Here is a 57,163-nt window from a genome sequence, read left to right as displayed (position 1 = left end):
TGGATTCAAAGTTAAAATAACTTTGATTTTGATTTTGATTTTGATTTTGGAAAATGAAAAATGAGATGTGATTATAAATTTGACTTGGGAAACGTGTGTTTTTGTTGTGTAGTGTATTGAGTTAAAGTTAAAGTTAAAATTTTTGACTTGGGAAATGTATATTTTTGTTGTGTAGTGTGTTGAGTTAAAGTTAAAGTTAAAGTTAAAATTTTTTGTTCCTGAATCCAAACAGGGCCATAAGCTTTTAATGCTCCTAAATTTGTGACTCCAAAGTACTTAATTTAGTGGTCACTTCCTCGTAACTTTCGTCACTCATTCCCGCTGTGCCAGATGATCCACAATCCGTAGATAGTGACATATTGGAATCTCAGGGATACCAGTTAATCCCACGTGCACAACGCTTATTACTTGTATTGATCTTCTCCACCCAAAACTTGGAAGCGTACTCATTAGAAAGGTTGGAGCCAATAGACTGGGACGCCTGAGTGAAATTTTCCTGTTAAATAACGAAAAAAAAAGATATCCACATATTAATAACATTCAATAACCAATAAGCAAAGTTCTCGTTAAGTATTAAAAAGCAAGCCCTTTCAATCTTAATTAGAACTTACCACATTCTCTTGTGCATACGGACTAACCCAAGTACCATCCTTCTTTTGATTTTTTTCGTAAACCTCCAAGAGAGTGACCTATCTTCCTTCTTTCTTTGACTACCAATAAAAGATGAATTCATGAACAATGCTCGGTTAAACTATATATTGAATTGTTAAAAATGTTAATAATTACAAGTCAAGTTTCATAAAAAATTCATTTCAATGATGATGACAAGCGTCGTGGCTTACCATTCTATAGGCAAATGTATCGGTCGAGTTTGATCCTCTGGTGTGGACAGACGCTCCAGTGTTTTAATTTCTATACACCTTAGAAATCTTCTAAAAATCTTGCTTCTCCCAATGTGCGTGGAGCTCCGCCAAATGAGCATTCCCAAGGAAATCAAGTAGCTTACCTTGTGTCCGGTGCTTGAAATATATATCTGATAATTGCTCACTAACCTTCGACATGAAGGCCGTGCTCATATAATTCTCTCACCTCGGATTCCAAAAACACAATTCCTGCATAATGAAATAGTTAGTACATTAGTGTATAGATATTTGTCAATGAAATGCAAACGATATATGTACATAAAGTCATCGCTATCACCTTACATCAAACGGCCCGCCATAGGGACTTAACCGAATGAATAGATCGGGTGGCCGGGCTCATAGAATTGGTTGATGTGACTATGTAAAATGGTCGCAACCCGTTCTGCACCCTTGTGTGAATCAATAAATCTGCATGGATAAAATTAGTAATTACTTAATGTCACTTACAATAACCAACGCATATAATTCACATGTTTATTTAGTGAACACATAAAGGAAGAATACCACGTACCCTGTCATTGAAATCCGGTATGAGATACAGTCAGCCATTATACTCCCCTGGCTCTGTTACTATAAACGATTGAGGAATAGGCTTTATTCTTCGATCCTTTTCTTTTGTTTCTTTTTTCAGCATGATTATTGGTCTTAGTTAGAATTTCTAAATTCAACTCTTCCATCCCATGGACAACTTAAAGTACGCTCTCTAACATCCATAATCCTTTCTGTTAGTTGTTCTCTTGTTATTCGTTTAATCTGTGTTTATATGTTAGTCATGGATAAATTTCAAGTGAGCAGTCTGTTCTATTTGGGTTAATTTAAAAGGTATTTGTCATTAAGCTTTTTTCTGAATAATAATTTGACTACATAAAGACTGAATAAAAACTAAATTAGGTTGTGCCATTGAATTTTCTCTAAATCACTAGATGAGGTTCATATCTATTTTGGATTATTGCAAACAATAGTCCATTTGGCTTAGAAAAGGAAGTCTTTAGCATTATCTATTAATTTACTTTCTAACTTTAGAAATAACACGAATAGTTTTATCAATCCAAAACAGATTAATAAAACATAGTACAATTAAAAGTTTATAAAATAAATTAATTCAATAGGAGATGTGCACGTGCAATGCACATATATACCATACTTACTAGTAATCATGAAAAGAATGCACAGAACTTAAAAAATTTTAAAAATAAAATCTACCGATAAAAATAAAATCATATAGGTTCTTTCTTTGTTTTTTTTCCCTCGGCAAAAAAAAAAGAAAAAAAAAGACATGCATTCAATAGATCAAATTTAAATTAATCTCACAAGCAATGCCCATGAGCATGCCTTAGGCCGAGCTTCGAACTCATCCCATTTGGGTTCGGGAGAAGGTCGCAACTTGGCGCATCATTTGCAGTAAATAGAGATGGAATATGGATGGTATTGACCCGGCTAAGTTCCGTTCCAATTCCATCTTGATGAGACGGGAAAAAATCGGTCTCAATGTATTGAGACAAAATTGTTCATCTTAATTACTTGCAATGATAAATTTGCGAACGGTGCAAAATCAGTCTCTATTCCATCTCTATAGGTGGCATAGAGACGGAATAGAGATGGATTATGTCGTTCCTATTTTGCATGTTTTTGTAGTGATTTCACTTAGATGAAATAATAATTTTGATAGAAAGTCCCTCATTGCTCACTTGTTCCGTGGCAATCCAATTAATGCAGTATCGATCTTAACACGTGGTCAATTGGAGCACAGATCGAACATCGAATTCATGAAATCCATTCTCCTGCATGGATGAATAAATCGTACTTAAGGTGTCTTATATCCGATCAGTACTGCTAGCTACTAAGTATTGGTTCAAATGCCGGAACTAACTAGTCTTGAGCTACCTTGACCAGAATATTGAATTGCACTCAAATTAAACTTCTCACGTTCGAATTTCGCTTGAGATGAGCTCAAGAATGCGAAGTAAAACATACATGCAGTTATATCTTAGTCTCTATCGGATGTAAGCCGAGCTTCAAGCTCAAAATTGGCTCGTTTGATTCGGGCTTGAAGCTCAAATATCGCGAGTCTATCCCAGAATGGTCCCTGTCCATTAATAGTCCATTACCGGACTAGTGTACTGTGTGTCAATCGAGTATAATATAGAATAACAAATTTTACTTAAATTCAACAGGAATGAGTAATGCATGCAGCCAAAGCAGTGGTCAAAATGGACATTTAAAAAAAGTAGACCTGTTGACGTGGATTTGTCTTTAGTGGGAGTCAAACGTTCAAAATCTTTAGACCAAAAATTTGGAAAGACATGGAAAAAGATAAGTCCGAGGTCTCTGTCCGTCCAGCAAATATTGGGTTAATATTATTTATTTATTTAAATGTATAACGCCCCCTAAAAACGCTTGAAAATGAGAATTTAGCCTGAACAATAAGTCAACAAATTTTCACTTGTAAGTATTTTAATTAATTTTCACTCATTTATTTTGAATGAGTAATACTTATTGAATGATTTTTCATCTCGAAAAAAACCTTAGAATGGACAAGATAATCCCCACTCAACCAGTTGAGATAAATTAAACATTAAGATCTGCGATTTGTCAAAAAGAGGGGATTGATTAATCTAATAAGTTTGAAATTGGCTTTTGCTAATTCAAACTTTGATCAAGCATGTATGGAATTTTCATAAAATAGTTTCTAAGAGTTATCCAAAAGTGTAGACTGTTCATGAAGTAATCACATGAGAGGTCCCGCGATCTCACTGGGGCTCGAATAAGTATCTAATACCAATAAAAAAATTGATACAATATAAGCCGCTGTAGCGCGGCATGCCAACTGTTCGAAACGTCTGAGGAATTAGCTAGGTGAAAGCGCATCTAATTATGTACTACTTTACAGTATTTGATCTGAGCAATGGAATTATCTTAGATTTCTAGCTAGTTGAGTGATTCCCTTACACTTTTCTCTTTCGGTGTGAACCATGATATATTGAAATCCAATTGAATCCCGACTAATCCAATCGAGCCGCGTCTACACACTAAGAGGTAAAGTTCTCCTAGCATGAATTTTTACCATTTACAATACTCGAACTCAAAACTTCGTTTAAAGAAAACAAGTGTTGAACCGCTTGAACCAATTCATATTTGTTGGTAATTTTGACTTCGCCTACTTTAATTGCCTATATTATGTCCATAAGCAATCTTATATTACGTTACTCTATATGAGGTATAGAAGAAATAATCATGTATCGGAAAGGAAAAGCAAAATCATGTATCTCATGCGTTTGTTTCTCGCAGCGGATAAGCGTTTGTTCATTGTCGGTGTCTACATGAGCTGGGTTGTGAAAAGAAGAGGAAATAATTAAAAAAAAAAGGAAAAAATCAAGAAAATGATACTTAAAGTTACGAAATAATTTTGAAAGAAGAGAAATTAATTTGTTTTAATGAAAAATCTAATAAGAAAACTATCTATTCCCTCAAGATGCCATGTCAATAAAAGAATTATTAGGTGCCTCACGCAGGTTTCAATCTATTAACTATATTTCTGAAATCGGATTTATTCTCTTGTAAAGTATAGATAATTTCCTTGTATTTGTATCTTATTTCAATCTATTAGCCGTATCGGTTTCACGTGATAATGTGTTAGATTATATTAAAAAGTTTTAGATACGTAGGGGACGTTTCATGAATTTCCATGAAACACAAAAAGTAGCTATCTGTTATAAAACGGGAAATATATGCAATGAGCCCAATAACTTATAGGTATAGTGAAATTTTATATGGTAACAGAGCAACTTATATTAGAGCGCGTCCATGTGCGGACTCACCCCATGAGGTCTGAGTGTGGAACTCGTGACTAGTGAATTCCAAGTTCGGAAGTAGTAGCCCGGCTCATAGTTGGTTTGACCCCATCGCCTGAGTGTGGAAGAGGAAGCCGACCTCGAGGTAGTTGAGGTCCGAGTCCAAAAGAAGAGAGCCCAGCTCAAGGTAAATTATTGAAGGTGGATATTTTAAGTATTTACGTGGCACGCGTAGGATAAAAGTAAGAAAAACCACACGACATCACATGAGGGCGGGTATTGAGAGAGATTATCCCACATGAAAATGTTAAAGAGAAATTCACGGATTTATAAGAGATTGGATACTACAATCTACTGACTTGAGCTTTTGGTTGGAAATGGGCTCAACACCTTTTAGACCCAGTGTAACACGAATAAACATAAAAATTTAAGACTGATGATGACCTTCGTCATATGTTATGCCTTTATATAATGTTTACATTATTCAACCTCGGATCTAGCTAGCTCCCATGATGGATTTGCTCCTCCCATACCTTAACACCACCATGATCGCTGTCTTTACCTCCGTAATATTCTTAACCTATTGCTTAACCCGGAAAATCAAAGCCTCCAGGGGCCAACAGCCCCCGGAGGCCTCTGGCGGGTGGCCGATACTTGGCCATCTCCGCCTCCTGACAGGTCCAGGACTTCCCCACGAGACCTTGGGAGCCCTAGCGGACAAGCATGGACCCATATTCAGGATCAGGATCGGTATCCACCCAGCGGTGGTGATTTCCAGCTGGGAGATAGCTAAGGAGTGCTTCACTACATACGACACTGCAATTTCATCCCGTCCGAAACTGGCATCGGGCAAGCACTTGGGTTACAACTATGCAAACTTCGGGTTCGCCCCTTACGGCCCATATTGGCGCGAGATGAGAAAGATCACGATGCTAGAGCTGCTCTCCAACCGCCGACTCGAGATGTTCAATAATATCCGCGAATCAGAAGTGACAACTTCCTTGAAAGGGCTATATAGTCATTGGGTCGAGAGACGTGATGGTTTGGACCAGGTAATATAAGTCCAAAAGCATATGTTTATTTTCCTTACTAGCATATAGAGGATAAACTCTAAAATGATATATTATGTATATACTAGCTCTCCCAAATACGCTCCGCGTGTGCGGAATCGCCTTCGTATCTCTGCAAAGAATTAGCTCTTAAATTGTTTTTCAATCCCTTCATAATAATTGATAATACTGATAATTAGTATTTTATATTTTCATGGTAGACGTATTTTCTCTCACAGTGTAAAGTATTTTTTTTCAGTTGTCCACTTTTCCTTGGAAAATTGACTGGGTGAACGAGTATATGATATATATATATATATTATAAATTGTATATTTAATCAAGTCCAATGTAATTCCAGGTTTTGGCAAGGGAAAAAAAAAGAAAAAAAGAAATTTCAGGTTCTCGAGCTTCGGCCCGTATTTCTCTGAAAAATGGGAACGGCAATTTGCAAGTTCATGAACATAATTCATAAGCATATACAAAAAGTTCATATTTTATCATATCTTTCGTGAGCAAATGATATGCCAATTTCAACATCACAATGCCGGATTTTAACATAAATTAGGTGATTAATGACTCGGAAGTAATTTTCCAACAGGATCATGTACCAGTGGAGATGACGCAGTGGTTCGGGGACCTAACCTTGAATGTTATTCTTCGGATGGTTGCTGGTAAGCGATATAATTTCAGGACTACATCAACAAGCGATGAGAAGGAGAAGGCACGCCGAGTGCAGAAGACCATGAGAGAAATGTTCAACCTGTCGGGGTTCTTTGTGCCAGCCGATGCACTCCCGTTTCTGAGGTGGTTGGATGTGGGCGGGTACGAAAAGGCGATGAAGAAGACTGCGCAGGAGATGGACAGCCTCTGCACGGAGTGGCTAGAGGAACATCGCGAGAAAAGGAACTCCGGCGAGGCAGTGAATGGTGAGCTAGACTTCATGGACGTGCTTCTGTCCGTGCTCGATGACCTTAAGATTGCTGATTTTGACGCAGATACTATCAACAAAGCAACCACCACAGTACGTGAATTCCCAGTCCTTCCATTGCCATTTATTCATTTCAATCGATCGATGTAGAAAATCAAAACTAGCTTTCAAGTGTTTTTGGTAAATGTTTACTTAAAAGATTAAGTTTAATACACTTCATTAAAATATATAGAGATATTAGGTTCTGAGGAAGGAATTTGATGCAGTGGCACAAAGTCGTCATCCGGAACCATGAGGTCTCCGGTTTGATCATCGTCAGTGGAACTTTCGTGACCCTTTATTTAGTTTTACTATTTCTATTCTTATATTAGATCATATGCCTTCCTTATTACCAAAAAAAGAGATATCAGGTTATATTAGTTCAGGTAATTATCTTGGATATTTGTAGAAGTGATAAGATGCATGTGCTATATATTCGTGTTAAATACTTTGGTAACCAAACCAATTATAACTAGATGAAAACTTGGGCATTGCCCAAACAATTATTAAGGAACTTAGTGATAGAAATCTTGAAATATCAAACTTAGTCATATTGTTAATTAAAACTAGAATAAGTATTTTATTAAAATAATCAATATCGAAAAAATTAGTTTGAAAAATAAATTAGTTTAAAAAATTCATTCTACAAATTAAAATTCAACCAAAGAATAAGAATAAATAAATAAAACTGCTGAAAGTTAATGGAGAAAATATTTCTATTAAATTATGAAATAAGAATAAAAAAAGAAATATTCAATGTATATAAGTTAGAAAAGTCTTACCGTTATAAAAACGACGTCCATAATGAACTCGAATAGAGATTCCATCAAAACGATCAATATCGAAATAGTCAATCTCGAATAAAGTTCATTAAACAAATTAAAGTTCAATCAAGAAAAAGAAAATTTTTGAAAAGATTATTAAAACAATAAAAATATCAAAATAATTAGTTTGAAATTTGCATTAAAAAATTCTATTTATGAATCAAAATTCAACCATGAAAAAGAACAATTTGGAGAAGAAAGTAAAAAGGAGATTTGGAAATATATATAGAGTATTGTTCTCCTTTATCCAATACTCGGCTAAGTAGAGGACTTATATATTCACAGAGGTTGAATTATCAGAAAACGATAATTATATATTTAATATATTTAATCTATATATACTAACCATTATAATCTATATATATGTAATTGAAGCGGCATATATATATATATATACATATGCCATCTATATATTTTGTTGCGACAATTATATCTTTTATATTATATATATATATATATATATATAGCAATACAAATTATTGTAATGCCCTTATTACATTCTATTATAATATAAATATTGAGAGATGCATATATAAAATCTATATATTCTATTTCATATTTTGTTCCATTGTATGTATTCCAAATGCCTTATGTCATATTTTAACCTCTTATATGTACTAGTAAATTTGCAAGCGCGTTGCACGTTGAACCTTCTTTGATAAGTTAAAATACATAATACTCGAATGACATAATATATATATATATATAAACTCTTTTAGAAAAATTAATAAGTAAATTAATAATATCTCATTTTGAATGAATTTGTCACAATTTTTAGTTAGAAATCTGTTTTTACTTTAATTTACAAATAAATAAGATAAAAAATATTTAACAATATCTATGAGGTTTGATGACCCAAAAAAGTAAAAATTTGGCCATTTTATTATTTCTAGTATGAATTTTTCTAATTGAAAATTTTACAAATTATGAATTTCTTATCATGTCTAAAGTGCCGTCTCTTTCCAGTCAATTTCAAGGGATTTTTCTAACATGGCACTAATATTGTAGACATGCCATGCCACATGGAAATCTACCAATATTTCATATAAATATTAAATTTAAAATAAAAATTATTAAAGAAAACTAATAATATTCACAAAAAATATTTCATTTATTTTTATAATAAAATAAAAAATAATATTAAATTCAATGAAAACAAATATATGTAAATATATTAATAACAATATTTACATACATGTAACATGAAAATGTATATTCAAAATCAACTTACTAATGACAAATCACTATATCTAAGTATATGTATAAGTTTTTGTACAATTTTACGAAATTATCCCCATTATTTTTTATTCTATTGAAGAAAAGTAAAACCGAAGGCAATAATAAAACTATAAAACTGTTCAAATTTTAAACTCAGATATCTTATCTCGTTCATCCATCAATTCACACGTGGTCATCTTCCACTCTACTTTTTACTTATTTCTCTTCAACCCCCAATATATCTTTATCTCAACCTAAGTTATTTTTCTTTTTCTTTCACTAAAAAAATTATTTTTTTCAATTTTCATCAATTTTTTTTATTTTTTAATAATAGCACAGGTATGTAGAATTACAAATGGTATATAATGATGAAAATGCAGAGGCAATGTTTAAACTATGTTTTTATTCACACTACGAGTAGCGCTGTGTAGAATCTAATGTATGAATAATAAAAATTTGATAACTACAATTAAAATATTGGAAATGATTTTTAAAAAATGAAATTAATGCAATTTAAAAGAATTTAGTTCAAGCAATTTTTCAAGTTGATATATTTTTCTGACTTGATCTTTCGTTTCAATAAAATATCCTAAAGAAAAAAAATAGAGAAATGAATTTAAATTTTTAATGAAGTTCACAAAATAATTAATAGAAATATTATTTTCACAAATAGTCTTGCAATGGCACCCATAACTCAAAATTTCAAAAAAATCCAAACCAAATCAATCGAAAAATTCTGAAAATTAAAGACCTTAATGGTCGGGTTTAAGTTTTAAAGAAAGAAAATTAGAAGGAAGTTGATCGGACCCGATTTTATATATATATAAATTTATTTTAATAATTCATATTATTTGTTATAATTTATATTTAACAAATAAAATAATAAAACAAACAATACACTTTAGATCCCACCTAAGGCCCAACAGTTAATTTAAGTTCAGTTACAAACTGATAAATTGTATTGATAATCGATATTAGATTTACATTGGAAGCAACTTATCTTTCCCTTTTTACACGTATGCTTAAGGACTAATAATGAAAATGTACCTAGAGCTCGTGAAGGAAGACATTAACAACATGAGGATTTTAAACTCGTGCAACATTGTTAGCAGGTGGTGGTGGCAGGCACTACAGTGACAGTGGATAAAACAGTAGCTGATGTCTATGAATAGAAGAAAAGGCAAAGAATAAGAATAGGAAGCGAAAAAGAAATCTGAGACAAGAGAAAATAAAATTAAATAAAAAAAATTAATGATATGGTATATTTTTTCTTTGAGACACTTCGTCTTGTTATTTCTTTTTTATTCTCCCAAATGTATACTTTTGTATCCATATAATCCCATAAAAAATTTGATTGGGACTTTGAAAACTAATTACCGATGGCATAATGTCTTACACAATTTTTTAAATAAATTAATACAAATTTCGAAATATTCATAAAAAAATATAATTTTTTTTATATATGATCCATCTATAAAATAAATTTTAAAAAAAATCTTAATATAAATTTTAAAAATCCATCGATACGTATGTAAATAGGAAATAGGAGAGAGAAATCGCAAGCATTGAATGGAGAAGCTTTTCATATTTGATATATTCGTCAGAGTGAATAATTATGGAAAAGAACATGCTAGATAGTTTTTATAGAAAAAAGTATGAAAAGGTGCCTTAAAATCGAAAGGTCGTGAGAAAAAAATAAGTGTAAGTTGGTTTTTGAAAATTGAAAAAAAATAAAAGATTATGGTCGAAGAAAGAGAATACGAGAAATTTTGTTTTCAACAATTAGTAAAATCAAAGAATAAGAATAATTAAAAGGAGAAGTAATTAGAAATTGAAAGAGAAAATAGAAAAGATACAAATGTAAATAGGAAATGGAAGAGAGGAACCATGAGCGTTGAATAAATAAGTTATTCCATGTTTGATGCTTTCGTCAGAGTGGATAATTATGATAAAAAACATGTTAGGTAGTTTTTATAGCGAAGAAATATGAAAATGTGCATTGAAATCAAAAGGTCATGAGAAATAATACGTAAAAGTTAGATTTTCTATTAAAACGAACTAAATGATGCCATGCTATTGAAAATATGTGATGTTTAATAGAATTCATATTATTTGACTAAATGGTAAAATGATAATATTATTAATTTACCAAGTGCAAAAGGGAAAAAAAGTTGGAGAAATACTTTGTGAAGGGTCAAACTTTAGAAGAGATGTATAAAATTTAATTCGGTTGAGGCAATATATGATAGAACATATGAGGCAACGAATGTTGATAATAAGCGAGGAATAGAGAGTTAAAAGTGTGTAAGAAAAAGTTACACTAACAAAGCACACCAAAAGTATGTGAGTAAAATATATAAAAAGAAAGGTATAGAAAATTTCGAAGGATATTGGTATTTTTTTGGAACAAAAATTGGGAAAACGAGAAATTTTGAAACCAACCACGTGATTCATAGTGATGAGATAAAAAATGTATGAATCTGTTAAGACGACGTTGAAAACAAATAGATGGTGCAACAAAATTTTAAAACTATAAATCGTTATGAAATAATAATAAAAACAGACATACTTATGATGAAGGGCTAACTTAGTTGAGAGAGATGATAGGCAATAAAGAGTCGAAAATGAGCAATGAATAGAAAGAGCCAGTTTATATATATGATGTAAATATGCGAGGAAAAGTCACGAGAATATAAGAGCATTTTTAAAATATTAAAAATTGAAGAAATTTATCATACTTTTATATATAGTATAGATTTCGTTGTGCCTTATATATAAAATTTATATATTTACTACATAATTAATTAGATAAATTTCCTTAATAAGAATATAAAAATTTCCTTAGCATAATACTAAGTGATTTCCTTCCTTTGTAAGAATATAATAATTTTCTTAATGTAAATCGATAACGTGGCAACGTGAGAGAGCTCCATTTTTTTTTTTTGATGATGTGGCAGCGTGAGAATTTGGCTCGTACTTTGTTTATATATATATATATATATATATATTATTGAAGTATCTTCCAGCCAAGAAATGGGTGTAATTTCGGTGGCATATGCAGGTTCTAGGTTCGTTTCTTAAAATGAAATTTTCTATTTCATTTTACTAAATTTATGATTTTTTTATTAAAAAATTAAAGAATGGTCTGGGATTTCCCAACAATCAATATTGATCGTTCATGAAATTGTTGACAATTGCGATCTGAAATATTCAGTTGAACTATCGAACTTCACATTCTATTGTAAACTAAAATGTATGTGTCCGAGTCTCTGAGAGCATCATGCCTCGCGATCACGAACTTGAATACTTGCATGCAGACACTGGTGGCAGGAGGCACCGATACGACTGCTCTAACAATTATATGGGGGCTCTCCCTCTTGCTAAATCTCCCCCGAGCAATGAGAAAAGTACAAGATGAACTCGACGTTCATGTTGGACGGGAGAGGCTCGTGAGGGAGTCGGACATCGACAAACAAGTGTACATCCAGGCCATTGTCAAAGAGACGCTCAGGCTCTATCCAGCCGGTCCACTTTCTGGAGCCAGAGAATTTACACAGGACTGCACCATCGGTACGTCGGTCGATAGGAGTTAGTTAATTAAACTAGCTTGGTTCTCACTATTATATCGGAGAGAGATAAGAGAACTGATTGGTATTATTTGGGACGAAGGTGGCTTCCGCATTCCTGCAGGCACTCAGTTGATAGTGAACCTCCACAAGCTCCAGCGGGACCCACGGGTTTGGGATGACCCCAACGAGTTCAGGCCCGAGAGGTTCCTGACCACCCACAAGAACATCGATGTGAAAGGCCAGCATTTCGAGCTCATCCCATTCGGTGGCGGGAGGAGGGCCTGTCCCGGGTTGGGCCACGGGATCCAGATGGCCCAACTGACTCTGGCGAGCTTGGTTCATGCTTTCGACATCGCAACTCCATCGGGCACCCCAGTCGACATGACGGGGAGCCCTGGGTTGACAAATTCGAAGGCCACACCTCTGCAAGTATCAGTAAAGCCACGCCTGTCGCCGTCAGCTTACAGATGAAATGGGAGATTGTTTGGCTGCAATTCAATCGTGGAATGAAGATAATGGTAGAAAACGGTAAGGTTAATATATTTATATGTGTATGTGTATTATGGTGTGCGCGGCACGTATATGTGCACTGGCTGCTAATGTCTAAATTGGAATAATGAAGGCCTTGACTTATGTTGGGTTTAATTACAACTCATTAAACAAGTGACTAAAAGTTAATTATAAGTTAGTTAGAGATAAATGGTCGGGAAGAGAAAAAAAGATGAAAGATAATGGTCACATTTACATAATTATTAAGTCAAAAATCACTTAATGAGTAAGTAAAAAATTTTAACTTAATGAAATAAATTATTTTTACCTACTGATACTTTTTTTCCCTTTACAAAACATTTTATCATTCTTATCATCCCTCCCCTCTTTCTATACATTTTTTTCCTTAACTAACTAATTAAGTTCTTAATTTTTAAGCACTTAATTTGTCAAACAACACCTTAATATAAATCGGGGTACAAAATCAATTGCAAAAGACCAACATGCTTTGGTTCATGTGTGGTTCGACTCTTGATCTTCCTAAGTAAAATATTATACTCAAGTCTTCTAAATTGAAAAAATCAATGATTAAAAATTTTTTATTTCTTAATGGGTCAACCCAATTTGCACGATTAAAGGAAGAATCAGCTTGATCGTTGGTCATGACTCATGAATCAAATCTAATTGGTATAAAATTAAATCAGAATTCAAATTATATTATACTAACATATAAAACTCATCAATCTGAAGGGTAGCGAGCAATGTTGGGCTTTTTTCCACCCTCACCCACCCACCTTTCCATTTCCTAAAGCAAAAAAATTAATTTTTTTCTAATTTTTTTATTGAATACAAATCTTTTTTTTTTCGGTGTATATCATTTGATATTCCAAAATCTAATTAGATCGATTAATTTAAATTCGAACGAGATCGATCCATTAAGAGATAAAACTCTCTCAATCATTAAAAAAGTATCCAATAAGAGAAATGTGAACAAAGATTCATCATTATGTGGGCCAAATGAATACCCATTGCAGCAAACCACTTGTGACTGTATCTCCAACAAGATGAATTATCACCGTCAGGCCTCAAAAATAAAAGAAAAATATCTAGATTTTTCCAAAATGATGATGTGATCCAAACCTAACAGTTGATATTGCTAATTTATAGTAAACGCATTTACGGGGTTGACTGCAAAGAAAAATTATAAAAGTTGATAATATTTTTTCCGTTGAAGTTCAATGCTGAGAGATTTCGATCTAAAGAACAAGGCTTTGTCCGGTGGGGTGTCTCTATCATTTCTCTGAACTGAGCCTCAAATAACCACATAAGCGACACATCAGACAGAGATAAACTCCAAGAAAAAAAAGACACATACTCCGTCAGTGTCTCTGATCCGAACCCACATACACATTATATTAATTAAATGCATATAACTACTATTATATATAATGAATACATATTCTTAATAGTTTTAATTAATTATAAAATAATTATAAAGTACAAAAGGAATAAAATAAATTATAAGCTTAAAATTAAAAAATGTGTGTTAATTGGCCTTTGGATTCTGACCGTTGCATCCATTTAAAAAAATTAAAAAATAAATAAAAGGGGGCAGGGGCTGCCGTTCGGGGGCCGGGCCGCCACGATGCAGCCAATACACGGCTGCCTCCATGTCTCTGGCAGAGGTAGCCGCGCGCGTCTCTAACGCATCCGTCTCCCTTACCACCTGGCAAGGGGAGACGGAGGCACAAGCCCCGGAGACAGCCTAAGGGCGCAGCTATGAATCCATTTCTAACCTCATGTCCGGCTTGGCTCACCAAAGTCAATTAGCAAAGACTTTTTCTGGTCAAGCTTTCGGCTCAGTGGAGTAAACACCAGGGACACTTTGCGTGGACAAGTAAGTTCCAAATCTTTTGTTCGATTCTATAGCTTAATTACCAAAGTCATATATGCTTACAAAAAAAGCTCCTCAACATGTTAAAAGATACATCACTGTGCTCGAAGCCTGTTATATTGATAGCGCAACCACTCCGCCAACAACTTGATAAATATTTGTTAATTGCATCCCGGCTCGGGTTGCTACAGGTTCCCCGTTTCATTGTCCCTGCTGATATTCCAGTGGTGAGAGACTTTCAAAAGCAACGGAATTATATGGACGGCAGCACCGAAATATATACGGAGTTGGTTCAGGTCCAAAAGCGATGACCGTTCGGACTCAGTTCCATATTGAAGGAAGAAACAACGACCCAACGTAATGCTTCCCCATCAATACTCCATTTCCTGAAGTTTACGGCTAAACTCACTGTTTTTGAAGACTGCTTTCAAAGCCCTTGAAGATTCACGTTCAACATGTATTCCGCAAATAAAATTTCTATACAAATTGGCCTGTCCGGCAAGCCTCATCCGCCCTTTTTGGTGCTCATGTTCTTGTTTCGGTTTCTAACCGTTTAGGCACTTTGTTGTTCGACATTTTTGTAATAGCAGCAAGATCCCACCAATTTGTAATCTTTAATTTCATTGGGAAATAGCCGTCTTTTTAACCCAAAAAAAAAAAAACACATGATCGCGAGTCCAACACTCTCCCGTGAAGCAATCGTTTTACGAATTTATACTAATTAACTAATTAATGTTCATGAATGTCAACTCTGATGTTGTCTCATATAACAAGAAACTCCAAAAGTAGCTGTCAGCCAAAAATAATAGAAAATACAATTAGGTGGGGTAAAAAAAAAATCCAAGATTGTTGACTTTCGTCGTATATATATCATGTCTAGTCTATATATGTCCTTTCATTGCATTAGTAGGGCTTTGCCCGTACTTACCTTAAAAAATGAAAATTTCGCATGATGGATGTGCTCCTCTCACACCTTATCCTTAACAGCACCATGATTGGTGTCCTGACCACATTCATATTCCTAACCTATTGCTTACTCCGGAGAATCAAAGCTTCCAAGGACCTGCAACCACCGGAGGCTGCTGGCGGGTGGCCAATACTCGGCCATCTCCGCTTCTTGACAGGTCCTGAACTTCCCCACGAGACCTTGGGAGCTCTAGCAGACAAGCATGGACCAATATTTAAGATCAGGATCGGGGTTCATCCGGCAGTGGTGATTTCCAGCTGGGAGCTAGCTAAGGAGTGCTTCACTACGCATGATGGTGCGGTTCTTTCCCGACCTAAGCTCGCCACAGGCAAGCACATGGGCTACAACTATGCGAGCCCCGCGTTCACCCCTTACGGCCCATATTGGCGTGAGATACGTAAAATCATGATGCTAGAGCTCCTCTCCAACCGCCGCCTCGAGATGTTCAATCATATTCGCGAATCAGAAACGGCAACTTCCTTGAAAGATCTATATACCCACTGCATCATGGGACATGACGGCTCGGATCATCAGGTAGAACCAAAAACTTACTCTCATAAAATTTTAAATTAATTTAAATATAATATATAATAAAAAGTATGGTGACTTATTAGCATATCCAAATATCTATCTAAATCTAAATTCTAGTTAGTCTAAAGTCACAGTCTTCACCCAAAAAAAAGTCATACTTTTGAACATTCATATAGAGAATATATTATTTTAGTGCGCTCGCAAAAAAAAATTATTTAATTTTCGGTTATAAGGAAGGTCCATGAGTATATTACAATGAAATTAAAATCTAATTAATAAAGAGATACGAGTACTCAGTATTGAATCTAGAACTTTTTCGTTACCAAGCGAGTACGTACACCATCACGCTACAATCACTTTTGATTTTTGATTTAGTTTTATTTTAATATTATATTATGTATTATTATTATTCTATTTAATAAAAAAAGAAACTCTCATTAGTAACTTTTATCTTATTGGCATCATGAAAAAATAATATAATTGTTTGATAATCTATTAATAATAATAATAATAATTATTATTATTATTATTATTATTAATATATCTTATTCAATTTTTTTAATGACATCTAAATACTATAAAGTTACATAATTTTGAGCATTCTGGAGAATCTACACTATGTACGTAATGTTTTGTGCTCTTACAAACTTTTTTGTTTTTGTTTTATTTTAGTATTATTATATTATATGTCTTGTTCAGTTTAATATGAAGAAAAATTTCACATCATTATATTTTATTGTATTATTAGACATAAATTAGAAAATGCATGAATTTTAATTCATAAAAAGGATTTTTAATATGTGAGTAAAAATTTCTTCGTCCTACTTGGTTAATTCATTGAGATGTAGTCACTATTTTTTACATATATTATTTTCCAATTTCAGAAGAAATTTTCTTTTCTACATTTAATATTATTTTTAATTTCTGAATTTAACACAAAAACGAGAATTAATGAATTTGTCTTTTTTTTTATTACAAAAGAGGTGCATGGGTGTAATACATTGAAATATAAATCTTAAATATTTAATAAAGTGGTACAGATAATCCCACTGAGTATCAAATATGGGACCTATTGGCCACCAGGCGAGAAATGCGCTACTGTACTATACCCTCTTTTGATCAATGAAGTTTTCTATCATTACTGCATTCTATCTAATGAACTACACAAAAAAAGGAGAATTCAACGCAAAATGTATTTTTTTGGAAAATAAAAAACTACGGATGCAATTTATAACTACTAACTATCACTGTCGTAATCAACTTATTCATTTGCAACAATTTTTACTCATGACATATTTTTGTCACCAGTTAGCCCCAAACGTTGGCATTTCATCTAACATTTATACCCTTCCGTTAAACTCCTTGATGAAAAATTCATAGACGGCGTTATATGCCATGTCACTTTTTCGTCATGGAATGGTATAAATATTAGACGAAATGTCAACATTTGGGGGTAATTGGTAGTAAAAATATGTCAGAGGCAAAAACGGTTGTAAATGAATAAGTGAAATCCGACAATGATAGTTTACTCATTTATAACTAAACAAGTCTAGTATATGATTATAAATAATTAAATAAATGGCTTGCTTCACATAAAAAATTAGGTCGTCTCTTCCACTTGGCCTATATCATTAATTTTTATTATCGATTAAAAACCAACCTATCGGCCATTTGCATCCCTTTGAAGTGAGCTCTTGACGTTAAGCTGTACACTGTTAATTGTATTAAAAGATATAATCTAAACATAAACTCATCAGGCGAATATATATGCAAGCACCACAACGTGTAAACAATAACGCCAACCATGCATTACGGTCCAGGCTAGTGCTAGTATATATTTTATATATTTTTATATATATATATATATTTCATAGCCTGTATTCAATCAAGTCCCAGAGTATTAGAAGTTCATGAATATTATAATATCATAGGCCTACAAAAAGATTATTTTTTATCACGTTTCATGGGGAAGTACTATGTATGTCCATCCTCGATGTCAAGATGTTGGACTTAGCATACAACATGAGGTGATCTTGGAAGTGGTTTTGAACAGGACCAAGTACTGGTGGAGATGAGGCAATGGTTCGGGGACCTGAACTTGAATGTGTTTCTCCGGATGATCGCCGGCAAGCGATATAACTTTGGGAGTACAGAAATAAGTAGTGAGAAGGAGAAGGCACGACGTGTCCAATGGATTATTAGGGAATTTTTCCACCTAGCAGGCCTCTTTGTTCCGTCTGATGCGCTCCCATTTTTGGGATGGTTGGACTTGGGAGGGTATGAGAAGGCGATGAAAGTGATCGCGAAGGAGATGGAGAGCCTCTTTGCGGAGTGGTTAGAGGAACATCGCGAGAAAAGGAAATCTGGAGAGGCAGCAAATGGCACGCAGGACTTCATGGACGTGCTTCTGTCCGTGCTGGATGACCTCAAGATAGCTGATTTCGATGCCGACACTGTCAATAAAGCCACCACCACGGTACATGAATTCCCCAGTCCTTTCGTTCATGTTTCTATTAATCAAGTCTCTTAAAGCATCCACAACAATGAGGCCCCACACGGTGCCACTTCATCCAAATTGTCCCCGAAGGAAAATTGTCATTTTCTCTCACAGTAGAAATGCCCATTTTGAGACCCATTTGTGACCCCCTGCATAATTATTTATAATTATGTAACTTGATTTTGGATTAAAAATATAAATTTATTTTTCTTTTGAAAAATTATAATATTTAGGTTCTTTAAAAAAATAAATAATTTAAAAATAAAAATGCCGGCTTTTTGCAATTTTTAAAAAAAAAAATTATGCAAAGAGCCGTATATAAATAAAATAAAATTAAAAGGGAATTCGAGTGGCAGGAGTGGTGGGCGCACTCTGGTTGGAGTGCGTGAAATGTTCCCATCCCTCCACAATGGGGGAACAAAAGTGAGCCGGCCTAGTTTGCCTAGTAATTGGGCCGGATATCCCCCTTGTTGCGGATGTTCCTAGAATTTGTTTTGGTTGTGGATTATGGATGTTATGACGAAATGAATTATGGAAATGTTATTATACAATGCTTGCAGACGCTGATGGCCGGAGGAAGTGATACGACTTCTCTAACACTTACATGGGCGCTCTCCCTCTTGTTAAATAGCCCCCGCACACAGAGAAAAATCCAAGATGAAGTCGATGCTCACGTTGGAAGAGAGAGGCTCGTGAGGGAGTCGGACATCGACAAACTAGTCTACCTCCAGGCCGTTATCAAGGAGACCTTCCGGCTCTATCCAGCCGCTCCCCTTTCCGCAGCCAGAGAATTTACCAAAGATTGCACCGTCGGTACGTTTTCTGACTGCGCCAACTTAATTTTGGTACTTAATTGTGCTCTAATATATCAAAGACATGAAAATTCATTTGTACGTATATTTTTGCAAATAAGGTGGCTACGACATCCCTGCTGGTAGTCAACTCATAGTGAACCTCCACAAGCTCCACCGGGACCCACGGGTCTGGGAAGACCCCGACGAGTTTAGGCCCGAGAGGTTTCTGACCTCCCACAAGAACATCGATGTCAAAGGCCAGCATTTTGAGCTCATTCCTTTTGGCGGCGGGAGGAGGGCATGTCCCGGGCTGGGCCACGCGATCCAGATGGCCCAATTGACTCTAGCGAGCTTGCTCCATGCTTTCGACATCACAACCCCGTCGGATGCCCCAGTCGACATGACCGGGAGCCCCGGGTTAACAAATTCAAAGGCCACTCCTCTACAGGTACTGGTCAGGCCACGCCTATCGCCCTCAACTTACACATGAACGGATAGATTGTTTGGCCGTAGTATAATCATGGGGTTGTGGCAATATAAAATGGCATAATAAGAAAACGATATATACATATATCCATATATATATATGGCATGTCGTGTGTAATATACAAGTATGGACTGGATCTTGAAGTCCATCGGAATGAAGGCCCTTAATATTCTTCCATGTATATTTCCGGTGAGATCATCCTATGAAGATTAATGAAGAAAAAAGGATACATGCCACCCTTACTCTCATTTTTATCATCCAATTTGATATAATTTTAGGTATAAAATCAATCATGAAGCATCCCTCGATCTTCATGAATTGAATCCAATCGAACTGGAACGAAGCCTCACCGAGATGCTCCATAGTTGTTCATGGAAGATCGGATTGTGTTTTATATATATGCATCCAAGAGATTCGAACTTGTGACCAGAGAGTGGACTAACCATGCCCTAATTCGAAGCAACTTTCGCTACAAACCACATGCATCATTGTCAAGAACATACGTAATTCACAACTAACTAATCGTATCGATCTCATCAGGATCTTACGCCAACATGGCACAAAATAAGTCATCCGTACCGTGGTAGAATTGTTATTGGTTGACTCTACCAAATTTTGAAATTAGCTTAGACCAGTTTGGTCATTCATAATTCCTTTTTGGTTTAGACCATGCATGCAACATATAATAAGACAGCCGATTTTCATTTGAGCCATGTCGACGAGATGTTTCCAGTGCGTTTTCAATTGTTACACGGCAAGTAAAGTCCGCCAGCAGGAATTGATCAATTTGCAGCTAAGACACAACCTCATGATTAAGTAATTAGCCTTCCACTGATTAAAAAAAAAATGAAATTTGTTTTACAGCTTTATTTCTATGGCAATGGGAAAAAAATCTATAGAAGAGACCAAAATCAGCAGCGGGCCCCACCAATTGACATAAAACATAAACATCAAAACGTGCAATTCTTTTTTCTAAAATAATAAAATTAATCTAAATCTGAGATCAGCTTTTGACAATCTGAAGTCAAAACTTTGATCAAGTATGCGTCAGATCACGTTTTCTTTTTCCCCTGAATGGATGATAATAATTCATGAAAAAGAAGGGAAAGGATTACAAAACAAAAGTTCAAGAGAATGGGCCTAATCCATCTCCACCTCCCCCTTAAAAACAAATATTGTGGGCTAGGAATTTAGGAAATTGCTTGCCCGAGTACATACGATAGATCCGATCTTGATTTTGATTGTGGAAAAGGACAAATGAGATGGGATTATAAATTTGACTTGGGAAACGTGTGTTTTCGTTGTATAGTGTGTTGAGATAAAGTTAAAGTTAAAATTTTTGACTTGGTAAATGTGTGTTTTTGTTGTGGAGTGTGTTGAGTTAAAGTTAAAGTTTTTTTTATTGTGAATCCAAACAAGGCCTTAGAGTCTTTGATGCTAGCAGTCGGAGGAGCTTTGAGTAGACAAAAGTTCCTCAATGACATCCTCGGGATCGCCCGTGAGACGAAGATCTTTGCGGCGCAATGGGAGAGCACATCGCTTGGCTTTGAGAGCTGCAGATGCTTTACCTACAGGTGGGCTCACTGACTTCAGGTGAAGATCTTTCGGAAGGACACTCCGGACGATTTTCTACAGTAATAACTTATGTCTCTCATGGATTTTGAGTCCACCAGAATTTCCATTCTTGAGTGCCGAGGTCTCTGATCCAACCCCAAAAAAAAAAGAAAAAAAAAACAGAGAGTAGATTTTGTTGTAAAGATTCCATTGGCATTGTCAGCCCACATAAGCTGATCAAGAGGCTGGTTGTGATCGAGCTTTATGCCACTAATATTCTTCGTTAATTGTTTGTGGCTCAAATAGATATTCAGGCAGCCTAATTTTCCATGGGCGACCTTGGAAGAGATTTGAAGCCTGGGTTGTTAACTGCTATATATTCCTCTAAAAAGTTTTGATTAATGTTAGAATATATGTACATGTGCTTCAATAGAGAAAAATATTTAAGATGACTGCCATCAGATGCTAAAAAAAAGTTGAATTAGACCCATTTTCATTAGTTATTTTTTTAGTGTGAATCATAGTATTCGGAAGTCTAATTGGGTCCGACTAATCCAGTCGACTCAAGTTGGTCCAGTAATGGATAAAACTCTCATAGCGTGAATTTTCTGCATTCACAAAACTTGAATCTGAGACTTTATTTAATAAAAATAAGAGTCAAATCGTTTAAATTAAGTCACGTTGATCCATTTTTATTAGTCGTGTACTACTTGCTGTCAATGATATAATAGCAGTCACAATAGGGGTAAGTATTTGTAACTAATTGCTAGCATATTTCCATCAAGAAAAATGAAAATTAAAAGAATCATCAAAATAATCAGTAAGAAATTAAACGCAATGGCAAACTGCGCTTTTAATAAATAATACAAAAAGCTGATAGATTTTAGAAATTTTCAAATCTATCACGTGTTTTAAAGTTCCTTAGAAACATATGGTATCACCTTTATTTTAAAATTTTCAAACCTCTTAATAGCAGCTAATTTTTCCATTGATTATTATGAAAAAAGTCTTAAAAATTCTCACTTTTTCCTACCCTCCCAAGGTTTACAAGATTGTGATCCTACTTGGGATCCAACAGGGTCCAAGGATCGAGGACCATGGGATCAGATCTAAGATGATAAGATATTACCTGTAATTAAATTTAGCAATTTAAGATTCAGAAATCAATGGGTTTTGCGTTATCAAATATGATAGAAATGACCCCACCGAAAAAAGAAAAAGATGATAAGATTAACAAGGAAAAAGAAAAGGTCCAGCCTTCTTAAAATTCAATTCAGCCAGACAATTGGCCGCACTAATAGGCTACGAATGTATTAGCTAGGTTTGGGCCAAATTTTCTTAAAATTGTTAAATCGTACGTGGGTTCAAGATCAGTTGAATCGTACTAATCTTACGATCTTATGATTTAAAAATAAAGAAAAAAAATTTGGACTTTTTTTGAAATAATTAACGGCCATGGCTATTAACTGTTGTGATATTTATCCTATTACAAAAACGAAACCTCATGTTCTTTGAGAATTTTTTAAAATCACGTGATAAAATTTTGAATTTTCATAAATTAGATTCCTTTTAATGTTTTTATTGAAAAAATAATAAAAATAATAACCAGTAAAGAATTCATTCAACGATAGGAGATTTACTTATGATCTCAAGTGCGAATCTTTTACCGAGACGATATGAGAAATAGTTTGTTAAAATTACGTATTGTTCCCTTTTTTCATCATAGGAGAGGCGTGTATACTCGAATTTTGTTCGGAAGAGTGGTAGGAGTTTGAATAAGTACTTATTTCAATGACTTTTAAGTAGGTGCAGCGTTTGATAAATTAATTCAAAATTATTATTTGATTAATTTATATAAATTGGAAGTGCGATTTTTTAATAAGTTAATAGGTTCTTATAAAAATTATTTATGTTTATTCTCTATTTTAAGTATTAATTTTAACTTCAGTAATTTCAAATTGTTAATTCCGTAATATTTTAATTTATTCTGCATCTTTTTTTTTCAATAAATTTGAAATTCCTACCATCAAAATAATGTCTTCCTACGTAAAACACAGTTTACTAGTTGCACTACACTGCGTATAATTATATTTTTGTGTCAATTACCAAATAGTTTCCATGATGATGAAGAAAGAGGAAAAGAGGTTGCCTAATCAAGGTGAAGAAAGGCAAGATAGATGACTTTCGTGCAGATCTAGTAATTCATCATGTCCCATTCATGAAGGTTTGGGGTGCTGCCGCTGTAGGATTCGTGGAGCGTGCCCTAAACATGGTTGTACCCGGCTAGTACCTGATCGAGACGGAAGCCCCGATCCATCCCGACCAGGAGAAAATAAAATTTTCTCATCATATATATGCACGTATATATATATATATATATATATGCTGTGCCCATCTATAAAGTTAAAACAGAACAATATGATGGATTTGCTCCTCTCATGCCCCAACACCACCATGATTTGGGTCTTTATTACTACATTTATATTCTTAACCTATTGCTTATTCGGGAGGATCAAAGCTTCCAAAGAGCAAACAACTGCCGGAAGCCATTGGTGGGTGACCGATACTTGGCCATCTCCGCCTCTTGATAGGTCCGGAACTCACCCATGAGACCTTGGCAGCCCTTGCAGACGAGCACGGACCCATATTCAGGATCAGGATTGGGATACACACGGTGGTGGTGATTTCGAGCCGGGATATAGCCAAGGAGTGCTTCACCGCGCATGATGTGGCAGTTTCATCCCGCCCAAAGCTGGCCTCGGGCAAGCACTTGTGCTACAACTCTGCGAATTTCACGTTCGCCCTTTATGGCGTATACCGGCGTGAGATGAGAAAGATCACGATGCTACAATTGCTGTCCGACCGCCGCCTCTAGATGTTCAATCGTAGAAATAAGGGGAAAAATAAATGAATAAATAAATAAGGGGGAAAAATAAATGAGCCACTGTCATTTCATTACTATCCACATGCAATTTTGCATGACCTACTGTCAATGAACGCGACTGTTCATCCGCAAACGGCTGCGGCTGACCCTTTCCTTTGCCGGCACGCTGCCCTTTGTAGATCCGTCGTCATCAGCACCTCCTCCACCGTCCGATCAACTCATCTCTTCCTTTAAGCTGCTATGTTAAATAATCAACTGGGACGTAACACAATAATACATCCTTTCGCCTAATAATGAATTTAGGCTATATGTGTCTTATTATTAACTATTAAAATACTTATATCATTGCATTAGATCTAGGAATTATCCTTATAATCGGAAGAAAGAACTGCAGTTAATTATCAATGTATAATAATCACAACAGATTTGACCAAGTGATAAAAGTCTTCTACTGTTCCACCCAGAGGTACTAGCTTTTTTTTTTCTTTTTTTTAGTCACAATGTAATTTTCTTTTTATTACAATAAAAGATACAAGTTTTACTAAGACTGCTGCCTGTTAATTCAGCGAAAAAAAAAGTTTTACCAAATGGGAAATCTTTGTTTGATAAATCTTTTGTTATTGTGAATTAATGGGATAAGCCCGGGTTAAGCGTCCGTATGGGGACTTACACAACGCCAGGTCCAAGTGTATCCCAGCACCCCAACACCAAACACCCCCCCCCCCCCAAAAAAAAACCCTGAGTATGGAAGAGGAGCCCATCTCGAGGTAATTGAGCCCAAGTCCTGAAAAGAGAAAAGTTCAACTCGAGGTTAGTTGTTGAGAGCGGGTATTCAAAGGAGTGGGGCACGTGTAGGCAAAAGTGAGAAAGACAATATGGTACCATGTTAGGACGGGAGTTGAAAGGTAAAAAAGTGAAAGTCCCACGTTGGTTAGAAAATGAAAAATATGAAGATTTACATAAGATTTAGGTACTACAACTTGACAGCTCGAATTTTGAGTTAGGCCAAGCACGTATAAGTCCGATTGAAATTTAACACATATGACTACAAATAGTAATTTTTCCTCAAATATTAAAAAAAATTACATCAATATTCAAAGCTCTTACACTTTTCCCTTGTGGTAGATGAATAACCATATCAGACCATAGCCCACAATTATCTGGTAGACTTATTTTAATAAACCAAGGAACCAATAACATGTGTTTCTTGGTGCATTATTGAGATTATAATATTCCAATATTAAATCACACTCAATTATTATGTAAATAGTATAACGATCTTCACACGAGAAATAATGATATTTTCGGCGTATTAATTATTGGGCCCTACATAACCCCAGTCAACTTAACCAACCCAATTCATTTACCACCAAATCCCCTTTTCGTTTTCCATTTTCTTTTTCTCTTATTTTAATTTTAATTTTCCGTTAAATTTTCGCACCAATTTATAACGATCAAAAATCCCAACTCTTCCTCTCTCTCTCTTTCTCTCTCTCCCCCTCTCTTCCTCAGTCCGTCCTTGTTCCGCAGAGCCTCCCCGATGCTGCACGCAGCCGACGTCGAAGCTCGCCTGAGCCGGCGCCCCGCAGCCAAGGCGGACAAGGTGGTCGTCGCCGTGCGGGCGGAGAAGGTTGTGTCCAAGACAGCTCTGGCGTGGGCGCTCACTCACGTCGTTCATCCCGGCGACGGCATTACTCTCCTCGCCGTCTTCTCCAGCAAACGCACAGGTAACATAATAACTCCCGCTAGCTCAACCTTCAGTGGAGTCGTCCCGCAATTTCAGCTCGGAGCGGCGGATTCCGCTCTCGTCATGCTCGTGAACCGCCCTGTGGAGCCTAATTGCGCAATGTGTTGACTCGTTTTGGTTGTGTACTGTTCAAGGTCGCAGGCTGTGGAGGTTCTCGAGGCTGTCGGGAGACTCCGGCGACGGTGACCGGCAGGAGATGGTGGATCGGATCTCCGACTCCTACTCTCAGATGGTGCTCCAATTTCACGATCAAGCCCAGGTCCGGTTTGAATTACTTTCGAACTCGTTTCTAATTTTGTCGCGATTTTATGTCCTTTTTCAATTTTCGTTCCATCAATAGAAGCCCAAAAATTTAACTTTTTAGGGGAATTGACAGAAAAAAGTAGAGTGTTGACTCGTCAAAACCACTTAGTTCAACCACCTCGGACAAACGCAACATTCACTTTGGATTTTGCCTTATGCTAACAGTCCAATGGCAAATTAATGCTGTCAGTACTCCTCGGAATAAAACCACCTGATGACCCCAAATTCACCTGCTGAGCATCATTGATGAAATTGCATGAATGCTTGTTTAGATTATAGTGTTGGAAGATGGGTACAAAATGCTAATGCAGGGCATCCCTCTGCCTATCCTTGAGGGGATCGATTGAATTGTCAGAGCATGAAATGATCCCATCAATGATTTGCATGTGATTGGCACCTTTTTTATTAGTTTGAGACCTCGACTTGTGGCCCCACTGGAATCGTGTGGTCTATATGAACTACCACTTGCGCATATTACTATGTCACATTCACAGCTCATCACATTGATTCTTGTCATTATCTCCTTTTTATTCAGGGATAGCCCTTTTGTTCAAATTCAAGTTCATGCTTCATAAGCTAAGTGAGAGAAAACGGAAACCTTTTGTTTTGGGAAATATCAACTCCTCATATTCTGTGCCTTGTGGATTTGAAAACAGAACCCTTTAAAAAAGTAAAAGCATATCATTTTTTCTCTTTTTTCCCTGATAACCCTGCTGATATCAGATTTTGTTTTCTGGGGTGAAGCTTTGGTTCGTGTTTTTTCTTTCCCCCTAAGAAAATAGATGGCTGATGGGTCCTACACTTTAATGTATTGCTGAACTTTAACAAGACAGCCCTAAAACTGTCCACATAGCTTTCTTCTGTTTGCAGAAAGATGTCAACATAGCTGTTGGAGACTTGTTCTTGCTGAATATTGACTCGTAATTAATCAACTATCTGGTTTTTATAGATAATTAATCAATTATTTGTTAATCTTATAGGTTCGAGTGAGAATAAAGGTGGTGTCTGATAAACCTGGAGGTGCTGTGGCAGCTGAAGCAAGCACCATTGGGGCCAACTGGGTCGTACTGGACAAGTAATTCAATAAAATGTATTATTTACTGTTAGTTTGAGCTGATAGTTCCTTTGAATGAACTTCATCTCGGTCTCATTTTAATGCCTTTCCAACTAAATTTTTTTTGTTAACAACATAACATTTGGCTATTTAAATTCAATTTAAATTTGGATTTAAAAAAATATCCAAAGCAAATAATAATAATAATAATAATTTTTTGTGTGGCTTAAGGCGCTCTAGATCTGTAGCAATTCGCAAGAGATTTCATTGCCCAACTGAAGTACTAGAAACTAAAGACGTTTTCTCTGAGAGACAATCAAATCCCGTAATGGTTCTCTACTTCTGATAGGATTGCAGCAGCGGTTTATATATGTTTTTAACTAGACTTGTTCAAGATTTTGCATAGTGGTTTTTCTATTTCATTCTTTCAGTTTCCAACATATCTGGGGGCACTTAAATTTGATATCCTCCAGCTTGGGGCACATAAAACTTAGAAATTTAGAAGAGACAGAGAAGAATACAAAGGCATTTCTTAAATCTTAGCCACTATTTACATTCTGCTGTACCAGAAACTTGAAGCAAGAAGTGCAGCACTGCATGGATGAACTTCGCTGCAACATTGTGATGATGAAAGGTTCTCAGGCTAAAGTACTTAGACTAAATCTCACATGTGCAAGTGAGATCCAAACCCCATTTTACTCCGCTGATTCTTCTCCGGGTAGGGACAATGAGATGCTGCCAAATTACAGGATGAAGCATTGCACTCCAGTCAGTAGTCCAGAAGCAACAAGTCCCTCCCATATGAGAACCACCCAAGAAGGCTCATCATCAAGTTTCGATACAGCTACCTATTTTGTAGTATATGAAAGGAACCCACTTTTTGAACGACGGAATAAGGGAGGTTATTTGCCAGTTTACCTGCAGAATGATTCAAGTTATGCTTCAACACCTGATTCTAACAGGGAAAAGGTTATAACTTTACCCAAACCCCTGAGATCATCTCTTGTGCCGAACCAAAAGAATGTCTACTGGATCCCGCAGAATCACATCATCGGTGAAGTGCCCATCACCCCTAGGAACAAGCAGAAAACTCATCAACCCAAAATTCCTATATCTAGAAAGTTGCTTGATAAGTTTCCCCAGTACGATCACGACATGAGGACACCAAGAGCAGCCCATGATCAAACCCATCGGCCGATAGTAAACTCAAGCATTAGGGATGTATTCTCCTTAGGCAGAAATTCTTTGTTGCCTCCTCCTCTGTGTTCTCTCTGCCAGCACAAGGCACCAGCTTTTGGAAAACCTCCAACACAATTCTCTTTTGAAGAATTACATGAAGCCACAGATGGGTTCTCTGATGAGAATTTTCTGGCTGAAGGAGGTTTCGGCGTGGTTCATAGGGGTGTTCTGAGGGATGGGCAGGTGGTGGCAGTGAAGCAGTTAAAGTTGAGCAGGGCTGAGGGTGATGCAGACTTCTGCAGGGAGGTTCGGTTGTTGAGCTGCGCACAGCATAGGAACATCGTTCTGTTGATTGGGTTTTGTATTGAGGGCAGCCACCAAGTTCTAGTTTACGAGTACATATGCAATTGCTCCTTGGACTTCCATTTACATGGTATGGATGATTGTTATATAATCAATCTTGAAATTAACTAAATATGGTTCTATTCCTCTTGGTGGTATCTCTTCTAGGTTATGGCCAGTGCTAGCTTCTAAAGCTTGTTAACGTTCGCTTGACAGGAAGCGAGAGGCACCCTCTAGATTGGGAGTTTAGACTAAAAATTGCTATTGGTACTGCAAGGGGCTTAAGATATCTTCACGAGGACTGCAGGGTGGGCTGTATAGTACACAGAGATTTGCGACCTCATAATATTCTCCTGACACATGATTTTGAGCCTATGGTATGTTTAATTTTATCACATGACTTGATTTTGGTTGCAAGCTTTGCTGGGATTTGGGAATGTTATGTTCTACTAGGGATGGCTTGTATTATCATATTTTTCCTCTGAAGTATGGATTAAAAAAATCAAGTCCAGCCAGTCGAAGTACTGACTTTGAAAAACAAAAGCTACCATTCCGGTGTCTCGGGGGTTGATTTTCATTATGTAATTCTTTTAGGTTGCTGATTTTGGACTGGCTCGGTGGTGCTCTGAAGTTGAGATTGGCCCAGAGGAACAAGTGATCGGAACTTCAGGGTAATCGTCTAGCATTCTACCTGATTTGGCTTTATAAGCTGATTGTCCATCCAAGACATTTGTTTTCAAAGATTTGAAGACTAAAACATTTATCTTTTATTTTCTCGTCCTAGTGGAGCTTACTGCTTCAGTATATATACTTAAAAGTGACTACTTTGATTTCAGGTATCTCGCACCAGAGTACGTGGAAGGGGGTAAAATCTCGCAGAAAGTCGACGTATATGCATTTGGGGTTGTGCTACTGGAGCTATTGACTGGCAGAAGAAGCACCCAATTGAAACTGTACGAGAGGCAAATTTTTTCCCCGGGATGGTTTCATCACTCTGCTGCATTTGAATCGAAAGGAGGTAAAGCGGATTACTACTCTATTCTAGACCCTCACTTGACTGTTAACCAGTCCTATAATTTCGAGCATCAAGTCGAGGCGATGGTCCATGCTGCTTCGTTGTGTCTGTTATGGGATCCGGAATCAAGGCCTCCTATGTCAAAGGTATTGCACATTTTTCAGTTCCATTGCCGTCTCTAATATATATCCCAGGTTTCAAAATTGATGTTAATTCCGATGATCAGGTTCTCCGAGTACTAGAAGGAGGAGAGTCTATTATCCCATTGGCATTGGATCTAAACACTGCCGGCAGCAGGAGCGGTCACTTGAATGGTCTTAGCACACGTGCACATCCCGAAGCAAGGAAAAGCCATTCTCGAAAGCTTTCGCACTGAATACCGAAACCATTACCTGATATAGAACCGTTTTGAAAGCAGACTGCTCCCTGCTTTTTTATTCTGGTACGTTAAGTTGCAATCTTCAACTCCTTCTTTCGGTTGTAAATGGAAATTTGCTGCTGGCCTATACATATCTACCAACTCTGATAATTCTCCGACACGACTTTGCAATTCAGGCAATATACTCTTCGGCACAAGGGCGTAAAGATTCGAGGTGGAACCTCACCTTTCCCCCCAGCTACATGTACTATGCTTTTGTACATGCTTCAGTTGTATTCTTTACATTCTCAGACACAAAAGAAAGGAAAAATGGTTCTTAATCAATATATATGTATACAAAGTTCATTTGTCTGTCTGTTGATTCTTGACTTTTAATTAAGCAATCGATGGCTTTGTTGCTGATTCATAATGTCTCACAATATCCTTCAGTTGTATCGTGCGTGACGTCTCACTACAGAAGAGTACGTATAAACAGATAACAACAATCATCGAGGATAACTCGACTGAATGAAGCAGACCGGAATGAGTTACATATAATAGTTTCTTTTTCCCCGACTTATACATATAGATAGAAAGACGTCCGAAAAAACAATACAAGTAGAGTAGGTCCATTGTCATGTCCATTCCCATAAGCTTTAACATTACAATACCATTTAAGAATTTCCATATAGAAAATTCTCAAGTCTTCTTCCACTGTCACTTTCCAGCAGCATATGAGGTAGGCAAACGCTTCCCCTAGACATAACACCATCGTTCCGTGCCCTAACAACAATCCCCACAACAAGATCATGCTACCCAGCAAACATAGATTCATCCCCCCTCACATGTGTCAATGAAATCGCGAAATTCATTTTTTATTTAGTTTATTGTCGTTGACATGTGTCGTAACATCTATGACCGCGTCTTCTGTGGGGGTAGAGAGGGTTTGATTGGTCAGAGCCTCGTGGCCTTCCCCCCCGATGAAGAGAAGCTGTCGTCCGACGGCGGCAGCGAGTCCCCGTCTGCAAGAGGGGGTGGCGTGTGCTGCTGCATCAACGGCATGCTGTTGAGGTCGGGCGCCAGCTCCGACACGCTCCACACCTTCACTGACTTGTCGAGGCTGCCACTATAGACGATCCACCGCTGGTCCCCGCTCCTGGTGGACTCCGGATCCGCCTCCGCTGCAAGGCATTTGACTGGCCCGTTGTGCCCCGTCAGCACGGACAGGCACATGTGGATCGACCCCTCCCGCCTCCACACGCAAATCGTCTTGTCTGCCGACCCGCTCAGCACGAGGGAACCTGCGGCCGCCAGGCACAGGATGGCGAGCTTGTGGCCCCGCAGGACCCCGCCGTGCGAGAACTGCTGCTTCTCCTTCGCCCTCTCCCAGTAGTTGACCAGCCCGTCTGAGGACCCGCAGTACACTACGGAGCACGTCTTGTTGACCGCCAGCGACGTGACGGCGCACTCCTGCTTGAGCAGTGTCTCCGTGAGCGCATGCTTCGTGGATTTTGCCAGGGTCTCGCGCTTCCACACCTTGACTGTCCCGTCGGCGGACCCACTGAAGACCAGCCCATCAGCACTGGCCACCACGGAGTTGACGGCATCGTCGTGGGCAGTGATCGACTCCAGACATTTCGAGTCGGACATTCTCCAGACCTTGATCGTCCTGTCCCAGGATGCCGAGTAGAGCAGTCCATCCTCCTCGTTCAGGCTCAGACAGGAGACTGCATCGGAGTGCTTGATCCAGAGGGCGCTTCGGCGCCTCCTCACCTCGATGTAGTTGCTAGGGTTAATGGAGCTCTTGAATATGTCCTTGAGGGTGGGGAGTGTCCCCGCACGCTTGTGGACGTTCGGGGCCCTAGGGTTCACCTTCCAAACCCGGATCTTCCCATCCTGGTGGCCGGTGAAGATCTTGCCATTGGCCACTATGATTGCCTTGACAAGGCCGCTGCTCGACTTGAAGGCCGAGAACTCCTTAAGGTTCTTCCACACGCGGATGTTCTTGCTGTCGGAGCCAGTGTAGAGGAGCTCGCCTGAGGCGGCGAGGGAGTAGATGTGGCCCTCCTCACGGACGAGGGACCCGATGAGGCTGTTCTGGGGGATGCCGCTGTTGGTGTCGTCCTCGTACCCGGTAGACCAGCACGCGGACTTGGTGAAGGGGGAAGAGGATGTCTGGTTCCAGGGTGACATCATCATCGGGGAGCCCTCCCCGCTGAGGCGGGCGTGGTCATAGAAGGCCGGGCTGGCCATCGACACGCTGCTGTGGCGGTTGGGGAAGTCATCGTCGGGCATGCCTCCTGGGACAACCGACGCGGTAATGTTGGGGTCGGAGTTGGTCGGGTTATTATTGTACTTTGGCCGTGGGATGCTGTTGTGCTCGATGAACACGGAGCCTCCTCCTCGCTCGTCTCTCATGATCTATGTCTTTCACGTCAAACGGCTCGGTCCGACGAAAATGGGAAGACTGAGAAGACTTTTCGAACCCGAGAGGCCGGGATATACTTCGAAACAAAGGTCCTTCCTAGCTGGAGATAAGGAAGAAATGAAGGGGAAGGGTTTGAGAGTGCGAAATATAGTAAAGGGCGGGAGAAGAGGAGGGAAGAAGATATAAATAGAAGGGAGAAGGGAAGGGACGGTGGAGAAGAAAGGGCCGGTGAGATTTTGACACGTGTAAGTACGAATGGCGGAGATTTCCTCGAGGGAATGGGATGCGGGGCCCGGATACTCCGCGGGCCCGACACCAACAATGACGTTGTCGGGTTAGTTTTTATCGGTTGGGTTAGCTGTTAACAATGGATGGTCGATGGCATTCTTCCCCAATTTAGATTTTTTTTTTCTCTTAAAAAGAATTTTCCGATGGGACCCCGTGACGAGCCTATTAATTGAAACCAATCGGATGGCGGTTTGCCCTGCCAACAAATTTTTTTTGCAAAATTCGGCATTGCACTACAAGTAAAATTTATTTACTAACAATACAGTTTGCCATTTGTAATAACTCGTGATTTGCTTTTTTTTTTTCAATAGGTGTGCTTCACTTGTTTGGATTCTACTGTAAGGTTTCTGGTTAGATCTTTTGCACGAGTAAGGTGCATGGAGCATGGACTCTGTCGGATATAGGAAAATGGGTCGCATACATGCAGGGGCGAAATCATGATTTTTCATCCGAGAGGACAAAAATATTACTTGATATAAATAGTATATAAATATTTTTTTTTCGGGAGGAGGGAAATACTAATTTTATATAGAAAAACTCATAAATAAACATACTTTTAGGATAAAATTTTAAAAAATTCAAAGTTCTCCTGCCAATACGTTGGCTTTGCCCCTGCATACATGTGGATTCGTCCTAACTTCTTGAAATGGGCATTTTATATCTACTAATTCTATCACATCAACAGTGAACTGAACCAATCATTAACTAAATAAACGTAAGAAGTTCAATCATCGAACGGTAAAAGTTATATATAGCTTTTTTTCGCTGAATAAAAGGTTAGGTAGGGTTATTAGTCCGCTGTTGCTGTCCCAACTAAGGGTACCTAACTGCCACGAAATATTCCTTTCGCCATAGCTCGTTGAGACTTTAGCCCAACTTGATCACCACAGCTCCACCAACACACCAGTGGATTAAGTCTAAGACCCACTTGATCAAGCATTATGGGCAGGCCACTACCATTCCATAATACATCCACATAGTAGTGAGCTCTCCGTCCTTAGTGAGGTTCAAACTCGTGATATTCAAGTGGAACGCTTGAAACTTAACCACCAGACCATCGTGCTGATAATAAAAGCTATATATAGTTAGTTTGGTTTGATCAAGTCAGAATGATAGGACCTATTTATACTTAAGTTAATTAATAATCAATGATTATTTGATGCAATGAACTGAATTCATATAATATTTTCCTTTTATCATGCGATGTAGGATCATGGCACTATGATAGCTATAGACAAACAAGCATCATAGATAATGATACGCTTTGAAATCCATTGAATCCATGTCAGCCTTTTCGATCGTCATAACCAATTAGCCTAATATTTGTGCATATATTATTAGACTATGTAAGACCACATGAAATATGTGTTTTGACTTGAAACCTGACAAGTGACAAATGGAGGGTATAGAAATAATTGGACATACGACCCAATAGAGAGAAGCCACGTTGTTATTTTGGTGTTCACTTTTCTGTTGGTGGTGGGGAAAATGTACGAACCATTCCATACCCAATATTGGAAACAACAAACTTTTGCTTTCAATGCATTTGCCTGTTGAGAATAGAAAAAAGAATGTCGTTTAGAAGAAACTAATCGTGAGCCCTTCAATCATTATAATTGGAGGAGGAAAAGTTTTTTAGATGAATCATATATAAAAAATGATGTTTATGATATATACATACACGCGTGTATCCGAACTCGTATGCAGATTGTTCTAAAATGATATATATGACTCCAATTTATATGTCTTGTTAATTATTGATTAAAATCACAATTACAGCCAATGCAGAAATTGCGAAGTATTTTCAGCCATGCTCCGGATCCTGCCGACAGGGTCCCTTCACAAACATGTTCAGTATCAAAGCGCGCATATGCCATTAGAAATGTATATAAGTCAGGCCCACGACGTTTCCCAAGCAAAGGTAATTAACGGTTCAACGGTGCTATTGCTTCCAAAACGAACCATCATGGTTATCATAGCTGTCTCAACACTTACTATCCGCAATGAACGGCAATCGAGTTGACAAAGAAGATAGAGACTAGAGATTGATGTATCATCATCAACAAGAATCAAGCACAACCCAATGTGCCTAGCTAGCTATTCCCTGAAACTCATGGCTTCGTACTAAAATACAAACTGGCCATTGGATTTTGGATGTTTTGAAGGTGCAAACATGCCAAAACAAACCGACCTTGGCAGCTGCATTGAGTTTGGAAGAATATTATATTCGTTTAGCACCTTATACGTCGCAATTTGTTTGCCCAATTCCTTGGGGCGCGAACCCCAGCCCCACAAACCAACACCACCTTTTACCACAAAAAGCAAAAAAAGAAAAACATAAAAATAATTATAAAAAGAAAAATGTAGGATACCATTGATCACGACCTATGAAAGCGCATAATAAAAAAAGACGTAGCGTAGTGACGTACGTTATCGTTTAATAACCAAAATGCTTTATGTTTGATACCTTTGTGGGACTTCTCGTATCCATTTACTAGTTATTAGAATTTATATTTCTTTATACTAGTTCATGAGCCTCTCTTATAATTGAAAAAGAACTTATGAATAATGCAGATTTATTATAGGGACACTGAAACCATCAACCTTGAAGATTCGTGAATTGGTTTTCATATGTGGGTACTTATTACGTTCATTTATATTTCAATTTTATTTTCTACCGGTCCATAAATCTCTCTCATAACCCAAAAAATAAATATATCAACCGAACTTCAATTTAGCAAAAATTTAATTTTTTCGATGTTCATTATGATATTCAAAAACCTAATAAGTCTCTGATTAATCCAATCGAGCCGAGTCGGCCTACTAAGGGTAAAGTTCTCCCAGCATTGATTTTTTTTTTCATTCACAGGACTCGAATTTGAAACATTATTTAAGAAGAACGAGCGTCGAACCACTTGTACCAATCCACATTGGTAAATCATATATTATTTTTCTTTTAAAAACGAACTGAATGTGAACATGGCATCCTCGGTGAAAACTTTTTATGATAGAAAAACATTAAATTTATGTCAGTGTCAAAATTCTACTTGAGTTTAAAATTAGCGGATACATCTAAATGCTTGATTTTCTTGTATATTTTGATTATTCTTTGTAAGTTGTATCGGATCCAGAACTTGCTTAGCCTCAACAATTAGAACATAGTACCTATTGCATTGTATCATTTACCTCTTAACCCCATGCAAGTTGTGCAATCTAATTACTCAAACTAGGTTTGGCATAAAAAGTTAATTGGTTCTCAGATTCCAACGAATATATATATAAATATAATAACCCTTCTTCATATCATCTTCTGCATATAATTAAGCAGTGAATTATGTAATTAACTTTTCATTGCACGATATAATTGAAATGATTATAGACTTTTTAAGCGGTGACGGGGTACCATGACCCCACTTTTCGGGGCCACTGGATTTCCAACAGGTGGATTTCATATACGAGATCCAAAAGCTGCAGAAAGATGGCTCATGGCGACCTCACATCACGGTACAAAATTCTCAATAATTTCATACGATATGATTTCATTGATCAGTTCAGTTTGTTTCGTGCCTTTGATAGCTAGTCATGCATCTCTCTCTACATGTGCTTGAAAGGTAAGTTGACGTTTCGTAGTGCATTTGCTTCTTCCCATTTACATCAATTGCCCGATCAAGAAAACCCCAACATGCCTCCATGGAAATGCGGTTCCCCTTATTCAGCATACACAAATTAGTCAAGTCAGTGCTGCCATGTGCACTCCCCTCAGATGAATGTGAGTGGGAGGGTGGGTTCTCAGTCAGTCAATTTCAATTCACATAATAATTCAACTTTTTAACAATGAAAGATAATAAGAAACAAAACTATTTTCTCAAGATATTTTTCTTTTGCTAGTACTTTGCACAAGTGATATAAGTAGCTACCTAGCTTAGCATAATTCAAATAATATACCATCTCGATACAGCCCGAATACGGGGAATTAATGTAGCTTTTACGATGACTTACAGCCTTCCTTTATTTCGTTAGATCAACATAAGTAATGAATTCTGAGATGATCATCCTAATTTACCCGATGACTGAGAATAATTATAGGATATGAATCTCCCTTATCATGAAAGATCATAGAACATCCAATTTCATAACATTTACATGGTAAAAGATAGTTACACAATTTTTTATTTTTTAGTTTTGCGAAGTAGGCTAATAGGAAATGACCAGAATGAGAAATAAAGAGGCATGAGAAGTATTATGTTATGAGAATTATAATCCAAAACCTTTCAAATTCATCTTGAAGACTAATGCTGTCACTGTTCTGAATTATCTCTATTTTTTCTCGAAATCTTCACACTTATGTATTATGATTATAAAATAAAATAAAAGTACTACCCGTGGGAAAAATGTCATGTCAAGTCATGGGAGGTTACTGGGGTCGATAATGTGTGGGGCCAAAGGCACGATTATGAGATTTTATTCACTTTCTAGAGTAGTGGGTATGACCAATGTCACATAGTTTCACGCTGTGCATGAAATGTTTGGTGCAATAATATGACATGAAGGGGAATATGCTTGCCCTAAATTCGAACAAAATCCAAAAGTGGTTCTATATTAACGAAAGAAAGCAAGCATTATTTAGTTCACCCAAAGAGAAAAAAAAAAAAAAGAGTTCGCATTATTTAGACCAAACCGACTGCACATGCAATACTGATTTCATAACTTTCCATTTCTGTTTTGGAAGATGTTGCGATAAATATAATCGATTCATACAAATGTAAGTATCGAACAAGTAATAAAGAGTGAGTAGAGTATCGTATCCACAAAAACTGATTTAAACTTTCACTAAATACTAAGAGCAAAACATTCGGCTTTTATTCAGACTATTGATTTTTCAGGAAAGTTGTTTGAAACTAAACTTAAGCAGAAAAAAGACAATTTATGTTTCAATGATGATGAAACACCTAAAGCATTCAAATTCCTCCGGGGCTATTCCTAATTCGATCACCTACTTCCCTTGCTATTGACCAATTGATTTTATTGTTAACCTAGGATTTTATATCTTCTCGTACTTCTTTCGATAACTACGAGAACCTATCCCCATGTATCAAATCGACGACACTCCTAAATAATCGACTAGTGATGACCCATTAAGATCGAATCCTAATTGACTACCTAAGGCGATTAATTATTCTTAATCCTCTTACAAATTAATCTCGTTTTCCAACTTGAATTAATCTTAGGTTATCATATCCCGTGCCTAAACTTAGAATCTATTTCCCAAGTTCATCTAAGTTGCTAGAACAATCTAATTGTTGATCAGGCAATCATAAGTATTAAGAACAGAATATGATAAACATGATCACACTACAACAAAAAGGGCTTAGGGCGATTTTTGGGGGTGACCCATAGATAAACATCGCTAAAAGTTTGACATGGTGAGGTCTGGTACGACCTATAAGTAAATGTCGCCTAAAACATGCTTTAGAAGACCCATGATAAACGTTGGCCACAATAGTCGTGAAAAGATAGGCCTGGAGCAACCCATAGTTAAACGCTAGTTAAAACACACTTTAAACGACCTATAGCATAACGTTAGCCCCAATAATCGTGAAAAGATCAGCCTACGCTGACATTTTTGGAAACGTCGCAATAGGTTGATACCCATGACGACCTATTCGAAACATCGCCCTTTCGAACCACATGACGACGTTTCTGTAGGTCATCAAAAGGCAATTATTTCAAATTTTTTGTCGACCCTACTGTTAACAACATGTCAGCTTGTTGATAGACGATAATTTATTATATGTCGAGCTGGAACTGGATGTGAAGGAATCTAGTTTATTTAAGCATATGATTGATAGATTAATGAGATTGTCCATAAGTACCGTCTTTCATTTTCTGCCACTTTGAAAACTCATTGGATGAACGTTGGGTCAGTCATCCAAGGTTGACCAAGCCATTTATGACTGCCTCAATAGATTTTATTGCTTTCACGGTTGAGAACTCTGCACTTAATGGGAAGATTTATTGTTCGTATCGTCAATGCAACTACGTGTCTATACATCCACCAGATATTGCATATAATCATATTCTTGACCACTACCTTTTACAAGATTACAAGCATTGGATTTTCCATGGAGAATCAATTGAAAGACCATTAATTCAAACAAGGCATCATTCAAGAAGTTCACCAATGGCTCAAGCAATTGTAGATGATCAATTGCATGTACGAGAACTCATTACGAACGCCCTTGGAATGAATAATAATACAGAGCTTCAACTCGAACTATGAGCACCACACATAGTACGTGACTGGTTCTTCTCATTCCCTACAACTTGGTATCATGGGTTTGCATCAAAACGTCGTTTATCACATTATCAAAATATAATTACCCCTAGTGAGATATTAGGGTCGGGTAACAATTAACATGTACTTACACCTATTGATTGAGGGGTGAAATAGTTAAGGGTTGGCGTTGAAGTTTTTGATGTAATATCTACTTTTGGTGCTTTGATTATAATGATTTCCGCTTCCATACCATGAGCTGGATAGGTCTCATAAAGCTCAAAATCGTGTAATGGTTCTTGCCGATGGAAAACTATATTATGGATGTCATGTAAATATGATTGATTTGGCTATTACGGTTATTTTTGGGTAACCATATTTATATGATTGGGTTGATATTAATTTCTCGAGAGGTTTGTATACAAATCTAGCGAGATTTGCGCAAATAAGTTCGATTTGGACTATTACGATGATTTTTGGGTAATCATATTTAGATGTGATTTAGGGCACATTAACTCCTCGGGAGTTTGGATACAAATCTTACAAGATTTGATATATGTATATCAATATATTAGAAGCTTGTTTAGAAAAGATATGCAATGGTAACTTATGTTTTTTTTTTTATTGGAGCGCCAATACTTGACTATGCTTTCATGTATAACTTTATCTATGTATGTTATAGATTAAACTCAAATTCATTGGTTGTACTGTTAGTAGTAGACATTGGTACGATGAAATCATATATATAGTAAACATGTAAAGCCTAACAATGGTTGGGGAAGTAGTTGCCATTGGATGAAAGGGATTCATCTCACCAACTTGCATGTTTATAAGCTTGTTACCATCTAGTTGATAATGTGCAAATTGATCAAAATTTTCAACAGTCACCAATCTGGCAACTTGTTGGCAGCTTGTTAAAAAGTCTAGGGTGACCCACATAAGCGTCGCCCATAATCTTGATTTTTTTAAAAATTAAAACGCCACACGGAAAAGTTTCTGCCCACCGCCTAGCCAAAGTTTCAAAAATCAAATTAATTTTTCTTTCCTTTATTATTTCTTTGAAGGACTTTGTCTCTCACCTTCTACAAGGGAAAAAACCTATCATCTTTCTATCGAAAATAAACTTCCCATCTTCTTCCTTTTTTTCCCCAAGTTTGTGACCTATCATCTTCTTCCTTCGAAAAATCCGCCACCTCTAATAAAAGAACCCTAGAGCTTCTCTCCTTCATTCCTCAAGTCACTGCCATCTTCGATCCCTTCATCTCAACAATTAACAGTGCCACTGCCAACGGTCTCTACCTCAAGCACAATAGGTCAGCCTCGTGCACAATCATCCGACATCGTCTCCGACAAGCTCAACCTAAGCCTTCTTCAGCGCAAGTGACCACATCTACAGTGCACCGAAGCCCCTGCCCTTCGTCGAGCACGCTGACCAAGACTATGCCGTTAGCCCCAACATCGTTGCCCTTCTCTCATTCCTTAGTTTGTTTCTGAGCTCCACTCCTCCTTCAGAGTTGCCTAGAGCTTCGACGATCCTCCGATGAGTCCACCCTTGAGCCCTATGCCTCAATTTCGAGCTAAGTCCCTTCCCATTCTCAGTTCCTCTCTTTCTCACTTTGTCGATCTCTGCCATCATCTCTGTCTCGCAGCTTCGGAGCCCTGACCATTGTAGCTGCAGCTCATGACCCTAACTACTCCATCCTATCCTATAGCTCTGCCAGCTAAACTCGTCTATGATGTATGTTATCATCTCCCCCAATAGACCTAGGCTCAGCCCCTTTCTAAACTCCTTTCAAATAGTGGCTCAGTTAGGGATAAGACGAGGCTAGGTGAGATTATTGGCCTCAAGCTTGAGTTTCCATGGGTGGATTGAATTACTTTTTTTTTTAATCAATTGTTGATATGATGAAACAAGAGAATCTCTATGTCTCCCAAGGAGGAGAACGAGGATGGAGCCGAATAGTGAGCTTTATAACAACAACTCCGTGAGGAGGCAAAGGCTCAAGTAAAAAGGAAAGAAGAGTATAGAGTCGAACAACGAGCTCTACAAGAAAAACTCTGAAGGAGATGGAGGCTGCGACTCGATAGAAGGCTCAAGAAGCGATGTTGCTCAAGATTATCGACTAAGTAAAAGGTCGTATTGTATGAGTATGACAAATTTTCAGTTGTTGGGATTGTTATTGGTAATATTTTCGTTGTTGTTAAACTTGTGACGTTGGTCTAATTTGATTGGGAATTGTAACATTAGGTTTGATAATTATGGTGCAATAATAATTTTCGACATAATTATGTTATGTAATTCTTGAGTTTACATGCATATTTGTTGTAATTGTTTGGATTTGATTAAAATAAATTTCATAACAGTATGCCAATGACAAACTCGTATGCCAATGACAAACTCACAGCTTATTGACAGACAAAAAAACAACCGTTACCAGTCTCTGTCAACAAGCTGACAACTTGTGATATCTTGGAGAAGCCTCTATCTTGATCCTCAAACTCTTCAAAATTCCATGTTTGTCCCCAAAGCACCGACCATAAAATCAATAGCAAGTAATTCGAAGAAAAACATTGTAAACTAACTAAAATGAACAAAAAGAACACAAATCTAATAAAATCAAACTAACTCTAAAATTAATAAAATTAACCTAAGGCACGACCTACTCGAAGTTCTAGCATACAATTATCGCTCAAAATAAGATCATTTAAGTCATTTTTTACCGAGTTATCAGAAGACTTCGTAAAAAATAAGGAAAACTAACTGACCTAAATTAAAATATATAAGATCTAGGATCCACCACCATGCCTCAAGTTCCTAGTTGGGGATATATATAGTGCTTCTAGTTCAAATTCTGATACATCCATATTACATACTTCATCAAATAAATGTTGGCATTAATTGCGAAAAGCTAGACCGTTGTTTCAAAGAGTTCGACCATCGAGACAAGATGATCCCTCAGGCAAATCTCGAGAGCATTTACCCCTTGATCCGTCATCTGTTGTGTGCATCCCTAACCCGAAGATTATTATAAATATCTCGATCATCAGTTGGATGTTCGAAAAGCAGTTCACTAGTAAAGATTGTGCCAATGGACCCATGCCCCTGAAGGCCACCACGTTGCTAGTGCAAAATCATGGGACTAAAGTAGCTCTAGGGCTTGTAATTCTTTGACACCTGGGGTTGTGTTACAAGCATGGGACAACCTCAAAGGCCAGTGGGTGAAGGCCACGTGTCCAATTGTAGCCCTTGGTGACTCCCCTCAACTGCTTCTGTAGCGTAACGAACGCCGAAATTGCCAATCATGGGGAAAAGATCGAGTCTCGTAGGGCTTCATTCCTTTACACTAGGAGGGCCCTCGAAATGGAAAAAGGCCCTCACGCATTAAAACCTTTCTCCATCAACGATCTTTCCCTAAGCAATGTAAACCTCACCACGGGTCGTAAATTTGTAAAAAATTGCGACATGTATCACAATAGGGAATTATCCTTTCTTTAATACCTGCGAGTCGAATCAACACTCCACAACCAAAAGTATAAGGTTGGATTTGGTTTTAAAATTGGGTAGAGCTGAATTTTGGTTTTAATTGGTTTTTAATGATTGTGTTGTTGAATTATAAGAAAAGGTATGAAAAAACAATAAATAATTGAGAAAATTTAATATTAAAAATTGAATTGAATGATTAAAAAAATTAAAAAAAGAAAAAAATAATAATAATTGTGTTGTTAAATTGAATATAAGTGGAGTAAAGTTAAAATTTTTTTAAAAAACCAAACAGGCCCTCATCTGATCTAAAATAACGAGTCGCATCTATCATATCTATTATATAAATGTCAATTGAAAGCATTTGAGAAGGCATGGCATAGATTACTATTCTTTGTGATAATTTGTGACTTTCTTTTTTTATTTTATTTTACAATTTACCTGATCTTAATTAATAAAAAAAGAAAACATAAATTTCATATTTAAGTATTTTTTCTTATTAAATTTTCAGATAATTTGCGATATAAAATAGCAAAAAATATATACATTACTTCACTATGAAGTAAATATTTTCTTAGTTAGGAAGTAAGTTTTACTATAGCATTAGTGTTCAATCATGTACGTTGCACATGTTTGTGTTCATCTACTTATATTTTTTACGAATAATAAATATCATAGTTTAAGATATTAATCTACATATTAGTATTATTATTATTATTATTGAAAATAAAAATTCTTAATGTACATAATTTTTTTTCCTTTTTTTATTTTCCAATGTATTCAAATCGAAAGCTGACAATTTATTTTTTGTTTCTTTGTTATTAGTCCAAAAAATTCCCATTCCCATTTTTCATTTCTTAATTGATAGCACTTTGTTATTTAATGATTAATTACTTACTATTTACTTTTTGTATTTAATCAGAAATTATTTTCCATTTATTTTCAAATTTATTCAATTTCGAAGGACTTTTATTTCTTTTTATAAAGACTTGTTTTAACTACTTACTATTTCCTTTTATTCGATTAGATTTTATACTTTTTTCGTTTCTTTATTACTTACTATTTCCTTTTTTAGTTGAGTTTTCAATTGTAAGGTGGGCATTTATTGTTTATTTTTTCTAATCGATCATAAAACTTTTTTCCTTTTCCATTTTCCAATTTATTCAAATCAGAAGGTGACAATTTATTCTTTGTTTCTTTTACTCTTTTTTTTATAAAGTTTTGTCCATAGTTTGTCTTTCTTATATAATAACACTTTCTTATTTAATGATTATTACTTACTATTTATTTTTTCTATTTGACCGGAAATTATTTTCCTTTTATTTTCAAATTTGTTCAATTTGGAAGGGGAGCATTTATTTTCTTCGTTTCTTTTCTTTTTTTATAAGGCAACCAATTATTGTTTCCCCTGAAAAAGTAAAACATACTTATAAAATTCTTTTATTACATTTAATGAAATGGACAGTTTGAAATTGGTTGATTTTCTTTCTTAATTAATAACACTTTAACATTTTATGATTAAATACTTTGTTTTTACTATTTGTAATAGATCGGAAATTATTTTTCTTTTATTTTCAAATTTGTTCAATTTGGAAGGCGAACATTTATTATTTTTCATTTCATTATTTTCTATAAGATAGTCATTTATTTATTTCCATTGAAAAAAGGTATATTGAAATTGGTTTGTCAATTAAAGCTTAATTACTTACTATGTACCTTTATTTTCAAATTTATTCAATTTGAAAGGACTTTTATTTCGTTTAAGGACTTTTATTTTAATTACTTACTATTTCCTTTTATAAGGTCTTTTATTTTAATTACTTGTAATTTCCTTTTAATCGACCAAACTTACTATTTTATAAGGCAGTCAATTATTTTCCTCTTATTTCGAAAGCTATTCAAATTGTAGTTAGTAAGAAAGGTACATTTTATATGCACCCATTTTACTGCATTTATTATACACTAATTTTATACACCCGAGTTAAAGTAAGAGAGCTACGTTTCTTAAAACTCATGTTAATTACAATTAATTTCTTTTATAGCATTTATTGTGCGCTCATTTTTATTCTATTTGTTAAGCACCCATTTTATAAGCCCAATTGAATTTTAGTATTATATAGATGCAGCAAGTAGAGAGGTCCAATTTGAATTCTAAAACTAATGAGACATAGGTGAAAATTTGTTTCAATGAAATTCAATAACGTATGTAGGTGGAAAAGCACTAAAATAGGAAACACGGATAGCAAAATGAGTCAATAACGGCTAGAATGGCATTAAGAAAATAGAAAACAAGGATTGAGACCAAGTCTCGTCAAATTTCCGAAGCATATCCATCATGCAAATCTAATTTGCAAGTACCCACGCCCTTTAACTTTCACTTTGGAGTTATTTCCGACATAGATCTACGCTTGATCTTGGATTTATTTGACGATACCCTACCAATGCCTCATAGTCTTTGACTACATGCTAGATTGCTCTGACTCTATAGTCCACTCTAGACGAGATCCAAATTGCATAAAGCAACTAGAAACATACACATGATATAGCTCACGTATTTGCAAGAGCATCTTTTACTCGGTTTTCTAAGAATTTGATTCTAAATTAATATAGAATAATTATACTCTATTATATTATGTAATATTACATTTATTTCTATACAATATTATTTAATATATGATTGTTGATGCGCACTCATAAGTAAATTGGCTTAACTTGCCGTATGCAAAGCATTTAATTTTGGCCTTTCCAATCTAACCATTGTGCGCAACTCTCTTGTCCGGATTAGGCGCTCCATCCTTGTAAGCAATAACAATAGTATCATGGTACTCGAAAGAACACATGATGTTGTCAAACATAGGGCTGAACAAAATTTTGCGCAGATTGTTGTTTGTCCTCCAAGTCGAGTATGTCTCACTGTCCTGCCTACGTTGGTCGGTGGTACCATACTAATAAGGTTTAGTCATAGTTTGGTAGAGGATTTTTAGAATCAGGAATTCCACCAGGACATACTGATTTTACGGTGCCAAATTACCGGGCATCATAGTTTGTTTCTCTTCATTGTGGAAGATGCCGAATTCAAGGAATTTAGAGCGTATCCGAATTTGAGTTATTTATCGAGCCTCAGTATGGCCATAAGGACGATCCTTGGAAGCTTCATGGCCCAATTTCAAGTAACTCAATTATGGGCTATGCCTTGTAATTCAGCCCAATATATATTCCAACCAAATTATTAAACTGACAATTATGATTAGAGTAAGTGCCATGAGAGATCAAAAGGCCTAAAAAAGAAAGCTTATCCTGTAGATCGGACTAAAGATAATGTTAAATACGGGAATCGCCATAAGAATCTGATTCTGATTGTCTCGAGATTGTTCTCTTTTCAAAAAACATGATAAACGAGTTTAGAGCCTCTCATCGGCCGATAACCCCTCGAGTGGTATCAAATTATTAAATCGTGGTCGGGATTGAACTGTAGCTTATAGCTAGACTTCCTGGCGGATACATTAAGATTAGATGAGGATAGTATAAACTTCATATGATCATCATGCTTAAGAAAAACAGAACTTTATGTAATTACGACGCATGCTACGAGAAGTAAAATGCGCTATTAGTTGACAGACCTTAACAGCATTATCGGGTTTTTTTCTGAAAACTTGTTAAAAACACTTTATCATCAGCGCAAATGAATTTTTAAACGTGATGATATAGTATCAATCGATGGACCGAGAATTCAGAATAAAAAACAATCTAAGTGCAGAGTGATTGGCTCAAATCGAATATTAGTTAAAACACTCTTGATCTCACTGCACGGTTTCCCAAGGCAGGCAGCCCTTCAGATCCCCCGCCGACCCCCACCGACCAGCCCCCTGTTTCTGTCGTCCATAAGAATATGTCCAAACCAGCAAATTAAAGCCCATGTCCTTCTTCCTATGTGTATAAATAAATCAACACTGCAACCCTCATCCACTTCACTCTCAATCATATCTTTCTCATCATCCGTAAATGTCTTCGACGGTCTCCAGAGACCAAACTGGTCCCTGTAAGGGACAGAGCATTACCATCCACGACGCCGATGCTAATTCTGATCGCGTCGACGACTTAGGTCGAGAAGAAGAGGAGGATGTCCCCGAGAACTTACTCGTCTCGACCCACGTGTATATCAAGCCCGTCCACTCGTCTGAGCAGCTCGACCGGGAAGTGGTCCTGCGGCGGTTCCGGCAGAGGAAGCGCGCCAACCGTGTCCGGTCCGCTCTCGCGAGATTGTTCGTGTCACCTTTCAGGGAGAAGGCTGATGGCAAGGCCGTCAAGCCTGACCAGCCGAAGAGATGGGTCGATGATGCTTTTGCTGCGCCCTGAGTCGTAGTTAACTACCTAGTAAGTTGGTTGGTGCACCGGACTACAAAAGGGAATAAATTAGCTAGTTGTACCTGTGATTTACATTCCCCTGTCAAACTCTGATGTACGTACCGAAACATTACACAGGTGATTCTGTATATATGTGTATGCGGGCTTTTCGATTATCAAAGAACTCGATCACAATAGCTATATTCATGATCGGATTGCATTGTATGTCTATGGCCCATTAACGGATGTATGGCTCGGGATGGAAATGAAATATTTTCTTCAACCGTCCTCCGAAGTTGTGCAACGAAATGATAAGGTAAATAAAAAGTCATGGTTTCGTGTCTCAGCGGCTGGTAAGGGAGCAACCCTTACCAGCCGATAACTGGCTGCCTGGCACGGACGTTGTGTCGGGTCCCGGCCCCAAGCTGGAAGATTGGTTAGCCCATTGTTGTTTGGTGGTTCCCCACTGTAAATTTACGAGCTTGAGAGGGGTGGGACTTAGCATTGATACAATGCGAATGCGAAACACTGAGCATCAATTTTGTGGTTATTGAAAAAGTAGCCTCCTAGGCCCTCTCGTAAACGGCACTGTGGGTTGGGCTGAAGTTGGGCCTATTGGTTGTCAACTTGGCCCAGAAAGTAGTTCCCAAAAATTAACAAATATGGATAGCCAGTAACGTAAAAATGGGGTGGGGGGAGAACTTGTGCGTAGTTTCATATGCACAAAAAATTCTATGATACATACACTTGAAAATTTTCCAGTAATTTACTTAATAACACATGTAAATTATGTAAAAAGCAAGTAAATTATTTGAGGTGAAGTTATTTACTTGAAAAAAGTACAAGTATTCTATTTGACTAATTCAGTTGATCCAAGTCTACAAATTAAGGAGCAAAACTATCTCAACGTGAATTTTTTCATCATAAATATATTTTCAGTCCTATGATTGTAGGCCAACCACGTATGCACTTGTTTTTGTTTTATATAATTATGTTTTAAGGAAATTACCTATAATTAATTTTCATTTTTCACGTTCAACTATAATTTGAAAAATATATAAAATTCAATATTTTTTATTTTTTAAATGAATTTTTTTTGCCACATTTCGTTATTGATAAGGTACGAGTATTTGAATACAACTTTTTCGACTAAATTCTTCTTTTTCTTTAACTCCGAGTTAATATATATAAGTCGAGCATCACATTTCTTTCCTCAATAAATATTCAAAATCCATAGATGTAACTTATATTTTTTAAGATCCATAATTGAATCGCTTCTTGAAATTTCACAGTGCGAGTACTATAGAAAGTTTTGACAGGAAGGGACTAGGGGAGCAATTTCAATTTCAGGCATCGCATTCGCATGCATAAAATGGAAGAAATACATTACAAAAAAAAAATTAAAGAAATGCTTTTGAAGGAGTCCTTAATAATAATTTGATAAAACTAAATTTCTAAACTTTTTTATTAGGAAATTACAAACCAAAGAACCAGATTTTACGTGGAAAATTGGTATATAAAATCCCGAAAAATTTGGGATTCCAAATCTAATTGAAATATATTTCGTAACGAAAAAAAAAATTGAAACATATTACGCGTTATTTATTCTTATATAAATCGGGAATTTTAATGTATCAATATACATTGCCGTTTCTAATAAGATTTTCAGACCGGAGACCATATTATATATTCGAAGAATGGGTGTATCGCAGCCGCAAATAATTGATCATTGTGACTTTCGTGGTGAGTGGTGACCATCGAAGAATGGCGGCAGCCACCGAAGTGAATGAGTCGGTCCGGAACCAAACCGACTTCGCGCTACGCCTGACAAGCAAGTGCTGTTGAATGAGATGGCAAGCTTTAATGCCATTTTTTTTTTATAGATAATAAAGGGTTGCAGAAGACTAATCCTTGAAGTTGATTCAACTGTTGTTCGAGGACTCATAATGGGTTCGGATCCTAGTGCCCCTACATTCCATTTATTACTAGCAGACATCAGAAATTAGCTGGGATATCTTGGTAGAGCATATCGAGAAAGCAATTTGTTCCCAATGGCTTGTCCGAAGAGCTATCCGTATGTTTTGGAATTGCATACTCTTACGACAGTTCCCAATGGTCTAGACCCTCTACTGTTAGGCGATATTTCTGGGGTTGCCATACCCTGTTATTGTATTAGCTAATTCATTTTATTGGGCTTTAACCCCTTTTTCTTACCAAACAAAAAACGAAGAAAGAATTCATTTATGAGTGAAGAACAAAGTACAAAGCATCTGATCAAAATTGTGCTAAAAGAGAAAAAGAACAAAGAACCAAAAAGAAAGGGACCGAAGTGCTGCTGAGCATGGTGGCTGCCGGGACGGGGAGCCCCGAGAGGGAGCGGGGCTGCTCCTTCCTCAAGGCAAGGTCGGCTGCTGACCTCCTCTCATTCGCCTTTGAGGTCGTCGCACCCTTCTTTGTCAACCACCCCACTTCGGTCGAGGCCCTGAAGCTTACTTCCGCAAACGGGGTTTGGATCAACCAGTCCCTCTCTTTCAAGCCTGCTTTCAAGGCCGTGCAGTGTTGGATGGGGCATACACAAGGCCGCTGCCAACAGTCTTTTCAGAACCAAGGTCAGTTTTTCTCCATAGCCAGTTCTTTCGTGACGCCCACGAACTTACTGCTAGTTAGTGTATGTTTCATCGAGACGGTATAACGACATTGCATATGTTTACAACTGTGACAATCGGATTCGTCGCTACAACATCTTAGTAAGCATGGTGAAATATCCGTAACAGAGCATGTGCTCCGAGTATATCCGCATGGCACACCAGCTTCACCATGTACCAAACAATGTGTTTACATTTATCAGCCTTTAGTCTTTGGCAAACATACATCTTCCCATTCACTTTGGCTGCCCCCCCTTTTGAGCTTGCTCAGATCCTCTCCACAAAAACTATCTAACATTTCTGATGGACTAGCTTTATCACACCCTTTTAGGAAGAATGAAGCTTGAGCACCAAGAAGTGACCATACTAAAAATAACAGACATATTGAGTTGAACTCTTCCAGCATACGATAGGTCTTAGTAGTCCAACTCTTTTATCTTTTTCACAATCCTCTCAGCAAGCGCATTACAATCCCTAGATGTGAGTTTACTTGTGATTAATGGAAGCCCAAGGTACCTCACCGGCAAGGTTCCCGTCTTAAAACCAGTGACCCTCAATAAAGCATCCTGATCACTAGCTCGTATTCCACCACAGAAAAGTTCTGATTTCTCTGGGTTCAACCTCAGACCAAAAAGCTTATAAGACTCATGTAAAACATGCAGCACAGCCAAAAGAGAACTCTCTGTCCCTTTCAAGAATATAAACAAGTCATCCGCAAAGGATAGGTGTGTGAGACCTACTGACTTACATCTTGGGTTATAACCAAACAAGCCTCTAGAAGCTACTCCATTGAGAAGCTGAGTCAACACCTCCATGGCAATCACACACAAATAAGGTGAAAGTGGATCACCTTGCCTAACTCCTCGCTTGCCAAGGAAAAAACCTGTTGAGTAAGAGCACCATTAGCAATCGAGAAATACGGGGAAGTGATACATGCGCTAATCCAGTTGACAAATCTCCCAGGAAATCCGATAGTTTCAAGAGTACAAAGAATAAACCGCCAGCCCAGTGAAATAAAAGCCTTCACCGAATCAACTTTCAAAGCACGTCTTGAGTAAGTGAGGACTATGGTAGTTCCTCACCAAATCATAAGCTAGTAAGATTATTTTGATATTTAGATAGAGTTATGGAGCAATTTTGGGGGAAAAAGAAAAAGAACATTGGTGGAAAAGTTAGAACTTGTATGAAGAAGGAAAATAATGTGGGAAAACTTTTGAAAATATCAAAAAGTTGAACATACCAATAAATTCAAGATACTTGTCAAGCAAAAAATACTGCGAAGATTCTTTTGACATTTTCATAGAGTTATAGGGAAATTTCGGAAAAAAAGAAAAGAATGGAAAAGTTAGTACTTATATGAGGAAGAAAAGTAAGTATTAATTATCTAAAAATCTCAAATTTTTCACATTTTATCAATCATGGTACAAAATTTTTTCATTGGCCTAAAATATATAAATTATTAATTTGGTATCAATGCTAGCACATTGTCAATTTTCAATTTTTTTCATTAATTGTTAACGTCACTGGCAATGTTAACCCCTATATGGTCATTGGCGACCATGGGCCTCAATGGTGACCCCGATTGGGGTGTGTTGGCCACCCGCGAAGCCCCTACGGCGAGCCACCTCCCCTCCTTTAGTTCTATTCCACCAAAGTAGGATTTTCCTTTATTTATTTATTTTTTATTTTTTAGCATAACTTTTGTTAGAATATCCTTTGGGCCCAACTTGACTAATCATTGTGAGCCACATGGCACCGGTAAGTATACGTCAACAATTTTAGTAATTGACGATGTACTAATATTGATATCAAATTGATAGTTTGTATATTGTTAGGTAAAAAATAAAAAATTCATACTGAAATTAATAAATTGTGAAAATTTTGAATTCTTTAGATAATTAATGCAGAAAATAATGTGAAAAAACTTTGGAAAATATCAAAGAGTTGAACAAACCAATGGCTTAGTGACACTTGTCAAGCAAACAATATTGCTAGATTCTTTTGATATTTTGATAGAGTTATGAGAAATTTTTGGGAAAAAATAACATCTACAATAAAGGTAGGATTTATACGAAGAAGAAAAGTAATTTAGGTTAACTTTTGAAAATAAAAAATTGAACAAACCAATTAGTCGATGGCAATTGTCAAGCAAAAGGAAAAAAGATCTCCGTGAGCTCTCCTTTAGCTTTAAGTATATTGCCATATCGATTGATGATTGATATATTGATATAGAATTCACAAAAAAACAAAGTATATAAATATAGATATAGATTATCCGGATGAAATTCAGAAACGTGCTTCTAAATTTGGCGATGGACAGTGGTAGTTGGTACATTCAAAACATGTACAATTTTTTAAAATGTTTTTTTTTTCAGTGCTTATATATTCGAACGAACAAAGTCTTAAAAAAACTTCCATACAAAATTCCCTTTATCTTCCTTTTCCTCTTTTCTCGCCATCAAAATTAACAGAGGGTTAAGCAAGTTCTCGAGTCGATCTTGTGAATTAAAAAAAAACATTCACGATTGAAAAAACTCAGCCGCTTAGTGAACAACTTGACTTCCTGAATTAATTGAGGGTGATTAAATTGCGTAAAAAAAAATAAAACACATGATTTTATATGTTTACCAAACTTAGCACATGTTTTAAGATTTTCCTGTAAAAGTATGTGATTTAATTTTTGTTTCAAATCTAGCATGATATCGAATTCAGTTGAGGGTTTTTATGGAAAAATGATACTGGCACGTCAAACGGAGCATGGGGAAGCCCCACTCACTATTTCAAAATTACCCAAGTTTTTTTCACATATTCAAATTGGCCTCATGACGACCCCTTTCTCTCCAGCTCCTTCCTCTCCCTCTTTGCCAAGCTCAGTCACCCGGTTATTTCCTGCCAGTGATCTCGACCGGTCGACCCTATTCCCTGCGATCATCAATCTTTCACATATGTAACTTACGAACTATAGAAAATGCAGCAGCAATCCAGAAAAATGTTGTAAAAGAACATCACTCAAACTTCAATCTTTTAACACAAATTGACTAAATTAAGCAGTGCGTGGAGAATGCAGCAGCAATCCATTCCCAGCAAAAAAGAAACCAAAATTGAACCAAGCCCAATCAGGCTCCGCCCTCTCTATTTATTTTATAATTTATTTTATAAAAATTCTAATAGCATAATCTAGTTATTTATTTTATAATTTAACAATGCCTATACATAACCAGTAAAAAAAGAAAGAAATCAATGGCTACATTAGGAATAAAATTAAATAAAACAAGATATGTTGTATATTAATTATTTCCAAATTGATAGATTACCAAACACGTTGCCTCATCTATTTGTATTTGCCTTCCTTTTTTGTATAGGTCTTTTCATAACATCACAACTACGTTTGCTACCAGTAAAATTCAAATGTTAATTAAAATTTCAATTTTCAAATTGTTATTTTGCAATTTATCCTAATCATTAAGGACATATGCCGAGAAAATCCTTTTAGTAAATAAATGCTAAGAGAAAGGGAATAGTACGATGGTACAAGCTCTTATTCATCAAGAGGCTTTGGATTCGGTTGTTACCAATATATTATATATTTTGCTAGGAAGGGGCTGGCCAGGGAAAGTAGTTTTTAAGTATTTGCTATTATAGTGTGCAGTGACTGTTCGGAAAAATTCAAAATCGAATTTTACCTCGACTGACACTGTGTATCTAAATCACGATGAATTAGTGCTTGCATGCTAACATAATCAAGGTACCTATCCATGACAAGAGAATCCGGTATTTGATACATCTACATAAGTTTCCAATCGAAATTTCAAACCAGGTTTTTTATATATACATATATATAAATATATACACACATATATAAAAACTAGGAAGGATATTTATTAGAAGAATCTCACCTCACCCCTTATATCACTTGGTGAGATATCTAGGGTTGTATTGCAGCCGTCGTGGTTGTGACTTTAATTTTACAGAGACGCATCGAACAATGGTGGCAACTGACAACGTGAAAGAGTCGGTCCATAACCAAACCGATGTCGCGCTATGCCTGACTAGGCAGGTGCTGTTGGATGAGGCGGCAGGATCGAACGCTATATTCTCCCCACTCTCAATGCACGTGCTACTAAGCATGGCGGCTGCTGGGGCGGCGGGGACCGAGAGGGAGCGCAAAGCCCACCGCCGACCTCCATTCCTTCGCCTCTGAGGTCATAGGAAACCTCTTCGTCAGCCACCCCACTTGTGACGAGGATCCAACGCTGACTTCCGCGAACGCGGTTTGGCTCGACAAGTCCCTCTCTTTTAAGCCTACTTTCAAGGCCGTGCTGAATGCGGCATACAAGGCCGTTGCTAACACCGTCGATTTCAAAAACAAGGTCTGGTTTTCTTCCCCCCTCCATAGCACGTTCTTTTGCAACGATCAAGAATTTACTAGTGTAATTTCATCGACATGATAATTTTTGTGACACGACATGTTTACGAATGTGACTATCGGATGTCGCTACAACATCTGAAGTTTCTCGTATGCAGACTGTTGAAGTGGTGAAGGAGGTGAATGCATGGGCTGAGAAGGAGACCAATGGCCTTATCAAGGACGCCCTCCCTCCCTCATTTAATTAGCAGCGAAACCTCGATCATCCTAGCGAATGTGCTTTACTTCAAAGCAGCATGGTCGAATCAATTCGAGAAGTGCTTAACGAGGGAGAACGACTTTCATCTTCTAGACGGGAGCTCCGTTCGGGTCCCCTTCATGATTAGCGGTGGAGGACAGGCTATTTCTGTTCACGGCGGGTTTAAAGTCCTCTCTCTTTCCTACAAGCGGAGCGTGGAAAAAGGACACAGTTTCGACATGGAATCGTGCTGTTTACAGGTCAAGTGCTCGATCCCTCACTGCAGGATGGCTATTCGAATTTATGAACAACTATGGTGGTTGCAAATAGTTCGTTGTGATAGCTATATGAGTAAGAGACCTACATATTACTAGAGTTCACAATGAAAAAAAGAGACCTATATACTGTGGCCACACATATCATCACCATATTCTATTCTTGTTCACAGTATTTCTCTGTTTTTAATAATTTTAATTACACTCTATTATTTTTATTAAAATTGTTACTGATATTGCTATTGCATTTTCTCTTATTATTATCACCAGCGTATCATAATCCTCGATTTTGTTCCCAAATAATTTGTAGATATCGATTCTAATTTATATGGGGTGGTTGTATTGGTACAAACCGAAAAGCGATATCATGTATGATTTTTGCATGTTCTGCTTCCCTAATTAAGTACTCGAATGGAGACCCCATGACATATGATGATAGCATGATTTAGAACAGACTCTCTCATAACATATGACGATGACATGGTATGAACGACAGTCTTTACATGCGATAAATGCAAACATACTTTCTTTTTCTTCATATTTAAATATCTAACCTCTTTTGACAGGATTAAACTTATACGAGATGGTAAGGCCATATATATGGCCTTGCCATCCCAAGACCGACTAGGGAGGCAACGTTGGCCGGCGAGAGAGGCTACGGTGGCTGAGGGCCTTAAAAGGTCAAAGAAGAGATTATTTTAATCGTTTGTTCTAAAAGTTTAACCTTATTAAGTTATTAAATACGATGTAGTTTTTCTATTACTCATGCTCTTCTTACCCGTCGATTGGACTAGATTCAACTGAAAATTGGACGGAAGTAATTAATTGGAGCAAACGCGTCTATGTCAAATTTTGGCACACTCTAATAATACCAAACATTGAAATTACCATAAACATATGCTCTAAAAATGATTGTCCTTGCCCGAAACAGCGTAGCTTATATTACCTGAAAAAACAACGTAGCTTTTAATATTCCAAAAAATATCTCCTAAATGTAGATATAGTAATTTAATTGAAATGATAACATTCTTGAATTAAGGTTAAGAGATCTCATCTTTTCCCTCCAAATCACGAGAATCCTTCCTTTATTAAACCAAAATACTTATTTGGAGTTTCTTGAATTTTAAACTTCCTAATATTCCTCCGCATCATTTTCATTTACGCTATGTTTGGCTCACTAAAATGAAATTGATGCAGAATAGAATGGATAGGGATTAGAATGGATACATAATATAATTGAAATTCTAATGAAATTTTATTTGTTTGGTTGAAGAGAATAACAAAACTGAGAATTGAAATTTTATATTTGATTGATTGGGCTATACGAGCAATATGGCCTGTTTCAAAGCCAAAAAACACATGCACCCCTAATTTTAAATATTACAATAATGTAAAATAAAAAATAATAAAAAGGGCATTGTTCTTCGAAGATGAACAGTAGCACTAGCAGGACAGCCATGGACATTGACTGCCATGCCTCTCGAGCCAGCCGTGAGTCATAAGCCCCGTGGATGAGATGGCCCTGTGCTCGAGAACCCAGCCCCGGGGTCGTGAGCCATCGATCTGGGCGAACCCAAGCTCGGGATCCATGGGCTCGTCTCTTTCTCTCTAGTTTGAGCTCTCCTGATCAGTGTTATCAGAACCGGACCGGATGATGAACCGGAAGGGGTACGGGGTCATGGGTTTATGGGTCCAACCGGGGGTTCGATGGGTCGGACCGCTCGTTTATTTAAAATAAAATAAATATTCATATTATTAAAAAAATTATGATAATTAAGATAAAAGTATGATGATTTTAAAGAAATATAACAATAGTATAAGAAAGTATCTATATTTAATATTTCTTACTTCAAAATAAATATTTTATTTTAATAAGTACTTAAAAGTAGAGTTAAAAGAACAAAAAAGTGGTGGTGGCTTGGTTGGTAGTATGCTAATATGAAAAGCAAGAGGTCATGAGTTCAAATCCTTACACAACCAACCAATTTTTACATTAAATAGGAAACCCATAAAAACCCATAGAACCGGCCGGTTTAATGAAATTTTGCTTAAAACCGGCCGGTTCAATGGGTCCGGCGGTTCAAAGCTGCCATTTCGGTTTTTAGGCGAACCGGACCGGACTTGGTGCCGGTTCCCGGTCCGACCGGTCGAACCGGCCGGTCCGGTCCGGTTCTGATAACAATGCTCCTGATCCTCGACTCAATCAACTCAGGACACGAGAACCATGGGTTGGGGTCAGGCCTGAGATCCCAACCCTCATGTGTCTCTCACGAGCCCTGGGTAAAGGTGGGGCCTGAGATCGCGAGCCCTGAGTTCATGGCCGAACGATATCCCACCCCGATCTCGGTCTCCTAGGTCGAATATGGCTTCTCCAAGGTTGAGTATGA

At 37.0% G+C, this 57,163-nt stretch overlaps 4 protein-coding genes across 4 annotated transcripts; 3 read left to right on the top strand and 1 right to left on the bottom strand.

Annotated features, from left to right (window-relative positions):
* The first annotated feature begins 5,215 nt into the window (after positions 1 to 5,215).
* Positions 5,216 to 12,990, top strand: LOC116214821 (cytochrome P450 CYP82D47-like). Its single transcript, XM_031550298.1, has 4 exons — positions 5,216 to 5,766; positions 6,363 to 6,785; positions 12,091 to 12,343; positions 12,443 to 12,990. Exons 1-4 carry the CDS (start codon positions 5,224 to 5,226, stop codon positions 12,811 to 12,813), a joined length of 1,590 nt encoding a protein of 529 aa, XP_031406158.1. The 5' UTR covers positions 5,216 to 5,223; the 3' UTR covers positions 12,814 to 12,990.
* Positions 12,991 to 15,633: 2,643 nt separating this feature from the next.
* LOC116214820 (cytochrome P450 CYP82D47-like) lies at positions 15,634 to 20,249 on the top strand. The gene is made up of 4 exons (XM_031550297.1): positions 15,634 to 16,226; positions 18,277 to 18,699; positions 19,281 to 19,533; positions 19,634 to 20,249. The coding sequence occupies exons 1-4, from the start codon at positions 15,675 to 15,677 to the stop codon at positions 20,002 to 20,004; spliced, it is 1,599 nt and encodes a 532-aa protein (XP_031406157.1). The 5' UTR covers positions 15,634 to 15,674; the 3' UTR covers positions 20,005 to 20,249.
* Positions 20,250 to 25,875: 5,626 nt separating this feature from the next.
* LOC116213652 (inactive protein kinase SELMODRAFT_444075-like) lies at positions 25,876 to 30,860 on the top strand. The gene is made up of 9 exons (XM_031548673.1): positions 25,876 to 26,166; positions 26,321 to 26,445; positions 27,470 to 27,564; positions 28,113 to 29,155; positions 29,281 to 29,441; positions 29,659 to 29,735; positions 29,901 to 30,225; positions 30,306 to 30,521; positions 30,635 to 30,860. Exons 1-8 carry the CDS (start codon positions 25,980 to 25,982, stop codon positions 30,453 to 30,455), a joined length of 2,163 nt encoding a protein of 720 aa, XP_031404533.1. The 5' UTR covers positions 25,876 to 25,979; the 3' UTR covers positions 30,456 to 30,521; positions 30,635 to 30,860.
* Positions 30,861 to 30,973: 113 nt separating this feature from the next.
* On the bottom strand, positions 30,974 to 33,032 carry LOC116213653 (protein JINGUBANG-like). Its single transcript, XM_031548674.1, has one exon. The coding sequence runs from the start codon at positions 32,853 to 32,855 to the stop codon at positions 31,392 to 31,394; it is 1,464 nt and encodes a 487-aa protein (XP_031404534.1). The 5' UTR covers positions 32,856 to 33,032; the 3' UTR covers positions 30,974 to 31,391.
* Positions 33,033 to 57,163: the final 24,131 nt, after the last annotated feature.

Source organism: Punica granatum, chromosome 7, assembly GCF_007655135.1.
Source record: "Punica granatum isolate Tunisia-2019 chromosome 7, ASM765513v2, whole genome shotgun sequence".
NCBI lineage: Eukaryota > Viridiplantae > Streptophyta > Magnoliopsida > Myrtales > Lythraceae > Punica > Punica granatum.
This window is presented reverse-complemented; position numbering and strand designations above follow the sequence as displayed.

Bases quoted from the DNA above. Each gene is read 5' to 3' on its own strand.
- LOC116214821 (XM_031550298.1), top strand. From the start codon at position 5,224: ATGATGGATTTGCTCCTCCCATACCTTAACACCACCATGATCGCTGTC. The intron at 5,767-6,362 runs GTAATATAAGTC...ATTTTCCAACAG, and splicing joins GACGTGATGGTTTGGACCAG to GATCATGTACCAGTGGAGAT. The intron at 12,344-12,442 runs GTACGTCGGTCG...TTTGGGACGAAG, and splicing joins TACACAGGACTGCACCATCG to GTGGCTTCCGCATTCCTGCA.
- LOC116214820 (XM_031550297.1), top strand. From the start codon at position 15,675: ATGATGGATGTGCTCCTCTCACACCTTATCCTTAACAGCACCATGATT. The intron at 18,700-19,280 runs GTACATGAATTC...CAATGCTTGCAG, and splicing joins TCAATAAAGCCACCACCACG to ACGCTGATGGCCGGAGGAAG. The intron at 19,534-19,633 runs GTACGTTTTCTG...TTTGCAAATAAG, and splicing joins TACCAAAGATTGCACCGTCG to GTGGCTACGACATCCCTGCT.
- LOC116213652 (XM_031548673.1), top strand. From the start codon at position 25,980: ATGCTGCACGCAGCCGACGTCGAAGCTCGCCTGAGCCGGCGCCCCGCA. The intron at 26,446-27,469 runs GTCCGGTTTGAA...TTAATCTTATAG, and splicing joins AATTTCACGATCAAGCCCAG to GTTCGAGTGAGAATAAAGGT. The intron at 29,442-29,658 runs GTATGTTTAATT...TAATTCTTTTAG, and splicing joins CACATGATTTTGAGCCTATG to GTTGCTGATTTTGGACTGGC.
- LOC116213653 (XM_031548674.1), bottom strand. From the start codon at position 32,855: ATGAGAGACGAGCGAGGAGGAGGCTCCGTGTTCATCGAGCACAACAGC.